Genomic DNA, 67,354 nt, shown 5'->3' on the forward strand with positions numbered 1-67,354 from the left:
GCTCCTGCCTTTAATCTGGAGGATTCCCTATTTATAACAGCCTCCCTCCCCTTGTCCCGGTTATCTGGCTAGAAGACTCCTCCACTTCCTGGAAGAAACGGGTCATACTCTACTTCTGTGGGGAAAGCCGTTTCCACAGAATGCTCAGCTGCCTCAGTCTTCCAGCACTTTCTGTTCACTTACCACCCCTTTCTCGCACCTCCCCCCAGATGCTCCCTCACCCCGTATAGTTTGCGATCCTCCAGGATAGACACTGAGTCTGCTTAATCCTGCATCTCGAATGCAATGCCTGGCATGTAGTAGGTGCACAGTTTTTAAAATGAGTCCAATACATACATAGTCTTATCAATTTGTTTTCCTTTAGCCCCTGCCATTCTTTTTATTTCACTTTGTGATACTAGAGCTAGCCCTTTTTCATTGCTTTTAGCTGAGGTATATCATGAGCTTTGATGAGCTGTCTCGGGAGAATGATACTGGGAAGACACTGAAGGAGCAAGCAGTTCTGTTTCCTAATTCCAGTGGCATACTGGATATCCAGTGAGTTCTCCAAGTACCACGCAGGGTGGCTCCCCAAAGAATCTCACCTGTGCCAGTAGGTATACACCTCCCTTCCAATTCCAGTTCAGCTCACCTCAAAGAAGTCTACAGGCAGGTACTAAATGCCTTGATTTCCCAGTGCAACACAAGCCCATCCCTAAGAGGGGCAGTGCACTGTGAAAAAGGTAGAGCCAGACTGCTGTTTCCGAATTGACTTTCATTCCTGGAGATGTGAAGTGTGACTGTGAACGCATGCCAAGGTGGGCGCTTATGGGACAGATGATAGACCAGGTCTTGGCCAGTATGCGGCTCAGGGTGGGAACAGTTGACCTGTGCACTCCTGGTAGTTGCTTTCTCACATTGTGGATGATGTGAATTCAGAATAGCTGTAAAGAATCCCTGTATTTTCTCTCTGACCGGGGGTGGGGGGGAACCCTTATCGTAGAGGGGCTAAGTAGAAGCTCACAGAATGTCCTCTGCCCACTCAGACTGGTAAGATGTCTACATACAGCAGAGATTTATAACCAAGTGGAAATGGTATAGAAGAAACCAAGTGCAGGCACATCTAGAATGAATTAATAACTTAAAAAGCAAGTGGCTCCATCTTCTTCAACACCATGCTTTGCTTCCTCTCCTTCAAGTCATATCTGCAGTCCCTTCTAGGAATTTCCTTATACAGAGCCAACTGGGAAAGAAAACTACCAAACCTAGTTTATGATTGTGTTGGTATGTGCCACCCCAAAGTGGACAGCTGTGTAACATACATGACAATCCTACATAGAAGCAACCCTAAAGGAAATGTTTCTCATGAGGTGGACCTTAAAGTGATGTGCTAGGTTGAGAGATGGCAAGAAGTATGTGTGCTGTGATCTGGAAACATGTGAGAATGACTGGACCATCAGGGTTCAGGAGGAATAGCATTGGAAGGTGGGTGACAAGAATGTCTCTGGAAGAATGCGGATGGACCTCCCAGAATGGGTGCTAACTGGGAAGGTATTTGTATCCCAAGAGAATGCCTACCATGTGCACTTCTACACAAGAGGTTCCCAATTACCAGCTGGAAAAAATTATATTTTCCACGGCTATTAATTACTCTGCCCAGTGCTTGCTCAGTATTCCTTTAACTAAAGTGGACATGATGGCAAACAGAGGTTACGTGTAAGCCAACAGCACAGACTTTCCTGCCCCAAGGCTGACCTGAATAAACCTGTTGCTCACTGCCTACTAGTCAAATGGTAGAGACAAATTGTGAGTTCTGTAGTACAATTGCTCCGTTGGAACAATCAGTCGTGTGGTCACAGATTGACTATCCCCAAGTCTTCCATCATGAAAAGGGCAGATAGATGTTTGTGCTCATTTATTAAACACAGATTCTACAGATGAATGAATGTGGTTTCCTTACCTGTCATGCTTCTTCCAGCATCACTACACATGGATTCACAGCCTGCCTTATCCACGCAAGACTGCCCTTGCTTCTATTCAAGGAACTAATGTCATAGCAAAGAACAAGCAAAATTTGACTCATGCCTAGGAAATAAACTGCCTTATGCTCAATACTGTATCCAAAGCAACTTGCTTTGGATTAACTAGATGGTTTCCTAAACACATGGCACCAATTTGGAGGCAACACTCAAAAATGCTTTGAACTTTGTTATAGAATGCAATGTGCACCTTGAATTAATGACCATGGTATGCTGCCATCTCAATTTTGAGCTCTGCTAGTTTGGAAGCCTTATGCTCCTGCCAAGGGACACAGCAATGGATCCATCAGGTTGAGAGATGAAATTACTTCCTGGCCCCTTTGGCCTCCTCAAACCACTGAACCAGAAAGCAGAAAATGTGGCTAGAATAATTAATCCTGATTATGAAGGAAAAACATGGTTGTTATTTCAAAATGAGGCCAGGGAGAACTATGGAGTCCAGTGGACTCTGTGGGATGCCTTTTAGCTCATTCATGATCCACAGGAAAGGTTAATGGAAACTACAGCATCCCAAGGGAAATAAAAATGAAAAGCAAGGCAGGACTGCTAAGAACTCAGACCCTTCAAAGATGAAATGTGTAGTTACTCCACCAGATCAACAGTCTCGATCACTCAGTGTTCATACATACAGAAGGGGCACCATGCAAGGATACTGGAAGAAGGAATTCGTGGTAGCTCTACCTGATGACCAATTGAAGAGATGAAAGTTATAGCAGAATTGCACGTCGTCTTTTCTCCTATTAAATGTGCATCTTAATTCTTTTTTCTTGCTTCTGTTAGTTTTCTACACACAAGTTATGGGAGGTTAACTTTGCCATCTAGTCGCAGACACCAGAATATTCAGTAGGATTATGATAGGATCTGAGAAAGTGAAACCTCTTCATTTCTAGAACGGTGAGTTTGGGTCTTGATTGTTGAGAATATAGAGCTGTATTATTATCCAGAAGTTTAAGTGCGCATAGCAGAAACGTGTGGAAGCTCTGTTGCTCAGCTAGTGACCTGAGAGGGTTATCAGTTTAGGATGGCTCTCCAAGTTGACCCTCCTTTGCCCTGCTCTGTGACACACACTGGGACCCTGTAAACATCTCTCCTTTGCCAAGAGGGGGCACTAGAGGGACACTGCACTAGAAAAGGGGCTTCTCTGAAGCGTGCTTTTTCATGTTATTCTTAGATGCTAGCCACGAACATGACTCCCACAGGTCTTAGGGACACCACAGAGTCTGGCTGCCCATTGAATTTCACCAAAGCCTTGGTGGCTTTGGTGGGTCCCACCGGAACCTAGTGGGCCATTTCCTGAGCCACAGCAGGGAAGTCAGAACATACACCTCATTCTCGGCCCTTCGGAGGCAGAGGCCGTCCTGCCTGTGCCTGAGGAGTACTGGCTGCTTCGTGCCTGCTACTCCTGTACTCGTTATCCCTTGACAGTTAATCCATGTTGACCAGTTTACATTTTCCCTGTTTAAATTACTGGTGTCATCTCCTGTCCCCTCGTTGGGCCCTGACAGGTAAAACTAATCAGTAAGGAAGTGATCCCAACCAGCAAATGCGTAAGACATCTTTTCATTTCAGTCACATAAGTAACACACGAGTGCTGCTGCTGCAAACCCCACTGACATGTGACTGGAATCTGCCTTCACCCCGCTCCGCGCTCAGTGCCGTCCCAGGCACTTCCTGGTGCTGGCAAGTGCTCAGTGTGCCCTTCTAGCCGTATGCTTTGTCATATATGCTTTTGACACAATGTTGCAATTAGTGTGTGTGTGAACTAAGCCTGGAGGGTGGGCAAACTTGAACCATTTGGGATTGGGAATTAGATAAAAAATAATGTTCAGATATCCATGTCCTGTCAATACACAGCAAACTGAAAACCAAGACAGTTCTTGCTATCGCACTCTTGGGACGGTTCTACATTCAAACCCAAGTCATCTCTGTGTTTCAGCCATGGGTGATTTTTCAGCCTGAATCCCACCTACTGTTTGATTGTCCCTTTTAGGATACATATCTAATCCTTCCCAGGGATTTAAAATCCTTTCTAGGTCAAATCTCTACCCATGGCTCACATCCCCTCTGGAAGACTAGAGCTGATCTTTCAGCCTCTGCTGAAGTATTTTTGGATAGCTCTTAAGTTCTCAAAAGGAAACAGAGCAGGAGACAACCAATTATTAAAAATTGTGCTCAACACTCTTTAAAAAAAAACTTTTCCAATTGCATCACCTTAACAACAGGCCCCTAAAAATAGGACAAGAAGGCCCACTGGATGGAAGCAAGGATGCGGAAGCTGTGCCGCTCAGCTGTTCATCCTTCCAGACTCACCAGTGTGCAGGCAGCACGCTCAGCAGTGTGGCCCCGGGCAGATGTGCCCCCGGCCCCTCTCAGTTCCTCAGGCTGCTCAGGTCCCCGTTCTGTCTGCTTGACCTGTTCTTACACAGGGAGCTGTTCAAGTCAAGGATTATCAAGCACCTGACGAGTCTCCACCTCCACCATCTCCTCCCTTTGCTGAGGTTCCTCCTCTTGCTGTGTCTCTGTTCTCTGTTCCTGGGTCTTAATTTGCCCATGTCCAGTCACACTGTGGTAGCAAAGTCAGGTTCTTTGCTGTTGTTGGCTTCTTGTCTCACAGATCCTTGAAAAGAGTAGGGTTGAATCACTGTTGGGTCCACTGCCAACATCTGGGAAGATCTAATTCAACTAGTAATAGCAATCCCATAACTTCCAGGGTTAAGATCCCCCGGGGGATGCCGACATCTGATATCAGAGTGCCCAAAGTCCCTGCTGCCCTGCTTCCGATCCAGCTTCCTGCGAATCTGCACACTGGGAGGTACTCGTGATGAGTACCCACATGGAGAGATCTCCCTCTTCTTCTCTCTCTCCCACATCCCTTTTCAAATAATGTGAAAACCAGTCAATAAAATTGAATCAAGCTTTCCTCTCCATACGTGATCCACAAAATAGTTTCCTTTGTTATATTAAACTTGTAAATAGAAATAAACCTATAAATTTATACAGATACACCTAAACATTTTCTTTATAAAAAGTTTGTTTTCATTTTATTGAAAAGGTTAGGGAGAGGGAGAAGAAACGGCAGGGGCAGAGGGAGAAACATCTTGCATTTGTTACCTCACTATCGAAGTGCTGGGGCTGAGCCAGTGTGAAGCCAGGAGCCCAGAACTCAATCCGGTGCCCAGAGTGGATGGCAGCAATGGAAGCATTTGAGCCATCCTCTGTTGCCTCCCGGTGTGTCAGCAGCAGGAAGCTGGAAACAGAAGAGCCAGGATTCAAACCCAAAAACTCAAGTGTGGGATGTATGGCGTGTTTTCTGACCACAGCACCAAATGCCTGCCTCTTCCCCTGCATTTGGAAATCCTAGACACCCTCACTTCCCGTGTGAAGTCACCAGAAACAGAGTTTTAAGATCCTTCCAACAGTTAGCTCACTCCTTATTTATAAATTACTTACTCCAGTCGGCACTAGGAGTGTGAAAGTTCTTAAATCAACTTCAGGCTGTGTATGTGCTGACATGATCACTGTATTATGTAGCAGGTGAATTTGGTAGACAAACATTGAGGGCATGCACTGTGACCCTGTGACCCTCGTGAGTAGCTGAAATAGTTGCTACACAAAGTTTGCCAGCTAACATTGTTTGCATGTTGATTTTATGTTTGTTAAGTGTGCTGTAATATTTGTTATGAATGTATTCTTCCATAGAAGCTATTTTATACAAAATGGAAATATTTCTCAGGGAGATGATAAGCTTGCCTAAAATCAGAGGGAAGTGATGACCGAGTCAGAACTTGAACCCAGCTCTGCCAAATCCGAGTGTGTTGTCCTCGGCCACTTCCTCAGTTCTTTACTGCCATCTGATCCTTGGGGATTCACGAGCAGCCTCAGCCACAGGTGGGAGATCCGACTTGCAGTTTGTAAGTTCAAACCTCTGCTTACAGATGGAGGGGTAGGAGCCACAGTAGCTCCAAGTCACAAACATTCCAGAATGTTGGTGATCCTGCCTGATTGTGCTGACACAGGGGGGTAGGGCTCATTCTTAAAGGGAGGGCAAGTAGGAAGATATGTGGTGATTGCCTTGACTTTGATCAGTGCCAGCATAGACACATTGCACCCCAACTCTAGCCCTACACAGGCTTCTTAACAGAGGGTGCATTTCCATCTGATACAGAAGAGCCAGGGTCACATCCGGCATCCAGGGTCAGCCTGCTGGACTGGGGTCCCTGCTGTACCACTCAAAAGCTGTGTCATCTTGGGATGCTCACTGAGGCCCTCTGCACCCCATTGCTTCCCTCAGCAATGGCTACTTGAAAAAATTGTTTAGGACCTATTTCTGAGCGTTGTGAGAAGTAGATGAGTTAACTCCGTCTGGCATGTGGTTAACGCTTAACAGCTCAACCACTCGAGCCGTTTGTTTCAGTCTGGCCCTCGTACTGTCTAGCCGTACGTTTCACTATGTTGGAACACTTGTTTTTGTGGAGCTCCGACAAGGCCAGCAAGTGGTTTGTTGAAGGGAAAATCAATTTCTGATAGTGAGATAGCACAAAAACCTATGGATCAGAGGAAAGAAACCCAAGCAACAAGGCAGAAATACAGAGAAGATTCCAGAACATGATGAGGGCACAGACTAGGGACGGAACAAGGCCATGTTCCAGAAAAGGAAACCGAGTCACGTCTTGGATGAATCTGAAATGTAGGTCACCTCACATATCCAGGAGGTCTTTCATTCTGGTGAGCACCATTGAGCAGCCTCCTTCACGCCTGAGCTCCTAGCAGTATTTTCTGGAAGGTCCTTTGGCCTCTTCCTGTTAGCTGCCATGGCTGCAGCCAGCTGAGAGCGGAAAACACACAGGGGCCTTCCCAGCATGTTCTCCCTTGTGGAATGACAGCCATTTAACCTTTCAATAATCTGAAATTGCAATAAAAAGACTCTCACTCTGCCAAGCACACACTGTTTGGGAAGGCCTGAGTGTTCAGTAGACCTTAAAGATTTCCCCCCAGCCCTGCAATTTCTCTGTGTGCCTTGGAGGCATTGAGGAGGAGAATATTAGCAGAATTAAAGGTCAATGCCACAGTTGTTTTTAGCCACATAAAGTTGACATAACAGAATAGCAAGCTCCAGGCAGATGTTAAGTTGCTGATCCATCCGCCCAGCAGGTGCAAGTAGCCTTTCTCACAAACCCAGGTGGGGCTGGGCCAGGTCCTTCACTCTGTGCCAACTTGCCCATTGTTGTTCTCTGTTTTTCTCACTTCCGTTTCCTTCTCCTGCCTTTGTCACCGTGGGCTTTCTGCTTCAGCACTGCTTTGCTGGTTCCCAGAGCACAGCGGGTGTGGGAATTCTCCAGAGGCTCTGTGGGGAGTGCTGAGCACTGGGCCACATCCCAGAGTTGCTGCGGAGAAGTGGCATAAGTGACGAAGTCCCTGGTGATGGGCTGCTGGGCACCACCTGGAGAGAAGGACTCGCTTAGACCACCTGCCTTTCACCTTCCTCCACCCAGGTTGCCTCAGCCAGCACCACCAGTGACCCTGGGATCAATACCTCTGGGATTCCAAGGAGACCTTCATCATGGGTGTTGAGGGATTGCATACAAGACCCCAAAGTGCATCACTGACGCTTCTAGAAAGTTTGGTAGAAGTCAGCCTGAGAGCCGGGCAATGGCAGGGGGTGAGTGACTTTCGGTGTCTTGTGCCACAGCTATCCCAGAGGTGCCCTTGGCCACCTTCAATTGCTGCGCACACGGGCTCTGCTGTGCTGAGCGCCAGGACATCTCTGGGCTGTCCCTGACTTTGGCTTTGAACCCAGGCCCTGGAGCAGAGCAGTCCTCCCAGTCATCCGTTAGTGGAGTAAGTTATGCCAACAACTTCCTCCAGCACCACGGAGCCAGCACTGCCCTTCCCTGGACAGAGGCCAGAGGTCTGGGGTCAGGAGGGCAGAGGCGGTTCAAGCCCCAGGTACTTTGGTGTCAGTCTGACAGGCTGGCCTCCATCTCAGAAATCAGAAACTAAAGGTTGATTTCATGTTCCTCGGAAGGAAATCAGTGAAAACCACGGAGATGTTATTATTTTTTACTGGAAATAATGGATTAAAAACAAGTATTATAATTACAAAATGATTACATCAAAGCCTTTTGTGAGCATTCTAAATTTCCCCAATAGCTTTGCCATTTTCGAAGAAACCATGAGGCTTATGTGGTGGCATATAGATTAATCCTCTGCCTGTGGTGCCAGCATCCCATAGGGGCACCGATTCGTGTCCAGGCTGCTCCACATCTGATCCAGCTCCCTGCTAATGACCTGGGAAGGCAGCCAAGAATGGCCTTGGGCCTTTGCACACGTGGGTGACCCGGAAGAGGCTTCTGGCTCCCCATTGCCGCCATTTGGGGGAGTGAAGCAACAGATAGAAGATCCCACTCTCTTCAACTCTGACTTCCATTAAAAATAAATCTTTAAAAAGAAAAAGAAAGCATGAATCCTGAGAGTTCACTGTGTGTGCATCTATTGCATTTTCAGAAAGTAGTGGGCCCTATACTAGTTTCTTGGGTGCTGCCCTCTTGTGGTCACATGGATGTATGCAGATTAAGCTCCTCTGTCCATCAGGCAGCTGAACTGGCTTCTCTCGCAAAGAAGGAAAGCAGGTGGAGGTTTGTCACAGCACAGCTGGCCCCTCGTGGCCCTGAACCTGCTGCTGCCTCATCAGTGTTCTGTTGGCCCAGAAGAGAAGTCATTGAGGCCAGTAACAGATTTTTCCCCCAGACTATTAATAGGAAATTTAGAAAGAAAGAAAGGTTAATAGTAAGTGCGTGTGCACATAACTGCATGGATATGTCTATAGCTCTATTGCCCCACGTGCTTTGCGGGCGAGTGAACTTAGGCAGGCAGCAAGTTTCCAGGGCCTCTGTTGCCTCACTGTCAAGTAGACAGTGTCACTGGATAATCTCTACCACCCTTCCAATTTCCAAATTCCGGTTGAAGTTAAAGAAAACAGAATGGAAGCCAACCCCTGCTGTGCCCTTGCTTGTGCCACATGCCCCATTCTGCTTACTGCGTACGCTCTCACTGCCACCTGTTCCCGGGGTTCTCTTTGCGTGTTTCCTGGCGAAGTACTCCGTCTACCGCCCCTTTGGCTTGCCTCCCTGTTGCTTTCTTTATGCAGCCCTCGTGGCTTTTAGTACGAGGTGCCCCCTGACCCTGCAACGATAAGTTCCAATACCCCCAGTGAAGCCTGAAGCTGACTAGTCCTGACCCATGGGTAGATGACTAGGTGTCTTGCTGAGATAAACCGTAACGGGTCAGTTGGGCACAGTAAGAGCTTACCAACAATGAGAATGCAGTCGGACGCTCGTAGCGATGTACGGTGATGCCATTTAGTGACTGTGGTCTCTCACTCTCTCTCTCTTTCAACTGTCCATGCAGAGTGACTCCACTGAACAAGAAGGTTTCATGTCTAGGTGGGATGGTGGGAGGGTACACAGTTTCGTCACGCTACTCAGAGCATCTTGCAGTTTAATTCATTGTTTATTTCTGGAATTTTCCACTCACATGCTTGGCCCATGGTTGGTGGAACTTGGTTGGGGCAGACCTACTGCATTGAAGGGTGAGATCGCACCGTGAAAGCTGCATTTTCACTTCTGGGTCCCAGTCGAGGACATTCCAGTTTTTGTCTGTTTTTCCCTCCCCTGCTTTTCACGCTCTTGTAAAACTTGCTCACTTGTCTTATTGTGCGCTTTGTTGCTGTGGAAGATGAGTCCTGGCCCTAGAGCTGCTGGCTTTTGTCGTCATCACACGGTTCTCCTTTCGAGCAGGACACGAGGCAGAACCATTCTGTGTGTTCGCTTGCACATCAGCCTAAAGCAGTGATGCTCAGTTTAGTACAGGTGTGACCCTGGGAGCCTTCCAGGGGATGTGCAGGGGCAGCGAGTCTTTTTCGTTTTTATGAATAAAACTTGAAACTTGGACACAGAGGGAGAAGGAGAAGATGGAGACCCTCCATGCACCGTCACTCACTCTCCCAAAGCCCTTAGCAGCTGGAGCTGGGTCAGAGTGAAGTCAGGAGCCAGGAAGTCCAGCTGGGTCTTCTCCATGGTAGGCAAGGACCCAAATATTTGAGCCATTGTTTCCTACCTCCCAAGGTGCACATTAGCAGGGAGCTGGGATCAGAAGCAGAGCCAGGACTCACATCCAGGCACTGCTGTGTGGGACTTGGGGGCTCCCAGGGGGCAGCTTAAATACTGCACCAAAAATTTTGCTCCAAAACTATTTTTGTAACAAAGCTATTAGGTCTATAACTAAGCTACAGCACTTGCCTTTACGACTCTAATTCTATCGTAAGTATACTTTGGAATCTTCCAGAAACTACAGTAGGTGTGCTAGACATTGCAGCCAAAGGCAACCAAAAGTAGCTGTAAGACCAGACATGTCCCTCATGAAGCCACCTACTAGATTTCCAAAGCTATAGCATAATGACATTCATCTCACTTCTGCCTTTTTTAGTGAAAAGAATCAGTTAGCAGACATATACTCACGTTAGTGAGTTACAATTCATTGAATTAATATTTCTAAATGTTTTTAGCTTTAATTTTATTTTTACTGCAAGGGAAGATCAGATTTACAGAGAGAAGGAGAGACAGAAAGATTCTCCATCTACTGGGTTTTACTCCCCAAGTGGCAGTCACAGCCGGAGCTGAGCTGATCCAATGCCAGGAGCCAGGAACCTCCTCTGAGCCCCTCATGTGGATGCTGGGTCCCAAGGCTTTGGGCCATCCTCTGCTGCTTCCCCAGGCTACAAGCAGACAGCTAGATGGGAAGTGGATTAGCTGGGACGTGACCTGGCGCCCATGGGGGATCCTGACACTTGCAAGGTAAGGATTGAGCTATTGAGTCAGGACCTAAACTTTAATTTTTAATGCCTTGTTATTACTGGACCAAGTCTACAAACACAGGCTCTGTGAGGGTCCAGATAATATTGTTGATGTCAAGGGTCCCAGAACCACACTGTTGGAGTGTCATGGACATGGAGAATTGTGGCGCTGAAAGTCAGTTTGCACACATGTTCTGGGCTGTGATTCCTTTGAAGAGACTGGGCAGTTCCCAGGCTTAGGTCAGCCCTGCTCTGCAGGGGGCTGTTCTCAGGTGGCCCCCAAGCTCCTGCTGAGCCCTTGGCACTGCCCTTGGCAGAATCCCTCCGAATGTTCACCGCTGTGTGTTTGCGAAGCAGGCTTGTTTATTTAGGGCAGCTGCAGAGCTGTTGTGATCCGGCTCTCTAGGACAGCTGGTCCGTGCTATGCTAGGACGCAGGGCTTGGCATGGACATTTCTCCCACAGCCCAACAACTCGCCTGGAGAGTCTAGAAAGCAAAATGTTCTTCTTTAGACCCATTTGCAGCTGGGGAAGTGTTGCAGACTGAATTGTGTTCCAGGAAAGACATGCATTGAAGTCCTAATGCCCACTGTGACCATGTTTGAGTGTGGGCCCTTTAAGAGCATACTTAAGGTTAAATGTCATGGGAATAGGGTTCCGGCTCAGTGGACCTGGTGTCCTTGGGAGAAGAGGAAGACACTTGGGGATGCCAGGGTGCAGAGGAAGGCACATGTGAGGATGTGGCCAGCAGGTGGTTGTCTCCCACTCGTGAAGTTGGGGGGCTGCAGTTCTTTGTCCCATCTTCCGTTCCCCTCACCCCTTAAGCCTCTGGGAACCATGTGCTGGTCTGCTTGAGTTCAGCTGTTTTCTCTGTACGTGTTAGGACACGTTGCGTTCTGTGTCTGACTTATTTCACTTAGCATAATGCTCTCCAATTTCACCCAGATTGTCACAAATGACATAATTCCTTTCTTTCAAAAAGCAGAATGGCCCTCTGTGATGTCGCATTCCACCTTTTCTTTACCCAGTCATCCTTTGATGGTTGAGTCTACATTGTGACTGCTGTGAGTGATGTCGCAAAGAACACGGGAGTGCGGGCATGCCTTTGATGTACTGAGTTCACAGCTTTTGGGTAAATACCAGAAGTGGGCTTGCAGGCTCAGACAGTAATTCTATTTTTAGTTTTTGGAAAAACCTCCAGACAGTAAAGTTAATGAGCACTCCCACAACAGCATACAAAGTGTGTTAGTCAGTCTTTTACCACCATCGCTAAAAGCCCCAAGAGGCGCTTTTAGAAAGAAAGACTTACTTTGACCTACAGGTTAGAGTTTCACACTCCAAGCTTGGTGACCCCAATGGGTTCATGCATCTAATGAAATGAGACGATGCAGAGAAGGCAGGTCCCCATCAGCTTCAGGAAGCAACCTCTGGTTAGAAGTCCTTTCTGCACGCACCCTCCACTGAGCCCGCCCCCAGACGGCATGACCAGATCAAGTCCGAACCTCAGGTCGTTAACTGTTGATGTGGGGACTTAAATGTCTGCTTGAGTTTGGAAGCCCAAATTCTTTGAAACCATAACACAGGGTTCCCTTATCTCCATAATAGTTTTAGTTGTTAGACTTAAAAAAAAAAACAAACAAACACTCATCTAAAGGCAAAACAGGGAAATATTTATTTAGTTGGGATGGTGAATTGTAAGTACCAGATATTACATTCTCTACAATTATTTGAATACTACAAATATTTGAAAAATACTACATGTGGGAAAGTTGGAACTGTCAAGGATTAAAGCGAACAGTGACCACCTGCCAGGCTGGGGCTGGGTGCAGGGCTCCTGGAGTTCTACAGCCTGGCTGAAACGGTTCATTTATTGTGCTAGTCACAGGCTTATAGATTTTTCAAAATATGTACATAATTGTACATAAATGTATATTTATTGTATGTAAGCCATACTTTAGAAAAAATCTAATAATGGTTGGAACAGGAAGTACAGAAATACACATCTTGTTCCTTACTGAACAAACACTATATAAAGTTGGATTGTTACTTGGAAATATATATTATTTCATTCCTAGTTGCAAGCAGCACAATTTTGAACTCCAACCCACATTTGAAATAATCATGGCACCTGTGTATATATTGTAAAGTCCGCTGAGACACCCAGCACTCTGTCCCTCTGTCCAGAGCAAGTGTAAGGTCCAGCCACGCTTGCCCGCTCTGGCTGCCAGAGCAGAGGGAACACTCTCTCCAAATGGGTGTCCAGCATCCCTGCTTTTACTGCTGCAGTCCATATCCACCGGTGACTGTCAAGAATGCTTGGTTACCAGTTACATGAAAGAACCACTTCTATGCTGTGGCATCCTATTTCTATTTTATGTATTTATTTAATGCTTCCTTGAGAGGCAGAGAGACTCAGACTGACAGAGTCCCCATCTGCTGGTTGGCTCCACAAGCACCCACTGTGGCTGGGACTGGGCCAGCGGCCAGGAATTAGCTCCAGGCCTTCCACACGGGCGCCAGGGACCCAAGTGCTCAAGCCATCACCTGCTGCCTCCCAGGGTGCGCATTGGCAGGAAGCAGGAATCCAGAGCCGCGCTGGAGTCACACCCAATGCCTCCCATACGGGCGCTGGCATCCCACCTGGCATCTTAACTGCTGTGCCAAACACCTCCCCCAGTTTGTGTTTGGTTTGGGACAATGTCACCTCTGATTTCTCCTGGCATTGTGCTAGTTCGATTAAATTTTCTTTTTGTTGCATCATCTCCTCTCTCTAAATCCCTTTGTTTTGGTGACCCCTGGTAGTCTTATCCTTTGGCTTTTCTCAGGTTCCCGGTAACCTGTAGCGGGTTGGTTGGCTCCTGAGGAAGGGATGAGACACTTCTTATGCCTCCAAGTGCCCAGGGGCCCCGCCGGCTTGGGCTTCCCTGGGGCGGGAGGGGACGGCACGGCTAGTCCTTCTTAGAGAACCAAGCACATCCAAGACATGGCTGAGCAGGGACTGCCGTCTGCACGAGATGCCCCCAGGAAAAGAGTCCATCTCAGGGGCTGTTGGCATCACAGTGTCCACTAGCGGTTATTTAGCACCTGCTGTGTGCCAGACACGATGCAGTGGCACAGAGGATAGAGGCAGATGGACAGCAGTGGCCACTCAAGTCACCTGGCATCCCACAGCCGATACGGTCACACGCCATCCAAAGCAGACAGACGGACATCAGAGCAAGCACAAACTGCACACAGTTGCAACAGCAAATCCACGGCACTGCCTCCAAGCCTAAATCAGAGGGCACAGAAGGCCTACGAGGGGACAGAGGGGGCTCAGCTGCTTGTGGAGACCATGTGTATGCACACAGAGGTCTGAGCCCAGTCCACCCCTCATCTGTCCTGTGTGTAGGCCACTAACCTTCAATGATTTCTCTGAGGCTTTAAGTTAGAGAGGGTCAGGTGTCCACATAGCCACTAGAGGGCGCCCAAGCAACTCGATGAATTTCAGTAACCTGTTTAGCAACCTTAGCACACTTTGTGATTTTTGGAGTTGAACAAGCCCAGCAAGGTATGACAGCTCTGCCCTCCTTGGGGTGAGTTTTGCCAGCAGAAGAGCCTAGACCTCAGCGAGTTGTGGCTCAGTCCTTGCGCTGGCTGGAAAAGCCAAGGGTAGCTGCCTGTTGCCCACGATGTCGAGGATTTGAAGTCTTCAGTGCCTCCCTCCCCTGTCCCCAGACCCCATGTGCTTCATTTCAGATCTCCTTGACAACAGCAAGCACACAGTTGGCCCTGCCAGGCCACGGATCCTATAGCCCGGGATACAACTAACCATTGAACAGCAATTGTGGATATTCTATAAACTGGATTGATCCTGAACACCTACACTCTTTTCCATGATTCACTAAGCAGTAATTTTGGTGTTGTGTTAGGTACTCTCAGTCACATAGCGATGAGCTGACACTCAGGAGGCTTTAGGTCATATGCGGTATTATATCATATTATAGAAGTAATTTGCAGAGCCAGGAATTTTTATGTCAGCAGGGGGTCCTGAAGCCAGTCTCCTGTGGGTCTCAGGGATGGTGTACACAGATGTGGCACATTCCGTGCTGGTCCTCACTTGGTGGCCAGGGTCTGAAATGAAGGTGCTGGCAGTGCTGCCCTCTGGTGGCCCTGAGGAAGACTCCACCTCTGCCCCTGGTCAGGCCTCAGGGTTTCCGCCTTACAGGTGGCAGCTACTCCTTGCCTGTCCCCTGAGCATGAGCCCCAGTGTACAAAGCCCCTCTCTTTATGAGGACACCGCTCATGGTTCATTAAGGTATTGCCCCAGCGACATTCTCGATCATCCCTGTAAGGACTCAGTCTCCTTATTTGAATCCAAGTTGGAGTAACTGTCTTCAATATGGTGGGGGAAGGGAGACAATGTAACTCAGGACAGAAGCCATCCTGTAGCAAAGATAACACTGGGAGCCTTGCAGTGGTCAACTCAGGGCTTGTGCATGTAGAGACCGCGCTGCTTGGTGGACCAGGAAGAAGTGATAGGTCTGCAAAGATTTTCCAAATAACTCTTGAATCATTACATTGTGGAGACTGGGAAACAAGGAAGGCAGTAGAACTCGGGGGAGCTTCATATCCCAAGTTATACTGCATTTGCCACATTTGATCATTCCCTGTTGTTAAACAGTAACCTGAAGCAGGATAGGATTTGGGCGTTTATTTGAACATTCAGCGATGCAGGAGCCTGGTTATCTGCAGGATGGGCAGGATCAGGACGGGTCCTGGGGGAGGCTTCCACAGAGCAGTCGCAGAAAGCCAGCGAAGCAAGTCTTCGAAGCAAGTCGTCACCAGTGTGGTTACCTGGCTGCCTCTTGTTGGAAAGTCCCTACTTACGTAACTGCGACTCTGCCGGTGGCTTTTCATTGGTTGCACTTCCATTCTGCTTTTCTTTAACAAGAGGATTTTAAAGAAATAGCTCACCTTAAGTTACGCTTCTATCTGCACGCTAAACAAGGTTAAGGTCACCTGCGAGACCTGCCTGGCTCTGGCTGCTCAGGAATTCTTCAGGCCTGGTCTCCAATTTGATCTAACACTTTGTGGATCACCCATAGAGTAAATCAACCTACAAGCCATGTTGAAAAATCAATCCCAGATCTTTTTACTAAAAGGTAAAGCCGAGGGTGCTGGTTGTGCCGCAGAAAGATATTCTGGAATCCTCTCACGTGTCTTAACATTGCATAGAATCAGACTTGGGATTCTTCCCAGGGACACGACGAAGGCCACCTCAGCCCACGCACATCCCCGCGTGCCAAGGGGCCTCCGGCCTCCGAGGTTTGTTCTGACGGGACATTCACGGTCCCGCAGGTGCTGACGTCACAGACACCGCATCAGCCGCTGAAATGACTGCTCAATGGACAGCGTTAGGACAAGCCCCGCGACGAGGGTCAGCACACAGTGTCCCCAGAAAAGGTAGAACTGGAGAGGAAGCGGAGCAGAGCGGGAAGCCTTACTCTGTGAGCCCGGTGCCGCCCGGGGCTTGAAGCACACCGCATTGCAGGACCGAGAATCCTGGCCTGGAACAACGGAGATGGCATTCCAGGCAGAAACCCTTCCTCTCCCGCCTCCAAATAAAACAAAGAACAGCAAGTCTCTTGAAAGTGAAACGAAAACAGAGCGGCCCTCTAACAGCCAGTGGATTGCTTTGCTGCTCCCAAGCAGAACACCACTAGGGTGCGGTGGCCATGCGGGTGTAAACTCACCATGTTGGTGTCAGTGTAATGAATGAGTGTTTCCTGGAGGCCGTTGTAGAGCAGGATTACAATCGGATGCACCAGGTAGCAAGCATAGCTGACACTGGCCCGGAAACTCCAGGCGTTCCAGGAAAGCAGCAGATCTACCAGACCTGGGGCAGAGAGGTGGGGATGAATAAAGCCACAGGCTGGCCGCAAACCGGGTCACCGTCAGGCCCTGTGGATTCTGGGCCCATATGCAAACTTTGTGTAAGGTCTTAGTGTACTGTTGAGAATATTCTTCCCATTGCAGGAATGTGAGGAGAGAGGGAGAGGCTGATGTCGAGATAACGGTCAGGCCGACTTCCTTGGCAGAGTAACTCCTGACACAAACAGTCCCCATGGCAAACAAGGAGCTGAGTGCTTGTAGCAACCCAGGTTCTGGTTCAAGATGCGGCCACATAAGCCCTTGGCCTTGGGATGAGGCACTCAGCATTGCCATGCCTCGAGCTCTCAACCGGTGCACCGAAAGGCTTGCCTACCACTTTCCTGTTACGTCCCTTAGAATACAAACGTTCTGGAACTCAGTGTATCTCTTAGAACTGGATGTCTCAATCAGGGCCACTGATCACTCATGGCTGTTTATGTTCATTAAAACGAGCGGTCCTTCTCCAAGCAGAATTGCCACGGGTCGACTAGGAAACCTCCCAAAGCTACATCCGTCTGCAGCCTCTGAGTGAGACTTGGTTAGGAGCGAAGGTCTTCGCAGGCAAGGTCATCCTGGATCAGGATGTACCCCTGGCCCAGGGCCGAGCTGCCTGGTAAGGGACAGCAGAGGAAGCCCGGAAGTGGAGGAGCCACATGGAAAGCCTGGCCGACAGCCCCCGGAAGCCTAGGGCTTCACCGGCATTCTGCCTCCGCCCTCACCACTTGGTGCACCAGGCTGTCTTGCTGACAGACCAAGGCACTGCATGGCGGCCTGGGCCAGGTCAGGGATTGTGCAGGATGGTCTGTGTGTTGATGCTCGGGGCCACCGTCCCACGTAGGGTGGAACATTAGGAATGAGGTCCCAGGATCCACAGCAGCTTCCCAATCAGTCAGAAGGAATGCAGTCCATTTCCTCTCTGACATCACTTTCCCCAGTCAGGGAAGGCTTTTTTTTTTTTTTAAAGATTTATTCATTTTTTTATTACAGTCAGATATACAGAGGAGGAGAGACAGAGAGGAAGATCTTCCATCCGATGATTCACTCCCCAAGTGAGCCGCAACAGGCCGATGCTGCGCCGATCCGATGCCGGGAACCTGGAACCTCTTCCGGGTCTCCCACGCGGGTGCAGTGTCCCAATGCATTGGGCTGTCCTCAACTGCTTTCCCAGGCCACAAGCAGGGAGCTGGATGGGAAGTGGCGCTGCCGGGATTAGAACCGGCGCCCATATGGGATCCCGGGGCTTTCAAGGTGAGGACTTTAGCCGCTAGGCCACGCCGCCGGGCCCAGGGAAGGCTTTTTTAAAAAGTAAATGTTAAAGAACAAGACACTCATCATTATACTCAAGTACGAGACTCAAGCTGAATCCTAACATCTGAGAGAGAGAAAGGAGTGCTCTGAAATGAAAATCATTAGCTTTGCACTTGGGCAAGGTCCTAGGTCATGTGCCAGCTGTGAGACCTTCCCAGGGTTCTATCACCCCATTTCCAGCCTCCTTGGTTGGGGCTAATGGGGTCACAGGCTAAGTCTGAACTCATCCAAATTATTGTCCCAGAATGTGACCTCATCATGGCCCTCCTGGATATGGCTTCACAGCTTCAGGGTCTCTGGGGAGTTTAAAACCAGAAGGGCTTTTGGTTGGTTGGTTGGTTTTTTCTGGAAGCTTCCTACCAGCCTCAGTCCAGCCATCTGCTGACATGTACCCCTGCACCCAGGTATACCTAACTGAGAAGCAGAGGGGAATGTCACGTGACTTGAGTCTTATCTGGAGAAGATTATTTTCTTTCCACATACATTCTTTATCGGCTTGACGGTTGCACACTGAAGGGCAGCTCAAAAGAAGTTTCCCGTTTCTCAGAAGAGACGCTGGCGAGTGTGTGGTCTAGTGAATACCCTTGGCTAAGGAAGCCAAGATCCTGGCTGCTCCTGATATTTCTCTGTACAGCTCTGTCTCGTTCTCTTCCGGCTTCTGAATGGGCCTCACTAGAGAAGAAGCAGGTTTTTCAGACCTGCATTTGTTCCTGTACCAGTGCAAAAATCTAATCCATCACCTCGGTGTGTTCCCCCAACGACTTAGATGTTACTGACATCACACCAGGCATTCCTCAGCCACACCAGCCAACAAAAGCCTAACCGGGCATACTTGGTGTTCTAAGTTTGTCACCTTGACAGGAATGGACCAATCCCAAGAACAAAGCTCTGTTCTAGCCCCTTCTACCTCCATAGCCTTCCTGGCAGGCCAAAATGACCCAGGCCACGGCTGCCGCCCACAGGGTCCGGTGGAAGGCCTGGTAGACAGCAGTGGCCACTGAAGGGACAGCAGGGGTGTCCTCCAGTGCGTACGCCAGGGCGACCACGACAAACAGAGTCAGCAGAGAGCCAATCCAGCCCAGCAGGGCCTGCATCTGCAGGGAGAGGCGGGTCACAGCCGGGGACTCACTCCTTTCACACAGTCTTCCTTCTGCATTGTTAGTGATGTCACTGCAGGTGCTGCTTGGGAACCCCATCACTGCACACACTGCGCTGAATTAAAGGCTCATCTTAGCAGCGACCAGGGATTGGGGTGCTGGGGAAGGGTGAGGTGTGTGTCACATGGAGGGAGTACCCATAAAGCTGCAGTGTCTTAGGTCTGCGGTCGCGCGAGGTCAGCGAGTTTCCTGCTGTGACAATGTGCTGTGGTTATGCCACAGGTTGCCAGTAGGGGGAGCTGAGTCAGAAACACCCAAGATTCTCTACAATGTTTGCAACTTCCAGTAAATCTTTCCAAATGAGCATGAAAATAAGTTTTTTAAAGCTGAAGGGAATAAGGTACTGCTCCTCACCCACTTGCATCACTCCTAACCTCCTGCTTCGCCCCTTATCCCTTGGTTCTGCTCCTAGTCTGAAGGCGAATGCCTGCATAGCCCGCTTCCTGGGCTGTATCCAAGGAACCAGGCACGTTCAGGGGCACAAGGAATGGGAGAACAAAGATGCGTCCAGAATATCCCCAAGAGTCAAATCCGAGTACTTGGCGCAGTGTAAGATCTTGCACCTTGTGCCACCTCACTTGATAGACCCATCTTTGTCTTCCAGACTATCTGACATCCTGTTTCTCGGGCAGCTATAATGGTGTCTACAATGACCTGAACCAGCTGGACCATCACCTTGTCTAAGAGCCACACTGGGGTTTGGGGCCCTGCCTTGGTTTCTGGCTGCAGGAAGAGGAGGGGATATCTCTGGGACCCTCCACTGTTTCAGCCTCGGATTCCTTCGTGCTTTGCTAATTCTGCAACCTGGACAGGCCTGCACTCTCCACACCCCAGGCACCGTGTTCTTTTCTGTCCCAGCCTGCCTCTCTTGGCCAAGATGTATTCTTTCTTATCTGGCCATCTTCCTCCAGCTTGAACTCTGTCCTGATGTTTTTGGTTCCTACAGGATTGAGTTCGACCTACTCAACCCTTCCATGGTCCATTTGGTTTGAGGTCCAGCTCTGTGCTACCCTATGCTTGAGAAGGTTCTCAGATGCTCTGTCTTCTCCTTAACTCTGTGTAATCACACTCTTTGCCTCCTCGAACCTCTGTGTAACTTGAACATATTTGTCATAGCACTCCGTAATAAGCCTTACCTGAATTGTGCATTTCCAGAGAAATAACACAACTCCAACTTATAGAAAAAGTCACGTAGCCCTTGCATGTCTGTTTCTACCAGCTAAGTCCTATGTTCCATTCCTGCCACTCTCACTACAAGATTTTCCAAAGATGAGGGACTTTTCTCCAAGGTACCTGCAATGCTGAGACAGGCAAAGCTAGAAAATGGTGGTGGGTGGGTGTCTGTTCTAATAGTGCAAGGGGACTCTTGTCTTCTTCCATTAAGAAGGAAATTATCTTTCATTCATTCATGTCTTGACGGTCTTCAGTGTGTCACAGTCTCATATGCCTGGGACTGAGAGGCGACTAAGACATGCTCTGTCCTTGAGGAGGTCACAGTCTGTGAAGCAGAGAGGTGCACAGGCATGTTACAAGGGTCTAGCAATGGACAATGCACAGAGCAGGGACACAGCCCACGCTGAGGAGTCAGGGAAGACTTCCTGGGGGTCTGAATAGGAAGGAAAGTGAGATAAAAGCATAAGATGAATTGCAAAGTGGAGAGGCATGACCCAGGCATAGGAGGGAGTGTGCGAAGTCACACAGATGCCGGGCACAGCACAGGGACCAAGGCACCATGAGCAGATCATCACCGCTGCCACGCCAAGTGCCAAACAGGAAGTGGCAAGACAGATGCAGAAATGGGTGGATCTAGGGCTCAGAGACCTTGCGGAGCTCGCCGTCCAGATCAGGATTTATCTGGGGGCTCAGACGATGCTACCAAAAGCTTTTGCGCAGTCAGGATCATGGCCAAGGTAGTATTTGTAGTGGATTAAGATCCACAAGCCTGGAGGCAAGAAAATGAGCCAAGAAACCCAAGCAAGAGATGAGCAGAAATTCAACAGTAGTTAGACAGGGTCAGAGAGGACAGCAGGTGAAGGAACAACAGGGCTCGATGGGTGACGGAGGAGGAGTGGTCAGTGAGAAGGAGGCGTCCTAGTGACCCTAGCTTTCCAGCTTGCAGGCTCAGGTTGCCTGGGGAACCTCAGAACCTCCAGGACGATTGTCCGAAAGGAGCCAGAGGAAGCAACATGTGCTCACGGCCCAACTGGAAGGCAAAATAGCCTCTTCGCCCCCTCTACCTCATGGAGTACACGCTATCTTGATTCCCAGATGGAAATTTAACCAAAAAATCCTGTCTGTCAGAACCATGGAACCTGTGCGTTATGAATGCAACCCAACTCAATTTCCTCTTCCAGAAGAGGGTTCTGCCATTGCAAGCTCATTGATTTTCCAAACCCGAGGTTTCTCTGGATCTGTAGCAAGGCTCTGATGGGTAGGACCTCTCTGTGCACCAAATCTAGGCCTTACATGGTGCTAAGAAAGCAAAGAATTGGGCTCTGGCCCCCCGCTCCTGAGTCATGGAGAGACACTCCTAGCCATGCAGCCCAACTCCTCCTGCCCGTGGCTTGGAAGCATCCAGCCAGCTGGTCCCCTTGTCCCAGCCCAACCTGTGCTCTTACAGGGAAGCCTGGGAAACCATACCTTGGTCTGGAGAAGGTTTGCCCTATGGTTTTGGTGCATGAAAATGCTCAGAAAGAGACCCACGAGGAATGGCCCCAGGCGGCAGTAGGGCTTGGTGTAATACTCCAAGAAGTACAGCGCTAACACAGTGTCACTGAAAAACACAAGAAGATAACTCAGAGGTTCCCTTTGATCTGGGCATGGGGACTAGAAACCCGGTGTCTGTTGGAGCAATGGCTAATCCAGATGTGGCTTTAGGGCACATCTGTTCTTTCCCTCTGTAATGATGCACAGTGACCTCATGCTTCTATCTTGGCTACAGCTGGCTTGTTCAAATTCTAGATGCCACTCTCCCTTTCCTATCTAAAAAAAATATAATGCCTATATTCATTTTCAATACAATCAAATGTCATATAATGGCATCTGGTCGACAACAGACTGTATAGGAAGGATCTTCAAACACTTCATGTTAAAATGCATGCTTTCAAAAAACGAATGCATGGATTTCAAATTTTAAAATAAGATTATCTTTTTATTTTCCCTTGAAGTGCCCTCACTGTAATGGTAAGGCATAAAACGATGTTGCGTGGAGGTTGTAGCCGTCTTACCTTTCATAAACACTCTGTGATGATATACTTCTCAAAACATCGTCCCCTTGCTCACCACCGCACACACGCCTGCGGCTCTTGCTGGTGGCTGATACATCCAGAAAGCTCTACACTTCTGGTCCCCAAGGTTGAACCCAAGGCTCTCAGGCCAGAGACTGTCTTGAAAGAGAAATACTGAGCAGGCCAGGTCCTGGTGAGGATGTGAGACAGCACTGCGGAATGCCACCCGTGGCATCACCTTGGAACCTGTTTGGCTCAAAGTCTGTGCTGTCTATCCCACTCTGCTGCCTAGGAACCTGTGGCATGCACCCACCGATGGGTGCCTAACAGGCCCCAGATATCCTCCACAGAAGATATCCAGCTGTGCCCAAGCCCTGGAAACAGAATCTGCCGGTGGGGGCCTGTGGCTAGCATTCGGAGCGCTGTCCTAGGCTTCCGACACGGAGCTTAGATTGAAACCCTGCTTTCAATGTCTCCCTGATCTCCACTGAAGCTAGAACATTCTCCAAAGCCCCCGCTGCCCACACAAGGGCTGCCACAATGGGGGAAGCTCTTCAAGACAGTGGGCAGTGAGACCTTGGGGTCTGGGTAGGAGAACTCCCAGGCCGGGTTGGACTCCATGCTTGGGTCCCTGACTCCAGCCATCACGAACATGTGGTCAGTGCGCCATTTGGCACTAGGCTCCACCTGCTGGCTGCCCTGTGGCGAGCTCCAGGGTCTTAGGGGTATGGAACTGCTGTCTAGGTACGTCCATGTTGAGTGCACTGTGCTTGTGAGTTGTGAATCAATCCTGAAGGACTCCCAATGACAGAGTAACCTTTCCTTGAATTTAAGTGAGGGTACTGAGGCCAGGTGGTTTGGAGGAGAGAGATCAGATGATTTTTATGGGTCAGACGGATATACCAGCCTACTTTAGACTCCTGTGTGGAACTTGTTATTACCAAACAGTGCTGAGCACCACACACCAGTCCATATGAAAGCTAAAGCTGGGGGCTAGTCTAGCATGGCCAGATGCTAGCATCTGACAGAATGTTTGATCAGGACAGGTCACGTTAGGCAGGGCCATGACACCAACCAGCACACGAGAGAACCATTTCTGGGGGTATATTCTGTGGGGGATGTGTGGGCCAAACCCTGTGGAAATACTAGTCCCACTGGTTAGCTCAAGAGTTGGGGTAGTGATGGGCTGAGCTAGGTGTGACCATGGAACCTGCCGTCACTCACGAGTAAAGAAACCAACAACAGTCTGGACTGATCAAGGCAGCGGCACCCAAATGTGCATTCTAAATAGGGTGTGGGGTAGGCCGGGCTGCAATGTTCACCAGCGCATACAAGGCCAAATGGAAGGCCAGACTACACCCTAACACCCACTGGCATGTATGAGAACTGAGTCTGGGGTCAAGTGGGGAACTTGGGAAACTCCCCTAACGGGTCATAGCTTTTGCTGGTAATCAAATGGTCCAGGTCTGGGGGTTGGAAAAGCTGGGCAAAGTAGCTCCAGTGGCTGGCTGATGTATGGGTTGGTTATGGAAGGGGGCGGACCAGGCAGGGCCAAACAAACCTTAGCTCACAAGCAAAAATAGAAATCTGGATGGAGCACAGGTCATGCCGAGCTAGGCTTTTATACTGACTGGTCTGCATGAGCCAGGATGCCAGGCCACAGCATCTAAGGCAAAGGCCAAGACAGGTGAGGGGCTATGCCAATCTGGGCCAGAGCAACCACTGGCATGCGCGCGATCTATGACTGGGAATAGGCCCAGATGGGGTTCCCACTGGTGGATGCAGGGGCCAGAGTGGGGGCTGCATTCTGGTCTGGATATGGCCGCAGTCTCCCTTGGCACAAGTGTGGACTGGGACTGGACACACCAAGTTGGGCTAGACTCCAACACCATCTGGGGCTCTGGAGGACCAGGGTAGATGTAGGACAGACTAGGCTAGGTCTCTGCCCCTTCTGAGCCATATGTGAGCCATTTCTAGGTATGGATGAGCCTTGGCTGGGCTGAAACATCCAACAGCAAGAATCAGAATGGGTTGAAGGCCAGTCAGGAAAGGCCACTATTCCTGATAGAACAGGAGGTGGTCTAAGTAGGACTGGCCTATGGACCAACCGGTATGCACAAGATCTGGCATTGGGAGAGGTTCTGATGGAGGGGCCTGGGCAACTCTGGCAGGACACAGTCCCTGCAGGTGAGCGCAAGGAACACGATAAGGAACAGCCCAGACCAGACCAGGGAAGGTACCCACCGGCATGCATTTGGCACAGGTCGGGGGCAGACCAGGGAAGGGACCCCTGCTCTCCTGTATTTATTCAAGCATTCACTTGGTTATACATCCCATCCATTCACAAATACATACTGAGCACTTAGGGGTCAAATTTTCCTTGTAAAAGAAGGAAGGGTCACGCATGCATCGACGGAGAGGCAGAGAAGCCTAGTGGGCGAGACCCTAGCTTCAAGTCGCTCGGTGGCTGTGTGACTCTCGCGTTCCAGCCTCACCATTAACTCCCCCGAGCTGCAGAATGCAGATCAGCCACGCGAGGGCGCTCCCTTCCTGGAGAAACGTTTCCCTGGGCGGTGTTTGAGTTCCCAGGGACCCCTGCAAGCGCAGTGTGGCAGTCAGAAGCCAACAAGGACCGCGTCCCAGCCGCTGTCCCAGCACAGCACCCACTGCGGACCCTCCTTGGAGGGCCTGGCCCCGAGGGTAGAGAGGGTAGGCCAGGGGCAGAGAGAGAAAGATATTGGGGGAATTGCAGTACCTGGCGGCTGATGGCGACGCCACTGGGAGTTTATGAGCCAAGGTGAGCAGGCCACTGGCCGCAAAAGATGCTAAGAACAGCACGGTGCTGAGGAGGACGAGGGCACGTCTACTCCTGCGAAGAAGAGAGAACGCGGGCAGGAGCACGATGCAGGCTTCCTCTCGCCATCACCTGTGACCTGTGGCTTCCTGCTGGCTCTGCTTCCGCAGGCGGCTGCAGTGGAGTCAGGGAGGTGTCCCTGGGGCTGGGCTACCTGCCCATTTACTAGCTGTGCGACCCCAACAACATCCCTGGTGCTACCTCCCAAAGTTGACTGTGCAGCTCCAAAGCCGATTCAGCACTTCTGAAATAGCGGCTTAGGAAGAGAAGTGACATGTTTGAGAGAGGGTGGGACACAGGGCAGACACAGGCACAGCAGAAAAGAGGCTGGCTCAGAGCGCGAGGCCAGGGGTCAGCCATGCCCACACGCATTAAAGCAGAAAACTCTTGAATTTATGATGCAATTGTATACATGTGCTTGATGGAAAAAATAACCAAAACATTGCCCTAGGACCATGAACTTGAATTCCACAGTTCTGCAGAGCCTTGTGGACTGCATCTCCCAACTGTACTAAGTAATGAAAGGTGGAATCCTTTTCCCACTGACTCCTATCTAATTAATTTCTCCACACATGAGTGTTGTGCATGTGTAAGACCAGGAAGGTCCCTAAAATACAAGAGAGATTGGCAGGCACAGGCCCAGGGCCAGGCACTGCTAAATGCTGATGTGGACCGCAGTCTTGGCGGTCCAGGGCAAGCGCCACAGAGGCCTCCCTGCCTGCCTTCCGGCTGTCCCCGAGGAAATAACCAAGACAAGAGGTAGTGTGCTTCATCCTGAGAAGTTGGACATAGACACAAAATGGCGCGTGAATCCTGAAATGGACAGGTGTCCTGGTCACGCGGTACGTGGAAATGTGCGTAGGAATTGTTGGAAAATGCAGCACACCCGGTGTCACAAGTACACTGACGACTGTGCTGCAGAATCACCAGCTGGTGCAGGGCCCAGAAGGCAAGACGACAAGGAAGCAGGGGTACAGGAGAGACTCCAGCCTACTTCTTTGGAAAAAAATTGGATTCCTAAATCATAGAAAGCCAACTTCCATGGGGCTGGAGCAACTTCTCTGAGTTTCCCAAAAGGTCTCCCAGGGAGAAAATCACGTGTCCCCGATACTCACTTTCCATGGAGGAAGATGATGGCCGACGTCACGAGGTGGAACTGGAAGTCGGTGGCCAGGTACCACGTCCAGCCACCGCACTGCGGGGAGAGGAGCGAAGGCGCCTTCTTAGCCTTCTGCACCTGTCTCCTGTCCTGGGACACCGCCTGGCTTGGGAGGGAGGCTGGTGTAGGGGTAAGGGCGGAGAAAGGGGGAGGGAATGAAGGGGGACTCCCTTGGGGAGAGACATTCACACCCCTGTACTCATCAGTGATGGACCCAGCCTGGCAGGCAGACAGTACTATTATTGCTATTTACAAAATGGAAATCCTACTGCACGGTAGTAGCCTGTCCCCTGTGACACTCCTGGGCGCTGAGCCCATTCATGCCACAGGAACATGAGGGGTGACTACTGTCCTGAGAGGTGGGCACTGGAGTCTGTGTTGTCTTCTCCTTGCTTGTCCCCACTGCCAAGTGCAAATGAAGAGAAGGATCTGTTCCAAGCCAAGGCCTTTGCTGGGGAGCCCTTTCTCTGCCAAGGGCGTCTGGGTGTTTGTGACATTGTTAGCAAACCCTGCACAACTCTTAGAACTTGATCTGCTGTCGATTGAGTTTCCGAGCCCGGTCTCAGTAGGGCCTAGCAAAATAATTTCCAAGGCCATGGCCAGGCATTCCCCACCCCTGCTGAAGATGATTGACATGCGGTTGTCAGGTCAAAACCACATGGTTCCTCAGCTTGACCATGCTTGTGTGAAGTAAGGCAGTTGACCTGGTTTTTTAACATCAAAATGAGGGAATTCCCAGGGGTCCCAGGAAGACTGACACAATAGAAGGGACAGCTTTGTTGGCAATTCAAGAGTAGCTCTCATGGGGGGTGGAGCTGGGAGAGTGCCCAGGGCTCGGGACGCCGGCCCTCTGGCACAAGGATCTAAGATAGGGTTTATTCAGAGAGACTCTGGGCTTATGTCCTTGCCAGCAATCCCCTCAAGTGGCCCAACATAGTCTGCACCTAGAAAACAGCCCCACCTCTTCCCTGAGGTCCCTATCTCAGGGATGCCCTCACAGGCAGGTCCTGGGTGATGCATGCCCTGGGCAAGCTGTTGGCCGTTGGTGAACGGAAGCCAGCCCCTGGTCACTAAAGGGTTGTGTGCAACAACTGGGACCCTGCCACTCCTTAGCATTCTCTTTTCAGCCTCATTTTCAGGGCCCATGAAGAATCGTGCCATGCTACATTGAGTAGAATCCTTAACGATGAGGTTGTGAGGCAGTGTTCCAGCCTGAGCCACCTCCCCAGGTGCAGGTGATCAGGGTGTCCTTTCTCACGGAGTGACAAGGACTGGCAAGGAACAATGAGGGACCTGCCCACTCGATGGTCAGGTCCCTCATTGTCCCTGCTCTGCTCCTCTGTGTGACTTGGGGCCACCCACCCGCAACCACCTTTGTTCCATATCACTGTTCCTTCTGAGAATAAGCCAGAAGAAAGGAGATTACCCTCAGCTTGCACCTTGGAAAGTTCACCCAGAGGGAGACACTCTATTTGCACCCACCTGCCTTTCCAAAGGTAACAGCGTAGGACTCACCGCAGCCTGCACCAACAGGAAGTTGTTTAGCAACAGCAGGTTTGTCCACCAAGCTTGCCGGCAGTTATCCCAGTGGAATTTGGGCACTTCCCAGACAGGTCCCCAGGGCACAAGAGCGAACAATGCAAGCAACAGGCACACAGAGTAGATGTGAAGTGGCTGCAGCCTGGCAGGAGAGAGCCCGAGAGGGGTGCCTGTCTGTACTGGGGCCTACTGGCCCCTCAGTGGGCGCAGGCTGGGCGGCGCCAGGATGCTCTGAGAGGGTTGGCATGGGGCAGCACTTCCCCGCCCACTCCGCCAGCATGTGTGCATTTGTGTGGTCAAGGTCATTTACTAGCCCATCCTCAGATGCTGCTGATACAAAAATGCTGTGGTCTGTTGAGCATGTCATGTCCAGCTGTGCCCCCATTGGACAGCAGGGATACTTAATAATGCATCATGAGGCAATTCCACCTTTGTCTGGATGTCATAGAGTCCTGACACAAACCTAGAGGGTATGATCTGTTGTTGCTATGCTACAAATCCATACTGTATGTTGCTGTATCCAAAACTCCATGTAAGCAGTTACATGGTATTTGTGTACTAAATGTATCTGAACAGGTTGTTTATGCCAAAAGCCTCACAGTCACGGTGAGGCTGCATTGTGCTGCAGTGTCTCTGGGTGATGGCGAGTTTTCACTTCCTTCATCTTCATGTGGGAGCACCATCAAAGTGCTCCACTGCTGCCCGGAGCATGGTGGGGCAGCTGGCGTTAGAAACCTTTGAGAGAGTTGCAAACCGCGAAGCCATCCTCTCTGGGAGCTAGCAAGGCAGCTCCCATTCCCATGCTACTGGAGGAGAGATTTGATTTATTTTTATTGGAAACGCAGATATACAGAGAGGAGGAGAGACAATGAGGAACATCTTCCATTTGTTTATTTACTCCCCAAGTGGCCACAATGGTTAAGGCTGAGCTGATCCAAAGCTAGGAGCCCAGAGACTCTTCCGGGTCTCCCACATGGGTACAGGGTCCCAAAGCTTTGGGCCATCCTCGTCTGATTTCCCAGGCCACAAGCAGAGAGCTGACTGGGAAGCAGGGCTGCCGGGATTAGAACTGGCGCCCAGTGGGAACCTGACACATTCAAGGCGAGGACTTTAGCCGCTAGGCTATCGTGCTGGGCCCAGAATAATTACACTTTAAGCATCCTCCCTAGATAGTGCTGGTGGGTATCTGAAGAGCAGGAATAGCACTGCTGTCCAGTGTCAGAAAAGCAGATGGCTATGTCAAGATGCGAGGGAGCTCGCCTGCCTGTCTGCTCAAGGGGCAGCCACGTGGGGGCCTGGGACCTGCCATGCTGGCATCAGGCCTTGAAGGCTGGCAGCTGCTCCCACAGCTCTCTGGCTCAGCCTTCCTTCCCACCATCTGTCACCTCTCCTTCCCTGGAGAGAGTAACACAGCCCTTGGTCCTTGCCCCAACAAGCAGCACCCGCTCCCCAGGGTGCGTGTTAAAATACAAGCTTTGAGCCGGGCGTCCTGGTGGCTCAGGGCCAATGCTGCTGTGAAGTCATGCCTGGAGGAGTAAGGCTACAGGGCAATGAACGAGAAACGTAGGTTCTAGATTGGCCTCCGTTTTTCACAGCCAGCAGATCGTAGCATTTCCCCCTCTTGCCTCTTTTGTCCCAGGAGTTCATGATTCCTGCCAGAGAGACCAATGGGAGCACAGCTCAGAACAGCTCATGTCGCCTGGAAATGTACATGCTACATCCTTTCCAAATGGGCTTTCCAAGTGTAAGCAGTGGGATTGTAGCCCTGAGCTGTGGAGGTGTGAAAGCTGGCATTCTCATCCGAATCCGGGTAAAGTCCATCCAAACTAGATGCTCAGATCACAGGCATCACTTTTAAGAATCTATACCATAAATACACAGAAATGCATGTGCTGGGCCCTTCAAGAGGGCCGTGGTTAATCACATGGTGAAACAACCATGCATAGCCTGCAAAAAGTGTACAGTTGGGCCTGGTGCAATGGCTCAGTTGGCTTATCCTCCCCCTTCAAGTGCTAGGATCCCCTAGGATGCTGGTTCGTATCCCAGCTACTCCACTTTCCTTCCAGCTCCCTGCTTGTGGCCTGGGAAAGCAGTCGAGAATGGCCCAAAGCCCTGGGACTCTGCACCCATGTGAGAGACCTAGAGGAGGCTCCTGGCTCCTAGCTTCGGATCGGCTCAGCTCTGGCCATTGTGGCGAGAACCAACAGATGGAAGCTCTTTCTCTCTCTCTCTGTATATATGCGTTTCCAATAAAAATAAGTATTTTTTTTAAATTTACAGATAGATTTTTTTCAATTTAATTTTCCTACCTACAGATAGTATATTGTCTACATGTTTAAGAGAGCCACAAAACCTGCAAAATCACTTGTATGCCTACTAATGGTGACGTGTCAGGTACCAGGGGGCCCCCTACGCAGTGCTGTGTCAGCTTCGAGCATCCGTAAGGTAGGTCGTTCTCGGCTAATAGAGAAGAGGCCCAGCTGAATCATTCAATGTGAAAGCCAGGTGCAAGTAGTTCAACTATGGTACCACCTGTCCAGGGCAGGGTAAATGCTTATAAATCCAGGGGACATTTCCGTCAGAACCCAGAGTGCTGTCCCTTGAGAAGAGAGCCTGGAGGGGATTCTTGTCATTGAGTTCTCCCATCCAAGTACTAACCAGGCCCGACCCTGCTTAGCTTCCGAGATCAGACAGGATCGGGCGCGTTCAGGGTGGTATGGCCGTAGACATCATGTCAGTTCTGCAGTGCACGGTGGCACCTGCTATTATTCTGCTTAGACCCCTCTCTCTATTTCCCCCTACAAGCTGGTGTTGGGGATTTTCCTAGAACTTGCAGCAGCTGCCAGCGGCCTCCCGACTTTGCTCCCCACACACATTCAGTGTCTTTTCTGCCCTGAGCCACAGTGACTATGTAAAGGTGAACCTGCCCACAGCCTAGGCGACCTCATCGCCTCTCACTCCACGTGCACCATTGCACACTTGTGGTCTTTGGGGGGATCTTCAAATATATAGCCATGTTCCCCATCAGGACCTTGAGCTCTGGTCCCCACCCCCAATTGGGTCATTTTTCCCTCACAGTGTTGGCTTTGCATGAAATATTCTTTTCCTTCCTTCAGTGTCCTAACTGCCCTTCCAGGGGGAAGTCCCACCTCACTTCTCTCTCCAAGCTATCACCTTAAGGTGCTTAGCATCCCTGACCCATTAGGTATGTATCAGACGCAGCATCCAAGAGCCCCATATTTACTATTCATTGTCTGCCTCTGTTCATGAGCCTTTAACTACATGCCGGTTTGTTCAAATGCTGACACTTTTCGACTTCTAAAAGCAGAGGGGCAAGCATTGGGCAGAGGGCTAAGTCTCTACTCTGAGCACATCCCACCTCCAAGTGTTGGCTTCCAGTCATTCCACCCTGGGAGGCAGCACATGGCGTCTGAGTGCTGAGTCATTGCCACCCACATGGGGACCTGGGTGGGGTTCCCCAGCTGCCGGCTTCAGCCTTGTCCAGCCCTGGCTGTTAGCAACATCTGAGGACTGTTTCTCTTTCAGTCCCTATGCCTTTCAAGTAGAAGTGAAAATTTTAAAAAAATAAATGATGACACCCCCAGGGTTTGGCCTGTTCCAGGCCTTCAGTGAGTACAGAGGGAGTGAGCAAGCATCTCACCTCAAGTCCTTCCACCCTGGAGATGTCTAGGCTGGTGGGAACAGTGAATCCTGCCAGCATGAACAACAGCATCCATGCGGCCAAGAGCTGATGCCTTTGTCACGGGGTCCCTCAGGGTGAGGTCAGCCTTAGAGGGCTGGGGGCCATCCTGCACCAGTTCTCAGCCCTGCAGGGTACACTCTGGACTCCCTCTCTTGTTAGTTCTCACGCCCATCAGCTCCTGTCTCAAAATTCCCATCTCAAGAACGCCTTTGTCGTCTACTATGTTACTTGGGTCAGAAAGCTCCTAAGTCCTAGATTCTGCTTCTTGCTGTCCCCGCTGCTAGCTGCCGGCCCAACCCTGCTCTCCGGCCCAGCTCATGTGACAGCTGACATATGAGGTCCTTGCCTCTGGGGTCCTTGCCTCGGCCTTGTCCCACAAGGCCTCACCAACACATCTCTCACCCCATGCACCTCCTCACTACCTGTACTGCTCCACCTGTCTGGAGACCCACCCCTTGCCCGGCAGTGCCAGCCTCCAGTTCTGCCCCCCAGAATCAGCTTCCAGGCAGGCCCTTCCAGACCATGGATTCCCCATGACAATTTGCCCTGGGGGCCAGCCTCTATCCTCCAGGAGACCTTCCAGAAACAAACTGCCTACCCTGCTCCTTCACTCCCCCAAATACTGGACGAACACAAATACATCTTGGGGAGAAGGGCCAGGTTGGACAGAGCTTGGGAGAAACTATAAAAAACACGGGGAAGGAAATTCATTCCTTGACTTACCCTCAGTCTGAACCAGAGACGTTAAGTGTGGTCAACAACACGCCAGGACTTCACTGAGAGCCAAAGTCACACATCCTTCTAAGTTCCCTACACAGACACAGTCCTACAAAGTAAGCACCACTATGTACTTTGTTATAGGGATGAGGAGGCTCAAGGCCAGAATGTAGGAACACCGGGAGTCCCCCAGCTGATTAGTGATAGACCCGGAACGCAAGCTCAACAGAGGCACGAGAGAATCCACTCTCCCCTGGTCCATTTTCTTTAACCCCAAAGGTTGTTTCCACACTTCTGCTTCCCACTTTGTGACCACGTGGGGTAACAAGGAGTGGTGAGCACTGGGTTCAGGCTTCACCACTAGCCACCTTTCAGCCAGAGGAGCTACAAGGCATGAGTGCAAGTTTCCTTTCCCCCTGACCCCTGTCATGTCCTGTCACTGCTGCTCTGTCTGCGCTGGTACGGCACTCTGCTCCGACACAGCCTCTATCTCTGCTTCACCCAGCCACGTGTTCCTGAAGGAGACCATCCTCCCCGTCCCCTGACAGCTTCAACCAGTTCCTCTCCTGATTTACAGGATCTTGTTGCTACTCATTTTTCTGGCACAGAACTCCTGTCAAATATACAAGCCATGGAAATCTGACACTGTATTTAATATGATCTACGACTCATTAGCTGAGTAATAAAGATATTCTTGCCAGTGGGAGACAGCAGTTTTTATGCTGTCTGTCATAGAAGAAATGTAATCATTTTAAACCAGCAAAAGTTTACTGGATTTAAGGAAAAACTATTTTTATCAATTTTTTTTCTTTTAAAGTTCTTTCATAATAGGGTTAAACACTGAACAAGTGAATTATTACATTGCGATCATGAATTGAGGAGTTATATAAATAAACCTACCTTAGAAGGCGATTGAGAATGTATCTGAATATAACCTTGCGTGTTATTCCTTTGACTGAATTCTCATGCATCTTTTGAAATGACCTTGTGCTTAACCAACCACTAAGAAAAGGAAAGAGCACAGGAATGGCTCATCAATTTGGTTGTCTCGATCAAGATAGAATAAGTGACGCTACATCAGCAAAGCACCTGCAGGTCTTAAGGCAGTAGTTTGTTCCTGCTTGTGCTAGGTGCCCATGCCGGTCAGCTCGGGCTCAGCATCTTCCTCACCGAGACTGGGCCGATGGAGGAACCGTTGTCTCAAAGTTCACCAGTGATCATCACAGACAAGAGTTCTGCAGGGCTTTCCATTTGAGAGTTCTAAAAGCCTGTCATAATGGCACTAAGAGGCACCTCAGGTTGGTTAGCACCAGGAATGTAAACCACTCAGCCACAGGGGGCCAGGAGAGTGGAATGTTGCCAAGTGCCTGGAGGAGAGAGAGCCAGAAATATCTGACCAACAATGCTAATGAGCCCCGGGTGGTCTTTTCCAATTATGTTAAAGCCTTCCATTTCTCTAGTAGCTATTTTTCAAAGTACTTACCTTTCTTCATCTATGCCAAACTACTTAGCAACAGAAGTTTGTGGAATGAATGAGAGACCTTATTGTTGTTTTCCTAGCAGAGAAAGTGGTACTCAGAGGTTGTTGAGGAAGTTTCCTAGGGATGGTTCAGTGGCTAAATCCTTGCCTTGCAAGTGCTGGGATTCCATATAGATGCTGGTTCATGTCTTGGCTGCTCCACTTCCCATCCACCCTCCCTGCTTGTGGCCTGGGAAAGCAATAGAGGATCGCCCAAAGTCTTGTAAGAAGCTCCTGGCTTCAGATCAGCTCAGCTGCAGCCATACAGCCACTTGGGGAGTGAACCAGTGGATGGAAGATCCTTCTCACTGTCTCTCCTTCTCTCTGTAAATTTGACTTTCCAATAAAAATAAATAAATCTTTAAAAAAAAGGAAGAGGGTGGGGTTTCTCATAGTCACAGATGGAATTCTTTACCAACATATCCCGTTGACTGATTCATTAGCCAGAATGTTGAACTTCAGACACTGAGGTCATGCCTTTGAGTTAGAGCTTGACAGCAAGCAGGTCTATAAGTTTCCCAACCTTTTGACATTTGTATCATTGATGCTGTGGGTGTTTCCCCAAGGAGTATATGCATTTCCTATTGTAAAAAAGCGTTTGTTAGAAGAGAGTTGGAAGAGATCCCAGAATATTGGAGAATACCTTTATTTTTTAATTAAAAAAAAAAAAAAAAGATTTTATTTAGAGCCGGTGCAGTGGTGTCTTCCACATGAAGCACCGGCATCCCATATAGGTACCAGTTCGAGACCCAGCTATTCTACTCCACATACATCTCTCTGTTAATGTGCCTGGGAACTCAGCAGAGGATGGCTCAAGTCTTAGGGCTCCTGTACCCACATGGAAGACCCAAAAGAAGTTCCTGGCTCCTGGCTTTGGATCGGTCCAAACGTAACTAGCCATTACGGGGAGTAAACTAGCTGTTGAAAGATCTTGCTCTCTTTATGCCTTTCAAATAATAAATCTTTAAAAATTTTTTTTGTTTGAAAGGTAGAGTTACGGGGGTGAGAGAGGGCATAGAGAGATAGATAATCCATCCACTGGTTCATTCCCCAAATGGCTCTAATGGCTAGAGCGGGGAAGGGGGGTTCCAAAGCCAGAAGCCAGGAACTTCTTCAGGTCTCCCATGTGGGTGCATAGGCCAGGCACCTAGGCTGCCCTCTGTTGCCCCCCACCCCACCCCCACACCCAGGGAGCTGGACTGGAAGTGGAACAGCCAAGACTCCAACCGGATGCTGACACTGTGGCTTTACCTGAACAACATTAATGCAGACATCTCAACGATGCTCCAAAAAGTGGGAGAAAGTTGCCAGTTCTGATTTCGTCCTCCTCTTAACTGCAGGAAAGGATGGACTGGGATGAGCTTTTCTTTGCAGTGAGGCTGGCAGCCCCTCTCCCAGCACAGTTGCTAAAGCAGCCGGGGTCTCTGTGTGTACTTTCCAACCTTCAAGTTCCTGAAGACAAAGCACCCACCAAAACTGACAGGAAGATGGACTATGAATAAGAGAATAGATTACCAAGGGCTGCCACCCAGAGGCCTTGAACACACACACAGGGAACATTATACAGTAGGGAAGGGTGATCTCAAATGAGAGGTAGAAATGGGTTCCAGGTAGTTACTAGTCGTTAAAGAGAATCAGAGAACCTTGGCTTTAGTGCATGACGACCAGTGATTCAGTGATAAAAAGTGTGGTTTTGACCCATGGGGCAGGCTCCTTCACCTTCCAGGGACCACTGTAGGTCCCTGCATCTGTGTTCCACCTGCCTGGCTAGATACCCAGTGGGGCCAGGAGCACTGCTGGCCTGTCTGCCAACTGTGCACTCTGACCCCTACCTGCCTAAGCTGCTCTGTTGTCACCTGGTTCAGTCCCTGCTGTTCTCGTGGGCAGGTCTGCACCGCCCCCCACCTCAACCCCTGCTCTTTTGCGGCAATGCTCAAGACACTCTCACAGCAGAGCCTTGAGATGAAACAAACCTCCCCCGTCAACAGCCAGCACGGCTCTGGGCCTGGTGACACAGAGGCACATACAACAGAAACTATCCCTGCCTCACATTCCATCATCGACAGACACACAAGCAACCAGGTCATAGAAGGTGGTTTCTACAGTATGTTTGGCAAAGAGAAAAAAGAACCAGGTCAGGAAAGATGAAGTAGAGACTGCTGCGTAGGTCCATTTTAAACAAGGGAACAGAGAAGGCCCGGCTGTGAGGGACTGGAGGAGGAGAGGGACACTGGGTTTCAGGGAGGGGAGAGTTGCAGGATACCAAGGGGGATTAGTAGGCCCTGCTTCCTGCCTGCCTGCCTGGGACCAGTTCTCTCCTAAGCCAAGGGCTGTGAGTGGTATGACCTCATACAGACTGTTGAATGGGAGCCTTTGTGCAAACGTGGCTCAGTTGCTGCTGCTGGCACTGTTGGCCATCAACAACATCCATCAGTTTATCCCCCGCTCCTCCACCATTCCCAACAGACCACAGCTGTGCCTTGGCTGTCTTCTCTCACCGACTGCTGTGCCCCGTAGGCTGTGCCGCTCTGCTCTGCTTCTCTTACACACACGTCAGTGTCTGCATCTCCCATTGACCCCCTTCCTTCACCAGAAGGCCTCCAGCTGAGAAATCCATGGACTCCTTCTGTGGGTGTTCAGCTCCCCAGCATCGGGCCCACGGGCAACACCCATCCCATACCCCCAGTGGCTTGCTTCTCTTGGCTTCCTGGTTCACTTGGGGTCCTCCTTGTGCCCACCAATGGCTGGTGACTCATTTTCAGACTCCTCCAGCTCCTCCCTTCCTCCCCAGTTTCTAAACATTGGAAGAGCAGAAATCCTAGTGTTCACCCTGAATCTGCCAGCCCTGCTGGAGTGATCAGATTGAACACTCTGCTTCCCGTCTGCCAAGGACTTCAACATTCACCTTCCAACCTTGACTTTCCCCGTGACCTTTAAGCTTTGGTAGGTGTCTGGTCACCTGACAGCTTGATGTGAACATCTGAAGGGCTCTTTGATCTCAACGAAATGAAAGGAAAGCTGGACTTTCCCTGTAACTCTGCTTCTCCTTGACTCTTCCACATCACAATAAATGCTTTCACCATCTGCTTTGATAACCGGAACCAAAACCTAGCAACATTCCCAGTTCCTCTCTTTTTTTCCCATACTTGACATCCCAACCACCCATTCCTGTCCTTCTTAGTCTGTTAGTTCCCCTTCCCTCCCTCCCTGTCACCAGCATTCAGTGTGCCTTCTGAGCCTCACACGAGGTTCCCTAACCTGCTTTGGCACAAGTTGCACTAGTTGATTCCTCTGCCTGAAATCTTTTTTCTCCCAGATTCCCCATGGTTGGCTTCTTCATGCTGTTTTATTTCCTTCCCAATATTTTATCCGACTGTTTCTTGGTTAGGAGCCTGACCTCAGCACGTATGTTCATGCTGAAGGAAGCACCGCGGGAGTTCCTCCTTTGATCTCCCCATTGGTTGGGGTGACACCCAGCACACAAGCAAAAATGTTCAGGTAGGGGCAGCTGTGTTCCATCTGCTGTCACTCTCTCTCTGAAGGAAGGAGTGTTTTGCCCCCACAGAGGTAAACAGCAGAGTATAGTGGCTGACACTATGGGGGCTAGCCCCACACTGCGTGGATGTGGCTGCATGTCATACATTTCCACCACCAAAGAGGCCAGAAGGAAACTGTGGCTTCCAGGAACCATGCGGGAAGGGGACAGGGCCTGGGGAGGAACTGCTTGGTGGGCATCGAGCTTCATTTGGGGGTGATGTGGGTGCACACGAACAAGTCAGAAATGATTGTGCATCAGTGTGAATGTACTAAACGCCACTGGATCATATACACTTCTGGGGGTACTTTCATGTTATGTGAATTTCACACTAAAAGAAAAGAAGGGAGCTTCAGCATGGCTCCTTCTGTTACAGTATTGCAGGGTTTAAATGAAAAGTACCTCCTAGACAGACTGACATCTAAAGAATAACTAATAGATGTTAGCTCTTAATAGTTAATTAAACAAACAGAGCACCGTGAAATGTCTCACTTTCACTGTAGTGAGAATTGGAACTTTCTTTCCAGGTCTACTCTTGTCTGTGAAGTAGAATTTGAGAAATAAGATTGACTAGTGAAAGCTCTGTTGTGTGGGCCAATCTAACTCATTTATTAAACAGAGATACAGATGAGAGTGGCCTGTGACAATCGTACTGTGTAAAAAGAGACAGAAGCGAAGGCCCCCAGTGAGTGAATGTGAGCTGTTGGGCTTTGCTCGCAGACAAGGGCAGCACAGACAAGCACACAGATCCCAGAGCAGACAGCACCAAGTGCCCAAGACTGACCTCATTACCTGAACAGGAAAAACGTGTCAACCCCGAGATAGAAGGGGCCACTTCGAGAGCACAGGTATAGTGGGTTTTTAAGCATCTTGGTTTTCCATTCAAGCACATTATCTGTAAGAGAAAAAATCATGACTGTTTGTGTAATAGCAGCCAGCTCCACTGTTTACAGGGAGCCCTTGGCCCAAGCACCAGGGAGAAAGCTGGCAGACAGTCCATATCGGCACACCAGGTTTCTTCATGTTTGCCTGTTCCTGCTAACTTATGGCTTCACTGAGCAGCTCATCGGGTGGTGAAAATACAGCACTCCAGGCTCCCTGTTCCCCTGGCAGCAGCTGCCTGATTAATCCTAGGAGGAGCTGAAGTCGCCCCCTGCACACTGGCCTGGTAAACCCACCCATGAGAGGTCCTGGGCTGCCTTGAGAGCAGAAAGGAGGTTGCGGGCAGGGAGGACACCAGCCTCGCACCCCAGGGCCTCACATGGCTGTACTACCCCAGGGATTCTGAGTTCCCCGTCTGCTTTCAAACTGCAGGCTTTTCGCACCCAGAGACAGCCACGCTGTCATCTGGCTGGTGTGTCCCGAGATGATCCAGAGTAGACTGATGACACAAAGGCCATTCAGGACCGGGCAGGTGCCTCCTGGCATCTTTGCAGTCCAGATGGCTGGCACATTCTTCTGCCAAGAGAAGCACTGCAGAGCATGGCTCACCACTCCTAGAAACCCTGGGCAAGAACAAAGGTGTTAGTGTCCTCCAGAGCCAGACCCTGCCCCCCGCCACCCCGCCACGCTGCCCTGGAACAGGAGCCAAAAGAGAACCCTCGTGACCTTGGCCCTGTGTCAGGGCTCTTGCTCCAACCCTGGACAGCTCAGCTCCAGATCAATCCGTGATTTTTGTTTTTTCAATCCTGGTTTCCTTCCTCTTTTAAGCTTTGAGTTTCCTTATAGGCTGGTGTCTCACAGTACCTGGTACAGAATACACTTCCCAGGCTCAGGCCTAGTAATGCCAACAACTGACCATCATCCTTTTATACAAAGGATTAGAGAAAGGAACATGTAGACACCAGTAAGAAACCACTGGATCTGTTAAGCCAGCGTGTCCCCTGCAACACCGTCCCTGGAGCCTTTGGGCCACTTGCAAAGCCCCACAGCAACAAGCAGCCCCATGAGCCAGGATATGGAGCTCGTTGTCAGATGCTCCTGGCTTCTTTCTGGTTGGCACAGATTAACCCTGTGACCTGGGACAAGCGGAATAGCCTCTCTATGTCCCGTGTCCACATCTACACAAAGAGGATCAAAGTAGATCTGGTTTTGCTCACAGCAGTCTCATGAAGAACCAATGAGATAATGTCAATCACTCACTCTAAGGAGAGACCCGCTGAGATTCAATACTCAGATCACAGCTCCACCACCAGTCAAGGCTGAGAGCGGTTCATCTTCACCACTGGATGAGTTCCCTTTAATATTTAATGGAACTTGACCTAGCCCAAATGTCTGGAATGGTGAAATAGGAGCTGGTTCCAAGAGACATAACTTCTCCTGGACAGAGCTTAGCACCCGAAACATTGCGGGTGCCCATAAATCCTTACAGAATCAAAACTTTGTCATCCATGAGAGCTGGCTTAGCACCAAGCCCTGGAGATCTAAATCAGTTTCTTCAGCTAAAGAATGCAATCGCTTAGTATTTGAAGGTCCACCTGTAAAGAGGAGTTTTTCGATTTGAGTCACCTGTTGTGACTGCAGCTGCCTGAAGCCACCACACTCGTTTAGAAGGGTTCCACACTCACCGGAAACTGGCATCGAACATGGCAAAATCAGCAGTTTCCCCTACCTGACGGCGCCTGGCTCCTCTCCAGTTTCCTATGAAGTCACATGGGGCCATTGAGGGACACAGGCCCCACATTCTGCTGTGTTCCAGAGAATTCTGTAGCATCCCACCCCCACCCATTTCTAATAGGCAAAAATTTATGAAGGATTATTGTTAGGATTCTAGAATAATGTCAAGTAGCTGACTCAGTACCTCCTAGGCAAATAAGTAGAAAGAAATTTTTTTTAATTTCAAATTCAAAGGTTTATATATTATCTTGAATTATACCTAATAAGCAATGTTTAGTTTTAAGATTAAAAGTCTCACATTTCAAGTTTTTAAATTCCTTTCTAATGTGTACATTTTCTTAAAGGCCAAGAGGGCTGCATATTCTTGTAGCACAGGTGTTTCCCTTAAATACTCCCATTTCTTTTTGTAGTCTTTTTGTTTGGTTTTGTCTTTAATTGGAAAGGAAGGTTTACAGAGAAAAGCAGAAAGGAAAATCATCCACTGGTTCACTTCCCAAATGGCTGCAATGGCCAGCACTGAGCTGCTCTGTAGGCAGAAGCCAGGAGCCAGGAGCATCTTCCAGGTTTCCCATGTGAATGCAGGATCCCAAGGCTTGGACCATCCTGCACTGCTTTCCCCCACCATTAGCAGGGAGCTGGATGGGATGTGGAGCAGCCGGAACACGAACTGGCACCCATAGGTGAGCTCCTGGCCACTGTGCTTGCAGGTGGAGGATTAGTCTTTTGAGCCACCATGCCAATTCCAAATAGTTTCATTTCAAAAGCTGTTTTGAAATGATTGAAAGAACTGACAAAAAAATAATTTACAAATGACAATGCTTAACCACCTTATCTTTGGAAGAGCACTCTAAAGTGACAAGTACTTGACAGATTAATCAAATATGTCCGTTTTCCCAGCATACAAAATGACCAAGCTGTTCCTGACATGGTCCCCGCATCCTCATTACAGCTCCTGGGTTCCCTTCATACCTCCACTCCCCACCCTGGCTTCCTGCTAATGCACGTTCTTGGGGCGCGAGGTGATGCTGCAGTAGAGTGCTTGTCACTCAGGTAGGAGACTCGGAGTTTCCGGCTCCCAGCTTTGGCTTGGTCCAGCCCCAGCATTTGCTAGCTTTTGCAAAATGAAACATAAAAGCTTTCTGTCCTCTTCCCTCCCGTTCGCTTCTCTTCTGTCTGCCTTTGAAGGAATATAAGGGGAAAAACCCCACAGCTTTTAAAGGGAAAAATATTCTTCCCCACATTCTCCCACAGTTTCCCACCTAAATGCAAGACAGGCTCATGAAGATCCACACTAAGCAAGCACAGCAGTTAGTTACATGCTGTAGAATCAGAAATGGAAAATGCTCCACTTGGCTGTGAACTTCTAGAAAGCACAGGCACCCTGTGTCCATCTGACTTGCTGGTGACTGTAAAATAGCAAGGAATACAAGGCCAAGCTGTCCCTCCATCTCCAGGCCCACAGGAATGTGACATTTTACCTCTGTTGGCATGAACTACTCCTGAAATCGCTATGGCAACACAACAAGAACACTCCCATTTTGAGACCACAGTTAAATATAGCGGCTGAAAAGAGCAAATGTAACTCTAGGGTTTCCATCCTAGGCGAGTGGGGACTGTGTGTGTGTCTCATTTTGGACCAGGGACCTAACATTTCAGTGATTGGGTCCTGGCACCATACCAGCTGTATCTACCTTCAATCCTGTGACCTGGTCTTAAAATGTAGCTCGTGTGGGGGTGAACACTGGAGCTAGTGAGCTCCTGGCCGCTGAAACTGAAGCATGTGGCCTGAGCCTGGGACCCAGCAAGCCTGCTGCCTGCTCAGCAAGTTCCACGGGCCCCAGGCCAGAGGCCTCTGCTCTTTGCTCTCACCCCTGGCTTCCCCAAGGCCAATAAGCACAAGAGCAATGAATCTACAAACCCCATTTTACACAGAGGGAAGCTAAGGCTCACACAGATGAACCGACTAAAGATGGAGTTAGCAAGCAAGGGCAAGCTGAGGGGGTTTCTAAATGCGTGCTCTGTTTGCCTTGCCACCATGACGGAGGCTGGCCAGGGGCAAAGTGAGGTCTAGGACTATATCAACGTGAGAAGTGATGGAGGGGTTCTGAGATTTGGGCAAAGCTACCAGAACTGTCTTCAATTTCTGACATGGCTATAATTTACTCACAGATTTATTCTTCAGGCCCCTCCAAGGCAGTACAAAGGCCATGGGTGCAAATGTCATAGTAGCAGGGACTGACCCTTGTTCAGCAGCCTGGCAATTAACTTTTCCCTTCACAGATGGGTTCAAGGGCAGGTGCCCTCTGCTCGCATTGCCTCTGGCTTTGGGAAAGAACTTGCCCTGTTCTGAGCCTTCTTAAATGATATCTGGCATCACCCAGAAGTGGTCTGTGTTTTTCTTGTTGGGGCTATTTGCTTGGTGTTGCCCCTGGTTTGATTTGTTCCCTAAAATCCTAGTTAGACCTGAGAAACACTGCTGTGTGTGCACGCCGGATGACCACCCCAATGCCGCTTCAGCACAGGGTCACATTCGTCTGGTCCGTGCATTCAGTTTCGGTGAGAGTTTTTGTCCCTTCAGCTGGCACCTGGAGGGACAATTACGTAGATGTGCAACTATCATTTCACACATCCTAAGGTTCTGTGCCTGATCTGACGCTCCTTGTGTGAGATGCATACACAAGGCACTTCAGAAATTTCTGGGAAAGATTTGAAGAGCAAGCACTGACCTGGTGGTGGGAAGCCATGTGGGACACTCGCATCCCATGTCAAGAGTGCCCAGATTCAAGTCTTTCTTCTGCTCCCTGTTGCGGCTTCCTGCTAATGCAACACTGGGAGGCAACAGGTGCTGCTCAAACAGTTGGTTCCTTGCCACCCACAAGGGAGACCTGGGCTGAATTCCCAGCTCCTGGCTTCCACCTGGGTCAGCCTAGCTGCTGTAGGCATTTGGGAAGTAAACCAGTAGATGGAAGATTTTTCTTTGTCTCTCTCTCTCCCTACCCCTACTTCTCAAATAAATATGTAATTTTAACTGTTGTTTTAATTTTAATTCATTTTAACAGATTCAATATGGTTTGTAGACAGAACTCTAAGAATGTAATGATATTCCCTCCCTCCTTCTCTCTCTTGACTGCATAATTTTTAAAAGATATGTTTAATTTGGTGTGAAAGTGTTGAGATGCATGTGTAGTTTTCTCACTGTGTAAATACTGGGAAGATTCCTATGCCTTGTGTGCCTCGCAGGCAGGCAGGTGGATGAAGGCCGTGGGCTTAGCTCCTCCCTGGGACCCAGCACAGTGTGGATCGCTGCCAGCCAGCCTGTCACTGGGGGACGCTGGGCTGCTTCTGGCTTGGGTAGACTAAGGAGTTGGTGAGGCATCCTTGCTTCCTCCCCAACCCACCACCCCTTGGCTCCAGTTTGCATGTAAGCCATTTATCTTGCTGCTGGCAAGACATGTCTCAGAACTACATGTGTTGCTGCAATAGTGAAAACACAGTGGCATTGTGGGATCGTTCCTAGACTGGTTAATTGCCATGAAGCCCAGAGCTGTGTTCTACCCTCAGCTATACTACAACACTGGGTGTTCTACTGAGGACAGAAAGCAGCTTTGAGTGGCCTTGCATTGCCCCAACATGGAGACAGGAAACAAAGGCGGGACTGTGAAACCCTCCACCAGGAAGATTAGAAGCAGCTGCACAGCAGTTGCACATTCCTGAGACTCCAGTCCTGCAGGAAGTGCTTTCCAGCTGCACGCTCATGTATGTCACCTCCGAGGTGTCTTAGTTTGATGCCTACTTTTTCCTCTGCTTGGGGCTCCTGGTGATGAGAGAGGGGACAGCCCATCTGTTGGTCCAATTTCATTTCTTTGCTCATCGCTGTCCGTCTGTCTCCAAGGCAGACTCCCATAGGTGGTAGAAAGGGCTGCACACCCTGCCATTGTCCCAGGGACTGATCCCCATGCCCTGGCTGCCACACAGATGGTCCCAGCCAGAGGGAGGGAGAGGCCCAACAGCACGATGAACCTGCAGACAGAAGACAACATGACAGCGAAGCCTTACCTCCATGACACCAAAGTGAGACGCAGAGAAAACAGCCCTGTGAGAAACAAGACCACTGAATGTTGACATGAGTGGGAATTTGGGGGGTGGGGGCGGGCATTTGGGGCAGTGGTTGAGACAACTACGTGGAACACCAGTTTTCCGAATCAGAAAGCCCAGGGCTGAGTCCTGGCTCCTGTCCTGATTCACCTTCCTAGGAGGCGGCAGATGATGGCCCCAATACTTGGGTCTCTGCCTTCCACAGGGGATACCTGGATTGAGTCTCTGGCTCCTGGCTGTGACCTGGCCCAGCCCTGGCTGTTGCGCGCATTTGGAGAGTGAACCAATGAGTGGGAGATCTCTCTTCTCTCCTTCTCTGCCTGCCTATCATACAAGAACAGATTTTTAGTAAGTTTCTTAGTTGGGAATGATGCTCTAGAATAAACACAATGAAAAAAGCAAAGGACAAAAAAAGAATGGATTTTACTTGACTCCCTATTATAACTGTAAAAAAAAAAAATATGAACAAACAGCCACCAAAACAGTGAGGGAAAAAATTTCAGCTGATTTGACTAACGATTCTCATCTTACCCTATTAGTCACATGCGACTGGCAATAGGGAAATGTTGCTGCTAGTGTCTTAGGCAATTCTGTCCTTGTGCTAACACTGAGTGTGCTTATGTAAACCCAGAGGGTATGGAGGTCAGGTGACTGGACATGGCCTCTGGGCACAATCAAGAGAGGTGACTATGAGGTGGACAGAGGCTGCTGCTGGCATCACAATACTGTGTCAAATGATTCAAGGGTTGTGACCCAGCAATTCTCCTTGTATTTACTTTGTCCCAAGCAGCAATCCAAGAGACAAACAAGAGATAATAAACCAAATTACTGCAACCTGTGGGAGAGGCAGGGTCTCAAGTACTAGCCATTCATCTTGGGTGGTCCCACAACATGGGAACAGGCATGTTTGGGGACAGGATGCATTTCCACAAGGTTCTGAAGCCCAGTCACACGGGAAGTAGGGAGTGGATGGCCTTCTCATGAAACCTTCCATAGTCTCTTGTTGATGGTCAATGCAATCTCTTTGTGTCTTGCTCTACCCTGACTTCTGTAACTACCTACCATAGTCTGGGCAGCTAATCAACCATAGAAAGAGCTTCCTTCCATTCCAGATAATGGCAAAGGCCAAGGCGCTGGCAGACTCATTGGCTTCACTTGCTGGCTCCTGGGTGGTGCCTTGGGACAGTCTCCTCATAAGGTGGAAGGAGCTAGAGAATGTTCTGGAGTCCCATCTGTATCAGTCACTCCCAAGGTTCCCCTCTCCTAGTGTCAGCCCCTTGATGGTTCAGTATCAACACACGATATGTCACTGAGAGCCCAGGATGGCACAGGCATGCGGCCTGGCCAGCACCTGTCAGTGGATGGCAAGAACTGGCCAAGTTCTAGGGAAAGCAGCTTGCAGAAGAAGCCTCAACAGCCAACAGTCCATCAGGGTCCCCTGGGTGCCTGGACTTACAGACACATGGCAGCAAATGCATCCATGGAGAACTTTCCAGCAGCACATCTGGCCGCTCCCCAACCAGGAAAGGAGGAAGAATTCTTTGCAAACAGAGAGAGGGAAGGGGCCAGAAATGAAGTGTTTCTGAATCTTAAAATACCTACTGAGAGAGGAGAAAAAAAATTGCATTAATTCTTGAGTTTGCAATGATGCTCTATATGCTTCCAAGCACATTCATTTCTGTCATTTCAAAATAAAACCTGGGGCTAGTGCCATGGAAGAGTGGGTTGAGCTCCTGCTTGCAGCACCAGCAACCCATATGGGTGCTAGTTCTTATCCCAGCTGCTCTACTTCCCACTCAGCTCCCTGCTTATGAGCAGAGGATGGCTCAAGTCCTTGGGCCCCTGCACCCTCTTGGGAAGATCAGAAGCAGCTCCTGGTTCCTAGCTTCAGACTAGTCCAGCTCTGGCCCTTGTGGCCACTTGGGGAGTGAACCAGCAGATGGAAGAGCTCTCTGTCTTGCCTTCTCTCTGTAACTCTGTCTTTCTAATAAAAATAAAATCTTGATGTTACAGAGGTCAGGAAGCACTTTCACTACGTAGTCTGCTTCTGTGTCTGGGGGTTGTATGGACACAAATTCAATCAAAAGACAGGTCAAAGTTGTTTGGGCAAAAATTGCCCCTGTACTGAATGCGTATTGATTTTTTTCTGCTCATCATTATTCCCCAAACAATGCAGTAGCCATTACATTCCCAGGTGTAAGCAAGCTGAAGATGCTTTAAAGGGCTGGGACAGTGTAGAGATTAGAGGAAAAGACTGGCATTTTGCACAAGGGACACAAGCACCCAGGGATTTGCAGCTCCACAGGAGGCCCAGCACCAAGCCTCTGAGGCTCCAGAGTGAAGACTGTCTGATTCACAGATGAGATGCAGAACACACAGATGCTGAGCTGGGAACTCAGCTGGTGGGAAATGGGCCACACTCTCCTGGATCCTCAGCTTGCCAGGACTCTCACATCCTTGCCAGCTCCTGGCTCTGGGAGCAACCAGACTGAAGAATGCGCAAGCTTCAATGCCCATTGACAGGTACTGGAGCCATATGGGAAGCGGGACAGACTGGACTAGTCTGCTATGTATACTGGCAGGCCAGGGTGAGGGGCGGGCCTGGTGGCGGTTATTGTGGGTCGCCCCGATTGGGCTGCAGACCCCACTGGTTGATGAAAGAGTCGAGTGCATGCTGGGCAGAACCAGGCTGGACTGCAACACCCTTGGTTCCAGTGCAAGTCGGGACTGAGAACGGAGCCAGCCCAGCGATTGCAACCACCAACTGATTGTGGCGATGGACTGTGCTGGAACTGGTGCTAGCTGGAACATGCGGGAATCTGATCTGGAAATACCTCTAAGTCTCTTTGGTGATCTCCCCAATCGAACTGCTGGACTCAGAGCCCTGGCTAGGAGAGGACGGAGGACGGAACAGGTCAATCAACCACCTCAGCTAAACGTTGGGCAGCGAAATACTGGGCAAATGAAGACTCCATGATGGACTATGACAATCAGTGGCTTCTTCAATGACCTAATCGAGCTGGGAGGGATGTGACTGGCAACGATCCATAACTGGAAGACTATTAAGACCAATTGAGCAAGTATCTCAGCATGCCCCACATCTGGGACCTTGGGCGGGTGGGAGACTGGGTGGGGATTCTCCCTCAATATCCCCCTTCACCTCAGATACATAAATAATATAATAAAAATATATAAAGGGAATGAACTAGAAAAAAAAAAAAGAATGCGCCAGGGCCAGCTTTCATCTGCTTGGGTGCAGATCTTCCCAACACTGGTGATAAATGCAACAGAAGATGGAAGGACTAAATGAGTGCCTGCCATCTGGCCAAGGGTGGCATCTGAATTAACATCAGAGAGCATCCACTTAGGACGTGGGCCAGGAGTCGCTGGAAGCAACGCTTTGTGGGACTCTTGCTGGTGACACAAGGGCACCTGTGGTGAGCTTTGGGAAGCCTGCGGCACACCTGAGTAAGGCATGGCGCCATCTCGGCTTCCTAAAGCAGCAGCGCCAGCTGTGGGAAAGCCGTTTTTGCTCATCTGGGGAGTAGGTAGTGGATGAAAGATTTCTTCTCTCCTTTTAGCCACATAACTCTGCCTTCCAAAGAAGTAAACAAAATAAAACTGAAAAAAAAAAAGCTCATTTTGGTTCATAAGCACTTTGGAATACTCATGTGGGTTAGAAAGCAGCAGAGCCCTGGCTACACTTCTAGCATTACCAGCTTTGGCCACCAGTTATTTAGGCTTCACCATTACGCCTACAGGATCTGGAGGAGGAGTGCAGGGGACGGCTCGATGAGACACTCATGCATCAGTTCCTGGCCCTCGCCCCCACTTCTTCCCACCTGCTCCTGCACTCTCGGGTGCCATACAGGAAGGTCTGTGTCCAGCCTCAGCTCCACTGTTGCCTCTGATGGTCACTCCTGAGAAATGGACTTGGTGTCACCTAGATAAGGAGCTCTGGGTCCTAGAGACTAAGATGCAAACGGTAGGGAGCAGAAGCCAAGCGGCTGCATCTTCCTGATCCTGTATCTCCCTTGGAAGGGACATAGAAACAGCCTATAAACAGGGAGCTGGATCTGAAGACAGCCCTGTGGACAGCCCACTCCCTTGTCCAGAAAATCCACCCAGTCTCCTACCGAGCCTAAGACTCTATGCAGAAAAAGGCTGGATAGAGTGGACCCTGCCCCAGCCCTTCCAAAAGCAGCTTCGAAGGACCTCTCATTGAGACGCATGTGCCTTTCTGTCTAGACAGGGCCCCTGGCCTCACAGTGAACTGGGGAGGAGATGACTAGCATCTGCAGCATCTGTCGAGTAGGCGCTAAGTGCAGGGCACGGCTGAGTGGCCCGGAGGCAGCTTCTTCCCGGCTTCCTGGACCAGGAAGCAGATCTGGTAATGCTCTGGCTGAACTGAGTCATCTCAGAAAGGCTCAGGTCCTAATCTCCGGAACATGTGACTGTGGCAGAAACAGAACCGTTACAGAGGCCATCAGGAATGGGTCAAGGTTAGAGTGGCCCTGGTAGCCATCATGAATGGAGTCCTTGTAACAGGGAAGTCTGGATACAAAGGCACAAGACAAGCACCATGCAAAACAGAGGCAGAGACCAGAGTGACCCACCTACCAGCAGCAAGCAGCAAGCGGTACAAGCCCCCACTAAGGAGTAGCACAGAGGCACAGCACCAGCGGATCTTAGCGGGATCTGACCTCCTCAACACCTGGGCTCCAGACAGCCAGTCTCCAGAACAGGGTAGAAGGAAATTTCTCTTGTTTCAAGCCATTCGGTTTGTGGTCTCAGAAAATGGGCACAGGTAATGGTGCTCATTGGCGCAGATCTGCATTTTCAGGGAGACGGGCTCTACTTGGGCTTCATAACCTCCACATCCAAGTTGGCCGGCGATTCTGCACTCTGGTGTTCCATGCTTTTGTCCTCGGGGACTCACGTAACACCCTTTGGGTGACATTTCATAGCATCCCAGGATAAGGGCTTTGCAGTGTTTTACCCTAGGCGTGGGCCACAAGCCATGCATTCTCTCCCTCTTTCCGCAGTGCAGGCATGACCCCTCCTCGGCCCGCCCCCTCCCGACTCTGCCTCCCCGGGCTGAGTCAAGTAGGGGCCCACAGTTGCTGGTGGGGTTGCTGAGCTGGCTGTTCCTACATCCGTAGACGAAATCTGGGCAACTACATCAAAGCGCTTTGAGGACTAGCTGAAAAATCCCTTCCAGATGAGCATTGTGCCCCTAAGCAAAGATGCCTGCCTTTCCCTGCCTCTGTGCCAAGTTGGAGAAGCTGCCTTGGCCATGAAAACTAAGTCCCTTGTTCATTTGAAATGCTAATTTAATAAAAACTTCACAAATTAATCTTTGTTTCTAGGATAATCTGAATTTGTGAATGATTTGACTTTTTCAAACAGCACATGAAATATGTGTAGACGCCATAGGGACGTCGTAAATTAAGAGGACAATTGATCATTGAGCACCAGCTGCACTAAGAACATACTAAAGGAGGACTCCGCAACGAGCCACATTGGTTCTTATTTGGATGACTTCAGAATAAATACATAAATAAACCCTAGAGGCAAAAACTTAAGATTTTAAAGTTCTTGCTTTGAAAAGTTTGCAAGAGTTGAAGGAAATCAAGTCAGTTTCCACATGAACTAAAATGTATTCCTCTGCCCAGCAACGGTGGACCATGGTGATCAGGCCACACGGAGGTGGAGACCGGTGAACATCAGAGCCCACCCTCGCTGCACAGGGGACCGGACAGGCTGGGGGAAATGTGATGACTTGCACAGAATCACACAGCCAGAAGGTGTGACCAGAGCTGGACGTTGGGCTCCTAGATTGAGTCTGTTCCTGCATGTGGGTCTCACACAAGCCTGGCGCAGAGTAGCCTGGATTTGGCAGGTGACAGATGGCCACACATGGGCCAGCCAGGGAACACACGATTTTGGGAGCTACCTCACCATGTCCTTTTTCTAGGCTTATGTGGTGGGTGACTCCTCTGATTATGTAGGACTCGACTCCTTGTTCTTTCTCTTCCTTCCCATGCACTCTGTTTCTATTCTATCACCTCCTCTCCTACTCCTCCCAAAACTCCATTTCTCTCAATCTGTTGGGATGTTCAGAACGAAAGGTTGGTTCCGCCCAGAGGAGTCGCCTTGGTTGACTGCAGAACAGGAGCTTTTCCGACTGAAGGCCCAGGCTCATGTTCACGTGGTGATCTTCTCTACCTACCCAGTCGTGACATCGTCGTTACATCCGCTTCAGCACAGGAGTCAGGGACACACAGGCCCACGCTGTGCTCGGCTCCATCCTGGGAAACAAAGCCATCCGCTCTTTACCTTGTGTGTTCACAGCACACACGCAGGGCCAGACATGCTGAGCAATGCTGCTGCTGTTCTGTCCATAAATTAAACAGATCAATGGAGGTGAGAAGGGTGGTGAACCAAGGAAAAACTTCTCACCACTTAAGGCGTGGTCTTTCTATTACGGGGAGGGTCCAGTGAGTTTCCAGAACATCCAATACATCCGTATTGAAATAAAAGTATAGCCCCAGGCTTACTGTGGCTTATTATTTTTAAGACAGCCTCATTGCATGTCTCTTCCCTGTTTGAGGTCATTTGGTACAGACTGACAGTTTTGAGTAATAATTGCCAATTTACTGTGTCTTGGTAGCAGGACACATGTATCAAGTAAAGAATGTATTAATAAATGAAGCCAATAATTAGAATGTCTGTCCTAATCAGCAACAATTACATTGTAGATGAAAATTTCTGAGATACTTCTTTCAATCTCTGCCTGACATGATTGTGTCAGCCAGTCCTTTTGCTCAGATATCAAAAGCGTTCAACTGCTTTGAACATGACATTTGTCCACACGGCTGAAATCCTCACGCAGTCATTACCCTGACCCTTGACCCTCGGCAGGAGGAATGGGGCTAAGTGATCCTCTCCGCTTCTCCGTGGTTAACCATTACAGGATCGTTTGATCATTTCTTCCACTTGTTACTGACTTTGTGCAATTGTGGTTAGCCAACAGCAGTGTCATTTTCTTTCACCGTTGAGTGACACACATAAAATCTGAGTTTGTATTTAACAAGCAGCTGTGCATTTCATGGTGTATTTTCTAAGCAGTAAAAGGATTGCCCTGTTTTCAAGGTAGTGAGCCCTGCAACCTTGGCCCACAGATCTAGCAAGGTAGTCATAAAAGCGATGGCCCAGCTGCCGTGATAGCCTGCATGTGGGGCCCCACATCTGATAAAAGGTCACAAATGAAGGAAGCACACCCTCCCTCTGCTATCCCAAGGATTGATGCTGAGAATGGAGCAGGTGTTCACGGCGTGTTCCTGGGTTCTCAGTGTGACTCTCCCCCTGGCCCAAGCATGGAGTGACACCTTTGACAGTAAGGGACCAGCCTAGACTTTGGTGGAGAGAAGGCAGGGAGACCTCAAAACCCCATGTAGCACAGAGCCCCCACTCTACCGCAGTCTCAGGTAAGCCCCAGAGGGAGGAAGTTAGCCATGGACGATCCCACAGAGCATGCGCAGAATCTCACCGGCAGAGTTGCTGCCCGGCCTCTGATCTTGGATGCCCCATGGAGATCCTCCAGGGGTCTTAGTCCACAACAGAAACATCTCAGACCTATGAGATTTGGGAACGAATGTCTCTTGTGTCTCACACTCACACACTGAGCACGTCTCAGCTAATTCTTTAAAATTTCATTTTGACTTGTGAAAAACATAATGGATTATTGTTTCGTTATTTCCAGCCATGTAGTTAAGAAAAGCCATCAGCGCCATGGCCTTGTGGACCACTGCATGATGGCCACAGTCCTCTGAGAGCGAGCACCTAGCCCCCCTGCCCCTGCCCCGCTCACCTGCAGGATATGAAGCTTGCAGTACTGGCCTTGGAAGTTGCCCGTGGAGGCATGGGTGGAGAGGCACTCACTGTAGGACTCCAGCCTGTCCACGTTTCCATTAAGAACGTTGCTCCCAAGCTTCCCCACTGAGTCGTACACTGAAGTTCAAAGCAGAAGAAGTTGGCAAAATGAATTTTCTTGTCGCACTTTCAAATGAATCTACAGGTACTCAGCTCCATGTATCAAACTTATAGATCTATCGAGTTTATGCAATCAAAAAAAAAGAGGATCAAAGTTTAGCCTGGAGGTTGCAGCACCAACTGAGATGCCCATCATGTATATAGGAGTCTCTGGGTTCAATGCCAACTCTGATGGCAGCTTTCTGCTAATACAGGCCCTGGGAGACTCCAAGGATGGCTCAAGTGACTGGGGTCCTGCCACCACATGGAAAACCTGCTTCCTGGCTGTTTCCCAGCCCAGTCGCAGACAATGGTGGGCATTTAGGAAGTGAACCATCTGATGGAAGCCATCTCTGCCTGCCAAGCAGATCAATAGAGAGAAGATAGATAGGTATTTTTTAAGGAAAGAGAATCTGCTATAATTCCATTCCACATGCCTACATTTTGTACAACCCCATTCTCCCTCACCACTAAGGCAAAAAGCAGCAGGAAACATCCTCTTGCTAGTCCATGGCTGTCAAGAGTTACTGGAAAAGAAAAAGATGGATTTCTTTTTTAAAATGTTGCTTGAGCGCAGCAATGTGCTGGCTTAGGGGATGAAGCTGCCATCTGTGACTCCAGCACCCTACATGGGTGCCGGAACATGCCTGGGCTGCTCCGCTTCCAGGCCAGTTCCCTGCTAATGGCCAGGGGAAAGTAGCATATGATGACTCACTCGGGCGTTTGGGCTCCTGCCATCCATATGGGGCACTTGAATAAAGCTCCTGGCTGCAGCCTGGCACAGACCTGGCTGTTATAGCCATCTGGGGAGTGAACCAGAGGATGGAAGATCTCTCTCTCTCTCTCTGACTTTTAAATAAATAAATAAATAAATAAATCCGCTAAAAAAATTCTGGGGAGTGAAAAGATACAGCTTAAACTTTTCTCTACACATAACCAGGAAAAGGTTACTCCTGTTTACAACAATTTGTATTTGGTTTAGTGGGACTTTGTTAAAAGTCAATTGTTTTTATTTGTTTAACTTGTTTATGTTTGAACCACAACAATAAAAAACTTACGAGGCTGGAGCTATGGTGTGGTGAGCAAAGCTGCCATCTGCAGTGCCGGTATATCCTGTGGGCACTACTTCGAGTCCCGGCTATTCCACTTCTGATCCAGCTCTCTGCTTATACCCCTAGGTAAGAGCTAAAGCCTCTGGGGATTTGCTGGACCTCTGCACGCATATGGGAGACCCGGAAGAAGCTCCTTGGCTCCTGGCTTCAGCTGGGCCCACTCCAGTCATTGCAGCCATTTGGGGCGTGAATTAGCCCTGCCTGACACAGCTGTCTTGGCTGATGCTGCAATATCTTCTTCAGGAACAAGGGTGACCTGTGGTTGTCCACAACTAGCTCATGTCAGTGTCACCTGCAGGGTTTGCTGGAGCCAAACCCGGAGTGTCGCCCCCACACTTGCTACGCATCACCCCTGAGATTCATGCTTGCACCTGTGACTGCCTCAGAGTGCCTTGGCATCACCTGAGGATTTTTGCTCTAAGTGCTCGATCCCAGGCTCCACCCTCACAGAAGATGGCTTCATTGGTCAGGGCTGGGAGGTGTAGGTAGTGCTAGCTTTTGAGAATTTCCAGGTGATTCTAAAGTGTAGCCAGTTTGGCTTCTCTGGCCTTAGGATTAATTCCAGGCTCCTGAGAGTGCTTACAAGGCCCTTCGTGCCCAGGCTCGCCCCACCAGTCTCATGGATCACGCCAGACGAGGGCCTGGGGCTCTTGCCTCCTGGAAATCCCCGCCTTCCCGTCTGCCTGGTACAGGCTGAGGCATCCCTTGGATCCAGCCAGAAGATGCGCTCCCCCAAGGAAAAGTTTCAGACGGACTCAGGGTGTCATGCTGACATGCTGAAAGGTAACATGACTACCATTGTGTAGCTTCCTCTGTCCCCCGGGGGGAGGGGGCAGGAATGGTCTGAACTAATGTAATGGCGTTTGCTGAACTGAAACTTTGAAAAAAAAAACAACTCCTACGCCCAAGATCTAGTTTCCCAAAGGAGTCTGAGCTCTTTCCCGTTAGAAAAACAACACAAATTGACATACTTAATGTAAACAGAATGGACAATTCCAAGTTTCCCTCTCTGTCGTTGACTGGACGTGCCAAACACTAGAGCCTAGAATTTAGGAATGTGCAGCAACAGGAGTTGGGTGAGACGAATAGCTTGGCTTCCCCCTTAGGCAAGACCTGAGGGCACAAAAACAGGGCGACCTGATTCTTTGAGAAAGTTCAGTTCAGATTTTGTTTTCAACTGCTGTTTGACTTTATAAGCTTGTTGTTCATGGGTTTTTGGTGTGTGGTGTGTGCACGTAAATTGCATTTGCTTGCTGAGTATGAGCTCAAGTGGACAGGTGGCCCTTCTCCAGCCTGGTCTTTAATTGGTTTCTGCCAAATTATCTGAGAGATGCCTGGGTGTAGACACCATCCAAATCAGAGTGCCTTGCGATGGTCACAGGAGGAAGGAATACAATCAACCGGTGATGAATTGCACCTGCCACTTCAAATCACACAGCAGCTGCTCGGAGATTTCATTTTCAGAAAATTAAAAACTTGTTTTAATTCTGCCGGGATAATTGGCAAATTGTCTTTGTCAAGTGGTGTCAACGATGAATGAATATTAAAATGCCTAGATGATTAAATGCTGGGCTTCAATTGAAGAACGGGTTGCAAGACCAGGGGTAGAGTTAGTAGGCCACACCAGGGGTGTTCCCCGCAAGGCCTGGGCTGCAGACCGGCAGACATGGGTGGGGCTGGACTTGAGAAACTGCTGGAGCATGTTGAGCCTGCTACAGCTCGGGCAGAGGCTGCCCCACGCTAACCGGCTTTTTCTCCTTCCATTCCTGATGATAAATTCAAATTTTGGCTCTAGAGAGTGGTGTGAGGGGAAAAGCCAATCTGTGCGCGTTTCCCAGGTCGCCCAGGGGTGCTGGAGGCTAGATGTCTGGACCCGAGGGCTCTGCAGGCTGTTTCCGTCCCTGCCTCTCTCTCTCTGCTCCTTGTGGTTGCCAGGGGACCTGGGCCCACAGGCGCAGCGCTCCACGCTCAGCCTGCAAGGTAGGGCAGCTTTTGTGTGTCTGCATACAAGTCTCCCTGGCGGAGGACACTGACCATTGGATTAGGACCTGCTTTAATCAGTATCCCAGTACCTTAATTTGACTATATGCAAAGACTATTTCCAAATCAGGTCAAATACCCAGGATCTGGGGGTTCTGGTTTCAATATATCTTTTGTTTGTTTGTTTGTTTTGGCGGGGGTAGGGAAGAGAAGAGTGAGGGAGACAAAATTCAACCTATACTACCTTCCCAGTAGGCAGTACCATACACTATACTGAGCAGAAAATGTGTCATGCTATGTTGGTCTCTTAGGCCTTCTCTAACAAACTACTGCCGCCCGAAACCCCAGGGGTTTGTTTTGCCCCGGTTCTGGCAGCCTTCCCTCCCAGCTCGGGCTGTCAGCAGGCTCAGGGTGTTTTGAGCCCTCCTTGGCTTTGAAGTGACTGCTGTGTCGTTGTCATGTTATATGGTCTCCCCTGTGCCTGTCTGTTCTCCAACAGCATCAGTCACTGGGCTTGTCCCCCCTACCCAGACATATCTCATTTTAGCTGAATTTACCTGAATTACAGTTTTATAGGGCACAGTACAGCGCAAATACATGCACACAGAGTGCCCTGATCAAACAAGGTGATTTGCCTATCCATTTTCTCATCTCAGTCCTTGGAGTGTCTTCATTCCCCTCTTCCAGTCTTTCATATAAGACATAATACAGTACTGTGAACTGGAATTGCCCCACTGTCTGGAACACTTAAACCCACAGTTTCTGTGTTGTGGTACCTGTTGCCCCATACCCTGCCTGCATCTAGTAATCTATATTCTAAGCTCAGATCTGGGGCTCATCTGGCCTGGAATGAATCCTCAAGGCCACAGGCAGCGAAGTGTGGTGACATCTTGGAATGCTGTGGCACAGCACCTTACGCTGCTGCTTGGAATGCGTGCTTCCCATATCAGAGCAACTGAATCCTGGCTCTGCCATTTCTGGTCCAGTTTCCTGCCAATGTGTCTGGGATGGCAACAAGAGATGGCCCAAGTGCTTGGGCTCCTGTATTCACATAGTAGACCAGGCTGCTGGCTTTGGACTGGCCCAGACCTAGTTGTTGAAATCATTTGACAGATAGAAGATCTTGTTCTTTCTCACCTCTCTCTCTCTCTCTCTTAGGTAAATCATTTCAGAAAAAAAGGTTATTGGCATTTATTAATTTTACTTCCACCATTGAGCGACAACATTGACTTCTTGTTTTGTGTTTGGTTCATTTCACTTAACATCGTGACATCTAGTTCTACTCACTTTTGCTATGGATGTCAGAATTTTCTTTTTGTACCTAAATAGTATTCGTGTGTGTGTGTGTGTATACACAGCATTTTCTTTATCCATTCATCTGGCAATGGACACACAGTTTGATTCTGTGCCTTAATTATTGTAGATACTACTGCAACTTACATGGAAGTGCAGGTATCTCTGTAAAATACTGACTTCACTCTCTGAATATACACCCGCAAGTGGGATATCAAGGTCATATAACGCATTTTTTTTAAAGATTTATTTATTTATTACAAAGTCAGATATACAGAGAGGAGGACAGAGAGGAAGATCTTCCGTCCGATGATTCACTCCCCAAGTGAGCCGCAACGGGCCGGTACACGCCGATCCGAAGCCGGGAACCAGGAACCTCTTCCGGGTCTCCCACACGGGTGCAGTGTCCCAATGCATTGGGCCGTCCTCGACTGCTTTCCCAGGCCACAAGCAGGGAGCTGGATGGGAAGTGGAGCTGCCGGGATTAGAACCGGCGCCCATATGGGATCCCGGGGCGTTCAAGGCGAGGACTTTAGCCACTAGGCCACGCCGCCAGGTCCGCATATAACACATTTTTAACTTTTTGCAGAACGCCTGTGTTGTTCTGCATGGTAGTTACAGCAATTTGCACTCCCACCACTATTGGCTTCCTCTGTACCCTTCCAGCTCTTTGCTTTCGGTTTTGATAATAACCATCATGATTGGAATGGGATAATCTTATAGCCTTGATGGTCAATGACATCTGAGATTTCTTCATGTGTTTATTGGCTACTTGTATCTCTTGTGGAGTATCTATCCAGAAATTTCCTGCCATCTTTTCACTGAGGTTTTTGTTAACTTCTTGCACATTCTGCACGCTCCACCTTTTTCTGATGAACTATTGACAAGCATTTCTGTCCTTCTGTCAATGGTCTCTTCCCTCTTGGCTTGTTTGCTGAGCAGAAGCTTTGTGGTTTTATAGAAATCCATTTACCCATTTTACACTGTAAAGGTATTTTATAACTTCGCTTCAATTTATTCCAAGGAATTTATTTTTGTAGATACCAGGGCATTCTAAAAACGTTATGGGGCCCAGTGTGGTAGCCTCGTGGCTAATGTCCTTGCCTTGCATGTGCTGGGATCCCATATGGGCACCAGTTCTAATTCCGGTGGCTTCACTTCCCATCCAGCTCCCTGCTTGTTGTCTGGAAAAGTGGTTGAAGATGGCCCAGAGCCTTGGGATCCTTCACCCATGTGGGAGACCCAGAGGAGGCTCCTGCCTCCTGGCTTGGAATGGGTACAGCTCTGACTATTACAGCCACTTGGGGATTGAATCAGTGGACAGAAGATCTTCTTCTCTGCCTCTCCTCCTCTCTGTATATCTGACTTTCCAATCAAATAAACAAATCTTTAAACAAAAACAAAGAAGATAAGCTATTGAATTAATTAGATTTGTATTTAACCCCCATTTTATTAAACACCAAGATAATTCAGTGTAAAATAACTGCTTCAACTCAGGTGCTACTGTAAATGACTCAATATGGTAGCAACACTTCAGCTTAGCTTTATGGTGTATATCAGACTGTGAGGTGTTTTTCAATGAGAACTGAACTAGTGAAGCATTCCAAGTAGAGATCATTGTTGGCTGATGAGGTTTTGAAAGTGACCTTTGACACATCCCTTCGCCAGCGGCTCCCATCAGCATCCACTCTGACTCATTCTGAATCAGAATTTGCCCCATGAAACAAGCCTGGCTGGCTTTCTGCCCACTGCACGTGAGAGCATGTGTGTGCACCCTTGGTTGTGAGAATATTAGCAAAACAGCAGAAAACACATTAGAGTTACCCCTTCCCCCTCACACCCAGAGACCACACCTCCCACACAGAAGGTGGGCTGCAGTTGGTTCTTCCAGCTCAAGCCAGTGAACTAACCAACACATGCCTTCCAAGTTGCCATCTAGCACATGTGACAGAAGTTTTCCATGAAGATGTAGCAACTCCTCACCAAAGACAGAGTAAATGTTTAGAAACAGAAGTAAACCAAGCAATCTCCCACAACGATACTACATTGCCAATGTCAATAACACCATCAGTAACACCACACAGCATCATGCAATTGATAAATAATCCTCAACTTTGGAAGAGGTTGGTCCCTGTGAGATTCCTTCCAGCTGGACGGACAGACCCATCTACAATAACAATCCTTCCCCCACCCTGGGATTCCTAGTGCAATCTGTGCACTAAGACACATCTCGACTTGGTTCCATGTTCTTTTGATTCTCTCAAGTGTCTAACAATTCTAGTATGAACCTCAGACTGCCTTCCATCCCACCTACTCAACGGGCCAGGGAAACCAACTTACTTCTTAGCGCATATTCCTCCGGCTTTGCTGAATTCAGATCAGTGAGGAATTGGGCAGTGTCCTGCATGCACTTGAGAGAAATGTTTCTGGCAGGGAAACCAAAAGGTGATTGAAATTGGAAAGAGAGCAGGCAAACTAGTAAAGCCAAGTCCATCTCTGCCTCCAGGGCCAGCAGGGTAAACCTCCCTTCACAAAGAGCCTTATATTGACAAAGCCCTAGCCTGTAACATGCTGGGGGCAAATGTGTGACCTTGCTCACCTCTTAATAAGCAGAGGCAAGTTGCGTCTCCTGTGCCACCTGCAAAGCGGTGCTGATGAGCAAGCCTTGGAAATGGGATTTATCGACAACTTGTTATTAGTGAGGGAAACAGTGTTGTGCAACTTGGTGTCGCCGACCACCTGGCTTCCTTTAGTTATGCAGATTAACATCCCCAGCTACCATGGTTACAGCTCATTTCCCCCTTGTTAGATGGTCTGGGGTATATCTCAGGGTTTAAAAAACTGTAGCGATGGTGTCACATGGCAGTGTTTGCTTTTGTTCTTGAATAACTGAGTCCCATCCATAAATGATATGGATCTTCCGAGCGTTCATGGAAAACGTGTGCAAGAAAAATGGATTGTAAAACATTTTTGCCTTAAATTTACCTTTTAATTCCATTTTTCTGTAAACCTCTTGTTAGGAAAGGCAAATGTACTGTTATAAACTAAGTCATTTATAGGAAGTGGAACAGATCTGGATTACTTCAGATATGATTAATCTTAGAAAATTTGGTTTTGAATCACTAATATCTTTGTTCTACTTAAAAAGAAACTATTGAGGGCTTGGCAGCATGGCCTAGTGGCTAAGGTCCTCGCCTTGATCCCATATGGCTGCTGGTTCTAATCCCGGCAGCTCCACTTCCTTTCTCTCTCTCCTCCTCTCAGTACATCTGACTTTGTAATAAAAATAAAAATAAATCTTTAAAAAAAAAAAAAAAAGAAACTATTGAAAATGTCAGCTGTGTTGTGAACCCTTCACTGTTATCCTAGTTGTGCCATAAGTCATAAGATAGAATACTTAAATGTAATTTGCTTTTTAAAGATTTACCTTTTTATTTAAAGCCAGTAACAGAAAGATCTTATATCCACTGGTCCTCTCCCGAAATGGTTGCAACTAGTGCTCCTGTGCCGGGCAGAAGCCAGGGCTAGGAGCTTCATTCAGCAATCCCATATTGGTGACAGGGACCCAAACACTTGGGTCTTTTTCCGATGCTTTTTTTCAGGTCATTAGCAGGGAGCAGGACTGAACATAAAGTATGCAGGACCTGAACTGGCACCCATATAGGATGCTGGTATCAAAGTCAGTTAAATGAAGTTCTTTAGAAAAGAATCAAAAGCTACTTGTGGTAGCTTGGAAATTAATTTTCCTGAGTACTAGCTGGAGTTCAATCTGAAGTTTGTAGTTCTCAGTGTCACCTTACATAGCACGTGAATGAGGTGTTGTATTCTCATTCTGGTATGAGCACTTCTACTGTGTGATTGTGCATTCTCCTAGAACTTCCTCAGCAACTGCAAAGATTTAAAGATGGATGTGTGGACAGGCCCATGGTTTTTTTGTTGCTTTTTCTTTTTTTAAAGATTTACTTGTTTGAAAACTAGACTTATACAAGAGCGGGAGAGGCAGCGCTCCCATCTGTTGGAGCTGGAGTCATTCCAGATCTCCCACATGAACACAGGGCCCAAACACTGGAGTTCTCTTTCACTGCTGTTCCCAGGCCATGCAGGGAGCTGGGTAGGAAATGCAGCAGCCAGGACACTAAGCAGCGCCCAGAAGGGAGGCAACCTCATAGGAAGCTAGCAAGACAACTTCCTACACCACAGCGCCTGCCCCGATGGTTACCTCTTAATATAAAGAACAGACTTCATTTTTTTTTTTTCTGATTTGTGTGTTTTATTATTTTTTTCTTCAGTAATTACATTGTATTATGTGACACAGTTACATAGGTACTTGGGTTCTCCCCACCCCTCCCCAAACCCTCCCACCATGGTGGATTCCTCCACCTTGTTGCATAACCACAGCTCAAGTTCCGTTGAGATTCCCCCATTGCAAGCGTATACCAAACATAGAGTCCAGCATCTTATTGTCCAGTCAAGTTCAACGGCTTCTTAGGTATACCCTCTCTGGTCTGAAGACAGAGCCAGCAGTGTATCATCCCAGTCAATTGAAAGCTCCAACATACCATCAGCAAAAATTTACATCACTATGGAATTAATTGACATAGTAATGAGTAACCAACATGTTAAAAGTAAATGCGAGTTCCCAGTCACCTTCTGTGACCACCTCACCTACACTTCAATTTTAGTTTATACACAACATATAACATTCATAACATAACATGTTATACATAACATCATATCATCTTAAATTAAGGCAAACATGTGGTATTTAACCTTTTGGGATTGGCTCATTTCCCTTAGCATTATGGTTTCCAGTTTGGCCCATTTGGCCACAAAGAACTGCATTTTGTTTTTTTTAATAGCTGAGTAGTATTCCATGGAGTAGATGAACCATAGCTTTCTTATCCAGTCCTCTGTTGATGGGCATTTTGGTTGCTTCCATGTTTTTGCAGTTACTGATTGTGCTGCTATGAGCATAGGAGTGCATGTTGGTTTCTCACAAAACAATTGTTCTGGATATATTCCTAGGAGTGCTATTGCTGGATCATACGGTATGTTGAATTTGAGTTGTTTGAATATTCTCCATACTGATTTCCATAGAGGCTGTACCAGCCTGCAGCCCCACCAGCAGTGGAGTAGGGATCCCTTTTCCCTGCAACCTCGCCAACAAGTGTTGTTGGTGCTTTTATGCATGTGGGCCAGTCTTACTGGCGTCAGGTGGTACCTCATTGATGTTTTAATTTGGATTTCCCTTATTGCCAGGGAACTTGAGCATTTTTTCATATGTTTATTTGCCATTTGGGTTTGTTCCTTTGTGAAGTGTTTGCCCATTTCCCGTGCCCATTTCTTGAGTGGCTTGTTTGTTTTGACATTTTGGTTGTTTTGTAGCTCTTTGTATATTCTGGAGATCAGCCCTCTATCACCTATGTCATGTGCGAAGATCTTCTCCCATTCTGTGGGTTGCCTTTTTACTTTGTTGATTGTTTCTCTAGCTGTACAGAAGCTTCTTAGTTTGATGAGGTCCCAATTGTTTATTTTGGTCTCGATTTCTACTGCATTTGGAGTCTTTTTTAGGAAGTGAGGGCCTACCCCTAAGTGTTGCAGTGTGTTTCCAACATTTTCTTCCAACAGTTTGAAGGTTTCTGGATGTAGGTTTAGATCTGTTATCCATTTAGATCTGATCTTAGTGTATGGTGAGAGATGTGGATCTATTTTTTTGTTTCTGCAGGCTATCAACCAGTTGTCCCAACAGCATTTATTGAACAGACCTTCCCATTTGCCTGGATTGTCGTTTATCTTTTTGTCAAAGATTATTTGGCTGTATCTGTGTGGGTTTCCTTCTGGTGTTTCTATTCTGCTCCATTGATCTTCCTCTCTATCTTTGTGCCAGTACCACGCTGTTTTGATAACCACTGCCCTATAGTATGTCCAGAGGTCCGGAACTGTGATTCCCCCTGCTAACTTCCTGTTCTTCAGGATGGTTCTAGCTATCCGTGGTTTTTTGTGCTTCCAGATGAACCTTTGGATCATTGTTTCCAGTTCCATGAAGAATGTTTTGGGCAATTTGATTGGGATTGCGTTGAATGTATATATTGCTTTTGGCAGTATAGACATTTTAATGATATTGATTTTACCTATCCAGGAGCATGGGATGTTACTCCATCTTTTGAGGTCTTCATGAATTTCATGCCTGTACTTCTCTCCCTCCTCCCTGCCTTCATTCCTTTAAAAAATTATGTGTATCATACTTTCAACTTTTAATTCTAGAATCAAAGACTCAAATTTTCAGTTTACTTTGTATTTTTATCACAAACACGTTGCTTCTTTAAACAGTTCTGCAAATAAAAGGTAGACTATTGCAGAGTCTACAAACCTTTTCAAAACGCCTCTCATATCTGCATTATATCATTTTCATCTTGATGTGGATTACTCTTTGCCAAAAATTAGAAAAGGAGATTTTGTTTCCGTCAATAGTTCGAATACTTACCGGATTTTGCTGTGTGTTGGACCAGTGCTGAGTAGTAGGGATGCTACAATGGGTAAGCAAGTGCCAGTTCTTCAGTCTTCATCTTTCCCTGTTTCAGTCTAGGCCTGGTCACAAGAAGAAAAGCTGCCCAGAGAGTAGGCTGGAGAGAGTCCAGTGCAGTGAGCTGGTGTCCGGTATGAAAGGCCAGGCATGATAGGTCAATTGGCTGACCCTCTACTTCCAAGCACCGGTATCCCATATATCGTCAGCTCATGTTCCAGACATTCACTTCCCATCCAGCTCCCTGCTTGTGGCCTGGGAAAGCAGTAGTGGATGGGGATGGCCCAAAGCCTTGGGACCCTGAGCCCACATTGGAGACCTGGAAGAAGCTTTAGGCTCCTGGCTTCAGATTGGCGCAGCTCCATCCACTGTGGCCATTTGGAGAGTGAACCAGCAGATGGAAGATATTTCTATCTCTCCTCTCTGTAAATCTGCCTTTCCAATAAACATAAATGAATCTTTTTTAAAGATCACTTTTTTTAAAAGGGTCATGAACCCATGCCCATATGGGATCCCAGCAGTTGCAAGGTGAGGATTTAGCCACTAGGCTACTGTGCCAGGCGCTAACATAAATCAGTCTTTCAAAAAAAAAAAAAGCCATGGAGGCCCACAGGGACTGGGAGATGACCCTGACACTGGGACCCTAAAGAAAGCTGCCCCCATCCCTAGGGCCATGGGGACCAAGGAAAGGGACAGCCCTCCAGGCCCCAGGAGAGAGGCAGAACCTGCAGGCACTGGGGATACAGAAGGAGGAACTGCTTAATGGAGAAGCAGACATTGTGCAAGTGTCTGCCCAGAACAGAAACGCTGGAAGGAAACACCCTGGCATCTCTTCCCCCAGTATCTGCCATCCCCAGTGCTGTTGGTACCTCCCTCTGCCAGTTGAAACAGGTGCAGGTGGCACAGAAACCTGGCAACTACCGCTTACAGACCAGCTCCCTGCACCTGGACTGTTAGCCACCTGCAGATTGGACAGCATAATCTTCAAACACCTGTTGTCTCCACCCTGCCACCTTCTCTCCCTGTTCTTCAAATCATGACAAGGAAAGCACATGATTAAATAAAGTGAGTCATCCCCACTGTGGTGTGGGATCCTCTAGTTGCTTTTAACAAGAGACCTAAGGTGTGACTCTGGACCCACCAGCCCCAGAGACCGTGATCCTCTGTGCTGTTCTGCTCTTAGGTCAGTCTGCCAGGCTCAATTGGCTCAGAGCCTGGCATCACCTGCCCTGCCTTCTCTCCTGCGAATGCCCTGATCCCCTGGCAACCCTCGCTGCACACGTGCTCAGTCGGCACATGCTGCCTCAGGCCTCATGCCAGGAATTGTGTGGGAAACAGGCAGGACCCCCCCTTGCTCTCATGGGCTGCTAACTTCCTCTTCTCCCCACCCTGGAACATGTGGCCTGGATGAGACAAAATGTTAACATAAGCAGACAGTGGAAGGATGCAGAGGGGAGCACAGCTCAGGGTTTGTGGGTGTCTCAAAGAGGAGATAAGTGTGGGAGAGAAAGGATACGCCAAGCTGGAGGGCCGAGGGGGCTTTCAGGAATGGGAACAGAAAGCCTTGCTAATGTGAGGATGGCAGTTTATTCATTTTCCAGTCTTTTTTTTTTATAAGATATTTTTACTGGAAAGGCAGATTTACAGAAAGAGAAACAGAAAAGGAACTTTCATCTGCTGGTTCACTCCCCAGAAGGGCATAGTGGCCAAAGCTGAACCTATCTGAAGACCAGGAGCTTCTTCCTGGTCTTCCATGTGGGTACAAGATCCCAAGGCTTGGGCATTCTCTACTACTCTCCCAGGCCACAAGCAGGGAGCTGGATGGGAGGTGAAACAGCCAGGAAATGAACTAGCACCCATATGGGATGCTGGTATTTGCAAGGAGAAGATGAGTCAATTGAGCCACTGCACCAGGCACCTCCATGTCTTTGTTTTGACTGATACATAGACTCGTACATATTTGAGGTACCCAGTGATATTTCAGTGCTTATATATACTGCTTACTGTTACATACAATCTCCTCCAACATTCATCATCTCTTTTTCATGGAAACATGCAAAATCTTGGAGCTGTTGAAAGATCAACAGTGCGTGATTGTGAGCTACCATCCCTGCTATGTACCGTACAACTCCGGAATTTCTTCCTCCTGTCTGACAGAAGCTTCCGACCTTTCCTCATTGTCCTCCCATCTCCCGTCTGCACTGCCCTTTGTCTCTGGTACCCGCTGCTCTCAGTTCGGTGCCGATGGTCACTCTGGATTGCACACAGGACTGAGCTCACACTGCACATACCTTTCCCAGCCTCATTTTGCCAAACAGTGTACTTGCTGCCACAGCATCTCCTACTTCCTAATGGCCAAGGAGGTCGATTCCCGCATTTCTCACTGCAGTGCCTGTCTGTGTGGGACAGCTGGCTCTAGCAGCAGACTCCAGCCTCACTCTATGCAGACCCTGGGGGCAGCAGGGGGGGCTCAGGTCACGTAGTTCCCAGGTCCTGCCACTGACCCGGGCCATTGTGGGTATTTTGGAAGTGAACCAGTGAGTAGGACCTCTGTCTCATCCAAGTCTGTCTCTCTCTGGTCTCTAAATCTCTCTCTCTCTCTCGTATCCTGTTTCTTGTCTCTGTCCTCCTCCATCTTTCTCAGTGCTGTTCAAATTAAGCATAAAGGCAATGTATTTTATTTATGCATCTGTTGATACACACCTGCATTGGTTGCATCTCACGGTTTATGCGACTAGTGCTGCCTTGAACTGAGTGCAGAAGTCTCTTCAGACTGACCTTTCCCTTGGATACAGACGCGGGGTGGGATTGCTGGGTCATATGGTGGTTCTAGTTCTGGCTTTTTAAAAAAGATTTATTTATTTTTATTGCAAAGACAGAGAGGAGGGGAGACAGAGAGAAATACCTTCCATCTGATGATTCACTCCCCAAGTGACCACAACGGCTAGTGCTGTGCCATTCCAAAGCCAGGAGCGTGAAGCCTTTTCTAGGTCTCCCATGCGGGCTCAGGGTCCCAAGGCTTTGGGCCATCCTCAACTGCTTTCCCAGGCCACAAACTGGAAGCTGGATGGGAAGCGGGGCTGCCGGGGTTAGAACTGGCACCCATATGGGATCCCAGTGCATTCAAGGAGAGGACCTTAACCGTTAGGCCACCGCACTGGGCCCTAGTTCTGGCTTTTGAGGCATCTCTATACTGTTTTCCACAATTTACATTCCCACCAATAGCATGCAAGGGTTTGCTTTTCTCTCTCCTCACCAGTCCTTGTTATATTTTGTCTTTTTTTTTTATAGCATCCAGGCTAACTGGGGTGAGATGTATATTAAGTGGTTTTAATTTGCATTTCCTTTATTAGTGATATTGAGCATTTTTTATGTGCCTGTCTATATATATATATTGACTATATATATAATAATATACAATATATAATATATAATATATTATATGATATAATAATGTATATACAATAATATATATTGAGGCACATGAAAAATGTATATATATAATTTTAAAATTGTAATATATAAATTATAATTATAATTAAATATTATATATACACAGGTGTGTGTGTGTATATATATATATATATTTATATGCCTGTGGAAAAAAATAGTGGAGCCAGTGTTGTGATCTAGCAGGTTAAGGCACTGCCTGTGACACTGGCATTCCATGAAGGCGCTGGCTTGCGTCCTGGCTGCTCCAGCCTGCTGGTGTGCCTGGGAAAGCACTAGTGGAAGGCAAGTACTTGAGCCCCTGCACCCACACGGGAGACATAGAGGAAGCTCCTGGCTCCAATGTGGCCCAGTCCCAGCTGTTGTGGCCATTTAGGGAGTGAACCAGAAAATAAAAAATCTTTCTCTCCCTGTGTAAGTTTGCCTTTAAAATAAATATATATATAAAATCTTCAAAAAATTTTAAGTGTTTAGATCTGCTCCCCACTTTTACATAGGGTTCTTTGTTCTTGTCCTATTATGCTGAGTAGCCTATATATTCTGGTTATTAGCTCCTTGTCAGATGCAATGCTTGTGAATATTTTCTTGCGTTCTGCCCTTCTCTCTTTTGATTATTTTTCTTTGCTTTTGATGAACTCAGTAAAATGTTATTCCTATTTTTGTTCATGTTCCCTGTGCTTATGGGATCTTATTTTTAAAAAACTAATGTCCGTTCCTATATCTACAAGATTTTCACCTTATTTCCTTCTAAT

At 48.7% G+C, this 67,354-nt stretch overlaps 1 protein-coding gene across 1 annotated transcript; it reads right to left on the bottom strand.

The window, feature by feature from the left end:
- Positions 1-16,217: 16,217 nt before the first annotated feature.
- Positions 16,218-59,123, bottom strand: LOC101525168 (O-acyltransferase like protein). Its single transcript, XM_058676765.1, has 15 exons — positions 58,970-59,123; positions 52,084-52,223; positions 50,443-50,521; positions 45,667-45,808; positions 43,909-44,135; positions 38,825-39,004; positions 38,292-38,394; positions 33,346-33,447; positions 28,002-28,167; positions 26,443-26,522; positions 25,229-25,342; positions 21,887-22,019; positions 18,997-19,183; positions 16,604-16,746; positions 16,218-16,319 (listed from the first exon to the last, which is right to left on the bottom strand). The coding sequence occupies exons 1-15, from the start codon at positions 59,121-59,123 to the stop codon at positions 16,218-16,220; spliced, it is 2,052 nt and encodes a 683-aa protein (XP_058532748.1).
- Between the last annotated feature and the right edge of the window lie 8,231 nt (positions 59,124-67,354).

Source organism: Ochotona princeps, chromosome 18 (genome assembly GCF_030435755.1).
Source record: "Ochotona princeps isolate mOchPri1 chromosome 18, mOchPri1.hap1, whole genome shotgun sequence".
In the NCBI taxonomy this organism is placed as follows: Eukaryota; Metazoa; Chordata; class Mammalia; order Lagomorpha; family Ochotonidae; genus Ochotona; species Ochotona princeps.

What these genes read in the sequence shown, in the direction of transcription:
- LOC101525168 (XM_058676765.1), bottom strand. Translation starts at nt 59,123, where the DNA reads ATGGACTTGGCTTTACTAGTTTGCCTGCTCTCTTTCCAATTTCAATCA. An exon ending in GCATTTGCTGCCATGTGTCT is followed by an intron (nt 44,136 to 45,666) that starts GTAAGTCCAGGC and finishes TTCTGTCTGCAG; the next exon opens with GTTCATCGTGCTGTTGGGCC. An exon ending in ATTACACTGACACCAACATG is followed by an intron (nt 16,320 to 16,603) that starts GTGAGTTTACAC and finishes CTTCCTCTCCAG; the next exon opens with TTCTACCTTTTCTGGGGACA.